General features: G+C 37.1%; 2 protein-coding genes across 2 annotated transcripts; both read left to right on the forward strand.

Moving 5' to 3' along the window:
- The first annotated feature begins 10,010 nt into the window (after positions 1–10,010).
- Positions 10,011–25,935, forward strand: LOC140142288 (L-amino-acid oxidase-like). Its single transcript, XM_072164257.1, has 7 exons — positions 10,011–10,149; positions 14,285–14,514; positions 20,737–20,849; positions 21,922–22,123; positions 22,285–22,359; positions 23,512–23,666; positions 25,185–25,935. The coding sequence occupies exons 1-7, from the start codon at positions 10,137–10,139 to the stop codon at positions 25,933–25,935; spliced, it is 1,539 nt and encodes a 512-aa protein (XP_072020358.1). The 5' UTR covers positions 10,011–10,136.
- A 13,593-nt stretch (positions 25,936–39,528) lies between these two features.
- On the forward strand, positions 39,529–54,017 carry LOC140142289 (L-amino-acid oxidase-like). Its single transcript, XM_072164258.1, has 3 exons — positions 39,529–39,801; positions 42,193–42,317; positions 53,252–54,017. Exons 1-3 carry the CDS (start codon positions 39,529–39,531, stop codon positions 54,015–54,017), a joined length of 1,164 nt encoding a protein of 387 aa, XP_072020359.1.
- Positions 54,018–59,863: the final 5,846 nt, after the last annotated feature.

The raw sequence follows: 59,863 nt of genomic DNA on the forward strand, positions 1-59,863 counted from the left end.
CACTTGTAATTATTGACACCCACCACTCACAAGTGCTGTGATGTATACACCACACAAGCTGAAGCCAGGACATAAGAAAAAGAATAGTAAAAAAGCAGAAGCTGATCCAGGCCTGACAAAAGCACAAAACGAAGACCATCCCAGCACTGTCATAAGCGGTGAGTGTCAATTGAAATACAAATGAGACATCACATTCAAGAGAGAATCAAATTCAAGGCATCATAATCATATGGTTGAACAAACACTCGATCAAATCTACATACCCAGGGTTTTTTAACAAGAAACAACAACAACAGACCCATCCCCAGACAAGAACCCTCCCACAATCCCCACACCACACCACATTCACACAAAAACAGAACAATGAACAGAGAGACAAACAAGAATGGTAACTGTTCCCTTTCAACAAACAGACAAAGATTCTGTAAAAATATCTATGGCTGATGCAAAAAAATAAAAAAATAAAAAATAAATAAATAAAAACATTTGAATACTTATGCAAAGAAAAGCAGGAGATTAAATTCCTCTTAAGAACTCGGATCAAAAGAAAATTTCTTTAAGTGTTTGGACAATTTGCCTCTGTTTTCAGCAATTTTTCTGCCTCCGCCAGGAGGTAGTATGATTTGAAATTTACACCTAAAATGCCGCACATTGCGCGGCATATAGGCCGATTGTACAAATTTATATTCTGACAAGTACTCTAATTTCCGCCCAATATCGAAAGCCCAATATATATCCCCCACCACTTTGCGCCATACATAAATTCGCCTATCGCCATTTCCGAATGTTCAAAAAGGTAATCACGCTTCCTCAGCATGTGCAATAAATTAGCATTAAAATTAATCTTATTCTATAGGGATTCTAGAAACACCTAGCACGTGGCGCCAATGGTGCGAGTCTATCAAGCTCATGAATTATGCATTAGAATTTTTTCAAACTCATATGTTGTATAATTGAAGACCGAATTAAAAAGACTAGCTTGCGTATGCCGTCCTGTCAACCAGACCAAAAATGCCATACTGCGCAGGTCAGCAACCAATCACGGCGCGCCTTTGTCATGACGTCAGACGCAAACTAGTATTTTTAATTCGGTATTTAATTATGGGTTGTAGCCTCATCATGGAATAAAGATAGAGCACATCAGCAATATCGTAGAAATAAAGTCGGACAACCGTTATGCTGTGTGTGGCAATGGGAAAACACATTAAACAAGGTTTAATTTCATGATTACATGAAACCTGATTATCAATGCAAAAACTTTGGCTGGAGAAGTTGAAGCTGACGTTCATGGCGACACTTTGGATGTGATAATTTGACATCATGGATTGTTTTGTGCAAAATTTGAGGTATTTTTGTGTCATTTAATACGCGGTGAGTCAGCAGGGCGACTGGCATGCATGCTAGGCTCGACTAGGCCGCAATCATCGTGCATGCGTGTCTACATCATAATAATAGGTTGAAATGATGGGATTGAAAAGACCGGCTAGCTATTTGATTTCTCTGCATACGAGATGTATGTGCTGTGCCGTGTTCAACTATGATGCGCCTAGCCGCGCCTATAGCCGCGCCTATGGCCGGCTTCATTGCTGTTCAAATCATGTACTAAAGTATTGCAATTTTATTGCGTTGATATAATTCGGAATAATTCGTTTTAAAGTATTTGCTTCCCATGCGTGGTTGGTCATGTTGGTGGTATGTATGTCAGTTTTTACATTCTACTGAGTACTGTTGCAATATTTTTGTATGCATACCCATGACCGTTTCAAGACTATGACTGAGAGATTTGCTCTTTTGTTTGTTAGGATAAAAATAAAAATAAAATGCAAGAATTATTTTTCCCCACACAATACTTCTTACAAACAAGGTGTTGATATTGGCCCTTTCGATGCAAAACAAAGCACAAATGAAGGAAAGAAAACAAAACAATAATGTTTTTGATTTTTATTCAATTACACATACAAAAAAGTAATGGCCTATGAAAAGACCCCCTAAATATAATAATATTAATATTATTTTAGTCCTGAATACAAAATGTAATAAACAAGCATAAAAGAATCTGATACGAAAATCTGTTACTCTGAAACGTTACAATTGTAATTTTCAGTCAAAAATCCACAAGAAATGACTCTTGATACAACTTAGGCCTATATTTTAAAAAACAGAAACGGCTGCCTGCATCTGGAACTCTTCATATCTGAAAGTTTGAAGGTCTTATTTCATACATCAGAATTATCTGCAAGATGGCTTTAGGTGACCGTGGCCCTATTGGCTAATGCACAAATTTAGATTTTCTTTCTATTTAAATAATACTATAGTATGTTAAAGCTTATGCCCTGTAGATTACATTCGGTTCTTGAGATATGGCCTGTCAAAATGGCGCGTGAAACCAAAACAAAAAATTGGCAACAACTTTCTTTTTATTTTCTATATTTTTGCAGTTTCCAGTTGCCAGATGATTTTCTAATTACATGCATGAATTATGCAAAGTAAAGATTTCAGATAATCAGATACAATTAAAAGAGCTATGGCACTGAGGCATGGTAGGCCTACATGGGTAGAACACACACTATACTACAAAATTACGGTTAGCGTTTTGGCAAATTTCAATTTGCATAATTAATCAGGGCCACTTATTAGAAAAGTTGATTAGGGCCCAAATTAATTATGCAAATGGAAATTTGCCAAAGGCATCCATGGGTTTTATATCTTATTTTGTAGCCGATCTGAACATTTTACTTTGTATAACTCTTGCATATATAATTAGAAAATAAGGCCTACCTGACAACATTGCATAACAAAAATAAAAGAAAGCCATTTTGACAGGCCATATTTTGGTAACCGAATATCCGATCAAAATAAAATTTTCAGTCTTGTAATCAGGAGAGAATGGGCTCACATATTTCAATCAGACAAACATCTATATCTAATAGCGTTACCTTAAAGCTAGCATTATAAGTGTCTCCTTAACTAATAACAAAAGTTGCCCATTTGTATCTTGGAGGCATTGTCTTTTTTAAAGACATTTCTTGTTTTCTCTGTATTAAATTTAATCTTAACCAAATTCTTATAGGCTTGAAAATTAGGAGCAACTTTCTGGAACTTACATCTATGAATATAAAATTTCATACAAAGGATAAGAAAATTAATAGTATTTTTATGATCAGAATCTTCAATGTCCGAACCAAATATCTTCTGAAAATTGGAAAACTGCAAATTCTCACCAGTTTTGCTTTCAATTAAGTCCCACAAATTATCCCATAAAGGAATAATTTTATCACACTCACAAAATAAGTGGATAAGAGTCTCATCAAATTTATCACAAAAATAGCAAAGTGGGGAATCAATTCTACCAATCTTATGAAGAAATTTGTTAGTGCAGACTGCCCTATGAAAGATTTTGAAGTAAAAAGCCTTTAGTTGGGTTTCAACACTACAAGAAAAGTTATTATCATGAATTATGCACCAATCCAGAACATCATCAACATTCAAGGCATCAAACCAGTAATTTTCAGTGTCAATGGGACTATCATTTTGTTTCAAGATCATGTAAGAATATTTAGTGATTTTACCATTATCAAACAAACTTGCAACAACCTGATCAAAAATGCTTTCCTGCACCTTCTTCGGATTGTTAAACCAATCAACAGGGAGACCATTCATGAGTGAATTATATTTCCTTCGATCTTTAATGGAAATATCAAACTCAAGAACAAGATCCTCAAAGGTTTTGACAATGTTAAACCCTCTGTAAAGGTCATCGACCACACAAATACCTCGGTCAAACCAATCTTGGTAAAAAAAGAATTTCTTGGTTTTGAGACGAATATTTTTGTTCCACCAAATGGAATCTTGGAGATGGCAGTTTTGATAATCAAGATTATCTTCCATCTTATCTCTATACACTTACCATACCCTAAGCGATTCAGCTAATTGGGTGTTTTTTAATAATGTAAGAACACAATTTGGAGCGTCAGCCTTCCATAAAATTAAAGTATCCCTTTGAAATGAACCAAGAATCTTCAACTCCAAATGTTTCCAAAACTGTTATATTCAGGGTCCAGTAAGTGTTTTGCCCAAACCAACTTTTGTGCTTGTGAAAATGCCTCAATATCAACCATTCGCAATCCTCCATCACTATAATTATTAAGTAGAAATTTACGTTTAACCCTGTCATTGCCACCATTCCAAATAAATTTAAAGAATAAAGTATTAAAAAATAAGAAAAACAGCTTAGGGATAGGGATACATAAAACAGAAAATAAATAAATAAGTTGTGGCAAAAGAAGACTCTTTATCACAGTAATTTTGCCAATTAAAGATAAACTTCTTGAGCGCCAACAGTTTAAAGTTTGCTGAATATGGGTTAATTTTGGTATGAAATTCAGCTCATACATGGCTTTCACATTTAAAGAGAAATTAATACCTAGGGTGCTAAATGTATTATCCTTCCAAACAAGGCCTTCATTGCAATAAGGCTTAAAGTCGCTACCTTTAGAACTACCAATATGAATAGCTTCAGATTTTGACATATTTATCTTACATCCTGACAATGAGGCAAAATCCTTGAGAACATGAAATAAATTTCTAAAAGAACCTAAGTCACCATTTAAAAAGCAAGTTGTGTCATCAGCCAAAAGGCTTACCTTTTTCTCCACTTCCCCAACCTTAATACCACAAATATTCTCATTGTTTCTAATAGATAATGCAAGCACCTCAATGGCACAAAGAAACAGAAGCGGAGAAATCGGACAACCTTGAAATATACCACGTTCCATACAAATTTCTTCTGAAAGGAACCCATTATTACTAATGAAGCTGCGTCTATTACAATAAAATGTTTTAATCCACTGAATGAATTTAGGACCCAAATTAAATGCTTTCAAGACCTCAAACAAATAATCATGCTCAACAGAATCAAAAGCTTTTTCAATATCCAGCAAGACTATGGAACCCGGAATATCATTTTCATCACAATAATCAATAAGGTCAATTATTGTCCTGATGTTACATCCAATATTCCTCCCTTTCATAAATCCAGTTTGATCATCATTGATAATTTCATGCAAAAGAGCTTGAGGCGGCTAGCCATAACCTTGGCAATTATTTTATAATCGGTGTTAAGAAGTGAAATGGGACGGTGATTTTTAATAAAATGAGGATCTTTATCTTTTTTAGGCAACAGAGTAATTATACCAGTACGCTGTGTTGAAGACATAAAACCTTTTTCAAAAGAAAAATGGAAACAGTCCAGGAGCATATCACAAATATCATTAAAAAAGACAACATAAAATTCAGTTGAAGGCCATCGTAGCCTGGGCTACGATTCAAGTTCAAAGACTTTAATGAGGTTAATATTTCAGCTTTAGTTATAGGCCTATTCAGCTTAATTTCACTTTCTTCAGACAAGTGGGGCATATCAAGCTCCTCTAAATATGAAATAATATTATTTTTATTATCAGGGGAAAGTTTTACGTTCTTGTCAAATCAATACTCTTTTCACCTGTCCTTCACTTGAATTTGCTTTATTGTTTATTTCTTAAGTATGCCACAATTAAAAAGCATTAGACACCAAAACTTGATTTGATAATTTGTAAACGTATAAACAATTTTCCCCACAGGTCGGGATTTACGCATAGGCCTATACTTTTTATAAACCTTTTGTCAAAAGCTTTCAAAATTATGAAACACTGATTCGAATAGGTCTATAGGCCTATGAGTGCTTATAGATTCAGCAATCAAACAATTTAAAAAACTTGTTTATATAAAACTTCACACGGAAGATTAATTTATAGGCCTAGTTCAAAGAACGAGAGATTGTTTTCCAAAAGACGTGTAACTAATATTGCCATTGTACGTATAGATTTTTTGTAGGCCTATTTTGCCATTTATTTTTGGAAAACATTGCCAACACTGAAAGCTTTTGAAGAGAGAGCGGTGTTTTTCAAAAGCTGCTGCTGGCTTCTGTATTATTGATACGTACGCGTCGGTATGGCTAGAAATCTGAAATTTGTTGCATCTTCATATTAGGACAATATCGCTAAACCTAGAATTTGTGCTATCTTCAACCATATACGTGACACGATCTGGTCCATGGGGGCCAAAGGCGGCAAATTTTAAACTGATATAAAGGTAAAAATATGGAGTAAAAAAACAATAAAATACATAAGAAAATATACATCAAAAAACTTCATAACTTTAGAACCAAGTATGCTAGACCTTTGGTGTTTTTTTTTCTTAATTAAATGCTAGCCTATCGTATGTATAATGTTATAATTACAGTAACTCAATTGTCAAAAATACCTCCTTTAGTCCCCATGGACCAGATCGTGTATACGTATTACGTAGAGAGCATATGAATTTGTGCTATCTTTAGTAGATTGTCACTATATCAAGATAGCATATGGTTAAATCTGAAATGTTGCTATCTGCTTCAGATAGCATACCGTATGGCCAACATTGGGAATATTTGCTATCGTCAGTAGATAGCATATTATGGTCAAATCTGAATTTTACAAGTATTTCACCGTATAATTAGCATATCTACGGTATATTACCGTAAAAGTACGATAGAATGCCCATAATCCGGTATAAAATACGGTAGAAAGCATGTAAATTTTACGGTAAAATACCTGGCAACTGGGTTGCCAGCATTCTACCGTAAATAGTATTTCAATTTTACGGTAAATATCCGTAAAGATTACGGTAAAGTGCCGTAAAATAACGGTAATATTTTACAGTGTAAGCACAAAGTCGCCAGGGCACTATAGAAGATACATTTCATTAATCAGGACAAAATTCAATAGAAAACAAAATACATTGTGGCGGAAATATTGATTTTGAAGACCAAAGCAAGGAGCCAACTTTATGCTCATTTTGTGAGAGCTGGTCATCGTGAGTTACGGCTTTCTGGTTCTGAACCCTCGATATGGTTAACTCTAAATTTATGATGGCATTTTCAGGAGACAGCATGGTTAAAATCGTGAAATGTTGCTATATCTTTTATAGTAGATAGCTCATGGTTAAATGAAAAAAAACTCCAGTAGGTAGCATATTGATAAATCTAAATTTGTGTAATCGTCATGAGATAGCATACTGCATACCGTGTGTGTAACATTGTGAATTTTTGCTATCTTCAGTAGATAACATAATGAGAATTTTAGCTATATGTCTCTAGTAGAGAGCTATATATCTCTAGTAGAGAGTATATGGTTAACTCTGAATGTTTGCGATTTTCAGGAGATAGCATAAATATGGTTAAAATCAGGAAATGTTGCTATCTACAGTAGATAGCTCATGGTTGAATATGAATGTGTGCTATCTCCAGTATATATCATATATGAGTAACTTTGAATTTGTGATATAATAGTAAATGGCATAATTATTGCTAACATCGGAACCTCTCGCATCAGGGGATGTATAAGGACATTCCCATAAACCAATGGGGTTTCCGACCTTCGTATATCTGGCTTTTGTACACATGTGGCACAGTTGACCATACCTTGTGTGCAAATATCTGGTGTTTTCAGCCTTGTATTTAACATTCAAAACATTGAGACTTATGAATAAAATTAATGTAGTGGGACATTATAAGAAAATCCAATTTAATTTGATAAGTCTCAACTATTAGCTCGTTGGCTGCAATTTTAAAATTACCATTTTGTGTGTATGGTAATGGGGACTTTGACTTTAAGATTAGGTTATATTGATCAAATTTCCCAATCATAGTGCATTGTAGGAATGCTTTCAAGCCTCCTCTGCTCTTGCATCTTTGGTAGGTAACACATGCATGCTTATATATGCATTTGTGCTATCTTCAGGAGACAGCATCCCAGCAAACACAAAAACGTTTTAAAAACGTTTTATATATGTTATATTTTGGCTTTTGGTTTAGGTAAAAACGTTTTAATAACATTAAAATGTCGGGTTATATAAAGGTAATGATAACGTGTTAAAACGTTTTGTATGAAAACACACTACAACAATATTTTTAAATGTTTTCACAAAATGTTATTGTAAACTATTTTTACAAACATTTTTTACAAACAAATATTGTGTCAATACTTGAATAACATTATGTTAAAATGTTTGAGCCCAGCAAACACAGAAATGTTCTTAAAATGTTTTTTTTTTCAAAACCTTTTAATAACATTTAAATGTCGGGCTAAAATCTGAAATCTTTATGCTATCTTCAGTAGATAGTACATTGTTAAATTGTGCTATCTTCAGTAGATAGCAAATATAGCATATGGTTACATGTGAGGTTGTGTTATCTTCCATTTATCTGCAATTTTCATTGGGATTTTCAAAACGGTCTCCTTTTGACTGGACTGGAGCCACGTTTCCATCCGTGTCACCGTGCTGTAGATACAACCTATTAAAATAGGTTTAGATTTGGGAAGTAAAATATCTACCAGGCTCCTTCCAGACCCTCAACATTAAGATCATCACGAACATTAAAGGCAATCTCTGACTTAACATATAGGCCTATAAATCCCCCCCCCCCCTCCCTCACGGTTACGATCTTTGCGAATTAGGTTATAACCTTCGAGTTTAATTTCAGAGTCAGTTATTGTATGGTCGAGTCAGGTTTCAGAAAACGAAACAACTGCTATATTGGATTTTTCCAATATGATTTTAATTTCAGATAGTTTGTGATAAAGGGAACTAATGTTCAGATGAGTAAAGTGCAATCCTTTGCTGTTGAGGCAGCTAAAGTCAATATCAGAAATAGGAGGCAAGTCTATAGCACATGTCGTGTCGTCAAACTCCACATGTGGTTCAAAGACAAACTCACCATCTACGCAGTTGTTGAAAAGAACAGCAGTCGCAAATGTATGAAAAGTCTGACTGATCTTGAACTAGCATGTTATATTCTTCATCGCCCATGACTCTAGTACAGCGGCTATGTGTCCATTTATAACATGAGTCGCAACTGATGGCCTTGCTACGACTTGTTATGCCTTTTCCACAAGTAGTGCACACATTTTTGAAAGTTCTCTTTTTTGGTACATCATCGAATAATGGAACGGTGCGAGTTTGGGGACCAGGGTTGGGGTTAACATCGCCTGCAATTAACAGGCGATATCGGAACGTCACAGTAGAGTTAGAGTAAAGTCTTATTCTTCTGCCAACAAGTTGCCCCTCAACATTATAGGTTTGTTGGGTCTACTGATGGCATTAGTAGTAACACAATGTGCGTGCAGTAGGCCTATATTGATACACTTGATCATCACTTTGAGTTCCATTGCCAAGCTGATCACTTGGCACTAAACAGCAAAACAGCAAAGTTATTACAACACTAGCCAGAAGATTCATGTTGGAATGGGTATTAAGCTGGTACTATAAGTTTTTGTGTGGAGATGATTGTAGACTAGAATACACATTCAATCGCTCAGTTAGTTCATTTGCAGTCAAATCCTACGTTTAAGGATGTTTTGGCCAAGGTTGAGGAATTCAACAACCTTGTACATGGAGTAAGCTTAAATATGAGTAAGCTTAAACAGTTAAAATGCCATATCTGTGCCGTGCCAACAGTAATGATGTTAAATAAAGATAACCAAAGTCAAATAAGTACATGTAGAACTTAAAATTCTGACAGAAAACAGCAAATTTGCTGGATTTTATAGATTCAAATCCAGACAAAATAAAAATAAAATGATTAAACTTTTGATATCAAATTTGGTATCAACCTTCGAAGGAAGGTGTGTAGAAAATTATTTTGCCATAAACTCATCATGGAACTAGTGGCGATTTTTTAATTTGGCTGTGTTTATCATATTATATACGTGCATGTTTATAGACGGTGTAACCCGGGGGGGTCTCCCTGGTTGAAGGTATACGGGGATATAGGGATACCTTTTCAATTTTCAGTAAGCTATGGAGTCCAATTTTGGCACCAAAATAGTGGGCGTGAAACACAATATTTTGAACTGAAGTTGAACTTGAAATCATGCGGACTAGAGTCAAATACATAATAGGGCCTAGTCAAGTGGAACTTCAAACAACAATATGAGTAGCCCCTACTACTCACCGCCACACTGTAGGCCTATATGGACTGTTATTGAACATGTTTACCGCATAGGTATCATTATTTGTACTCTACCGGTTTCAATATACGGTGCATCCGAGAATAAAGTATGAAGATCATTTGTAAGTATTGAACATGTATTTTTTTAAGTTTGTCAACATGTATTAAATATTACCGGATTCACACCATAAATTATGGGCCAACCCAATGGCGTAGTTCATGCAGTAACCTTTATAGTAAAAGAGTGTAGTTAGTATTTTGGGAGCGATGCATACCGTACAACGTAGAACATGAACTTAAAATAGCTTAAAGGGGAAAGGCCGCGGAGAGGGCACTGACTTGGAGTTCCATATAAAGGACGGGATCCGGGAGGAATGATGAAAGGAACCCCCCCCCGGGGGGGGGGGACACTTGTATTTCAAGGTGGACACCATGCTAGGGTACAAAAACAAGTAAAAAGGGTTGTTTTTCAGCATTGGGCAAGTACAGCGCTGTACTTCTTTAGGGTGTCAAAAATATACTTTTCCAAACAAAATACTTGCTTAGGGTACCAAAATGTAATGGCAAATTAAACTGGGTGAAATAGGCTATGTTTAGCTTCTATCAGAACACATCGTAGGGTAAAACATTAAGAAACATCAAACTACTTATATTAAACAAGAACCTTATATTAAACCTGAACATTTATTTTTACATAAAATGCCTGTATTTTCTAAACCGCACAACAAAATTGTTTGATTTTTGCACAGGATGTTCATCTGAGGGTCCAGATTGTAAAAATCAATACAGCGTGATTGTAAATATTTGGGGAATTGGTTTTATTTGATGACAAAAATGTTGTGTGCAACTTTTTCATGTGTTACCGTACAAAAATGCTGAATGGACCTTTGTTACTAGCAAAATATGTTCTACCAACTTAGGTGGTCGGGTTTGCACAGAGGAGAATACGGGCGCACACCACCAATAGCGCGTCCCATTGAAATACACGTGAAAACACGTCTCTTCTTTGCCCGATTGTAGGCCTTTTCGGCAACAAATTGAACATAAATATACCACCAATCGATTGCAAATCGATGAAAATTTAATATAAATTTATGTTTCAATGTACGGGTAGTACATGCTCTAGGATAAATAGATTTATAAAAAATTACATTTGAAGTCATGTGTCCAATGCAGAAAATATACAGTTTTTGTGACTTTGACCATTCTAGCAGTCTTGGCCATTTTCTTCAAAAATGCTACTCGCATCAGCGTATTTTGAATGGTATATTTGCATTTTTATTTCTTTAAACGTAATAAAAGTAAGTTTATACATTTTCTACACATTCATATTTTTATATTAAGTATCATTTTGCCCCCGAAAAAACTGACATTTGAGTCGTTTTAAGGACACGTGCTAAAATTTAATCATGATATTAAATTAATGAAAACTCTCAGAACGCTGAATTTGCTTACTTTTTCATCACTTTAATGAACTTTAACAATATAAATTAAGAAATTTAAATAACATTTTCACTATAAAACACTTTAAAATCATTAAATGGCTTTTAAAGTTTTAATTCAGATCGCAAAATTGGAATTTTACACATACCCGTCCTGTTTTTGACGTGATTCCTGTAAAAAGCCTACTTCGGGCCAATTAAGCCTATTATGCCTTATAAGGGCGCACACCACCAATAGCGCGTCCCATTGAAATACACGTGAAAACACGTCTCTTCTTTGCCCGATTTTAGGCCTTTTCGGCAACAAATTGAACATAAATATACCACCAATCGATTGCAAATCGATGAAAATTTAATATATGTTTCAATGTACGGGTAGTACATGCTCTAGGATAAATAGATTTAGAAAAAATTACATTTGAAGTCATGTGTCCAATGCAGAAAATATACAGTTTTTGTGACTTTGACCATTCTAGCAGTCTTGGCCATTTTCTTCAAAAATGCTACTCGCATCAGCGTATTTTGAATGGTATATTTGCATTTTTATTTCTTTAAACGTAATAAAAGTAAGTTTATACATTTTCTACACATTCATATTTTTATATTAAGTATCATTTTGCCCCCCCCCCCCCGAAAAAACTGACATTTGAGTCGTTTTAAGGACACGTGCTAAAATTTAATCATGATATTAAATTAATGAAAACTCTCAGAACGCTGAATTTGCTTACTTTTTCATCACTTTAATGAACTTTAACAATATAAATTAAGAAATTTAAATAACATCTTCACTATAAAACACTTTAAAATCATTAAATGGCTTTTAAAGTTTTAATTCAGATCGCAAAATTGGAATTTTACACATACCCGTCCTGTTTTTGACGTGATTCCTGTAAAAAGCCTACTTCGGGCCAATTAAGCCTATTATGCCTTATAAGGGCGCACACCACCAATAGCGCGTCCCATTGAAATACACGTGAAAACACGTCTCTTCTTTGCCCGATTTTAGGCCTTTTCGGCAACAAATTGAACATAAATATACCACCAATCGATTGCAAATCGATGAAAATTTAATATATGTTTCAATGTACGGGTAGTACATGCTCTAGGATAAATAGATTTAGAAAAATTACATTTGAAGTCATGTGTCCAATGCAGAAAATATACAGTTTTTGTGACTTTGACCATTCTAGCAGTCTTGGCCATTTTCTTCAAAAATGCTACTCGCATCAGCGTATTTTGAATGGTATATTTGCATTTTTATTTCTTTAAACGTAATAAAAGTAAGTTTATACATTTTCTACACATTCATATTTTTATATTAAGTATCATTTTGCCCCCGAAAAAACTGACATTTGAGTCGTTTTAAGGACACGTGCTAAAATTTAATCATGATATTAAATTAATGAAAACTCTCAGAACGCTGAATTTCCTTTCTTTTTTCATCACTTTAATGAACTTTAACAATATAAATTAAGAAATTTAAATAACATTTTCACTATAAAACACTTTAAAATCATTAAATGGCTTTTAAAGTTTTAATTCAGATCGCAAAATTGGAATTTTACACATACCCGTCCTGTTTTTGTTTTGATTCCTGTAAAAAGCCTACTTCGGGCCAATTAAGCCTATTATGCCTTATAAGGGCGCACACCACCAATAGCGCGTCCCATTGAAATACACGTGAAAACACGTCTCTTCTTTGCCCGATTTTAGGCCTTTTCGGCAACAAATTGAACATAAATATACCACCAATCGATTGCAAATCGATGAAAATGTAATATATGTTTCAATGTACGGGTAGTCTTCCGATTAGATTTCAAGATATGGGCGTTTAAAGAGCACCATGACCATTTTCGACCCGTTTTTACCCTGAAAACCCGTTTCTGGTCATTTTCTCAATCCGAAGGCCTACTTTTTTCAAAAATTGGATTATGCAACTTTTTTGGGATCCAAGTTCGTGTATAGGTCTCAAACTTTTATTTAAGCTTATAACATGCTTCTCTTTTTCCTTACAAGTCCACAGAAAGGCCCAAAATACCTCAAAAAAGATTTCGTTTTTACCGGAACTCATCCACATTACATCGCGCGCGGAGTGAATTAGAGGTGCGCGCCCTTATAATGCACATATGTAAACTCGATTCTTTTCGTTATAGATTTGCAAACTTTATTAAATTTTGAGTTAAATTGTCAAATTTTATTGCTCTAGGATAAATAGATTTAGAAAAATTACATTTGAAGTCATGTGTCCAATGCAGAAAATATACAGTTTTTGTGACTTTGACCATTCTAGCAGTCTTGGCCATTTTCTTCAAAAATGCTACTCGCATCAGCAGGACGGGTACATGTGTAACGCACAATTCTTAAACAACATCTTTTGCACAGAATTGGGATTTGAAAAGTAAAGTGGCAGTTGAAACTCTAGTGATAACAAGTTTGCAGTGCATGATGGGGCTTTCTTAAATCATCCTCTGTCGATGACCATTTCAAATGAGTGATCTTTTATCTTTTCACATGTTTTTCATGATTAATGACGTGTATGAAGAAGAGGAAAGGGGACTCGGATAAATTGTATTTTCGTGCATTTTCGTGCATTTAGTAACATTGATTGATATCCTAATAAAGTCAGGGGTCAAGGTGGACATTCTCTCGACTAATATACCCAATTGAAGCAAAAACCAAGTAGAAAATGGTGTAAAAGTTCCCCACACTCTAACGGACAAACGTGGGGCCATACGCTTCCTTCACCAACCTTCTTTTGCGCATGACACCTTTTTTATTGGGTTGTTGTATTTTCATTCTTATTCTTAAAATTCAGGGATATGTTTAGTCGGTACAATCACCTTTTGGAAACTAAACCTCGTTCACACATTACCAAAGCCCAACCATAATGACAATTGCACTAGCTCAACAAGTCACGCTGAGACACTTCTTGACATTGCAAGAAACGGATTACCTAAAACATCAGAGCCGAAGCATGTCATCATCATTGGTGCGGGAATCGCGGGGCTTACCGCTGCAAAACTACTTAAAGATGCTGGACATAAGGTTAGTTGTAGATGTATCTTGTATTGTACAAGTAACTACTCAGTTTTATCAGAGGATGATTTAAGGAAGCCCCATCATGCACTGCAAACGTGTTATCACCAGAGTTTCAACTGCCACTTTGCTTTTCAAATTCCATTGAATTCTGTGCAAAAGACATTGTTTAAGAATTGTGCGTGTGTCATTATTAGTTGGTCGATTTCAGATCTAAAGTGATGTATGCATGAAGGCATTGTGAATGCGTTTTTATTGTAAATATATCAGTCCAAATTCAAATTTAACCATGGCCGTCAATGCAATGTGCGAGCAGTCGTGTCATGTTCACTCATAGCTGTGCTAACCGCAAGTCAACACAGTGGCGTGGTGGGAAGTGCTTAAATCATCTGATACAGTGTCTGATGCTTCCCACCAAACACAAAACGTTTTCGACATCATTCGCAAAAGGTTATAAAATGTTATCAGAAAATGTCGGGTTATATAAAGGGTACATTAATAGTATAAAACGTTTTCATAACATTAAATAACATTTGTTGGTAATTTACTGCACAGCAAACACAAATGTTTTACAGAAAACATTTAAATGTCGGGTTATATAAAGGGTATAAAAACGTTTTAATAACATTCCAAAAATATTTTTGAAAACTTGGTACAAATCATTCTAAACAGAATGTTATTTTGGGATTGATAAAATATTTTGCAAAAATGTTTGCCCAAAATATTTACAATAACGTTTTTAAAATTCACGACCTTTATATAACCCGACATTTAAATGTTATTAAAACGTTTTGTAAAAAACATTTTAAGGACATTTCTGTGTTTGCTGGGTGCAAACATTTTAACATAATGTTGACAAAGTGTTGACAAAATAGTTGGCCAAAAATGTTTGCAAAAATAGTTTACAATGACATTTCGAAAACATTTTAAAAATATTGTGGTAGTGTGTTTTCATACAAAACGTTTTAAACGATTTCATGACCTTTATATAACCCGACATCTTAATGTTATTAAAACGTTTTTACCTAAACCAAAACCCAAAATATAACTTATTTAAAACGTTTTAAAATCGTTTTTGTGTTTGCCAATTGACATACATAATGTTCTTTCAGGCTTACCCTAATCTTTGATTTCAGAATTGTTTGTCCTAAAAGAAACTCATGTTGCAATATCCAATCGTGTGTCAATAAATCAAACGATCAATTTGATTCATCAATATCAAAGACCCTAGATACAATAGTGGATATAAAATCTACCACTGTGCACCGTACACACAAACATTAGTAACTTTATTGTCTAAATGTGAATAAAATCAAACGAGATTAGATCTCTTCAATAATATTGAATAGAAATATTATTTTGTATCCAGTCCTGCACCTGGTGTCCCCAATATTGATCAATCAAATTGATCGCGTAAGGGCCTTTGTGGTAAATTCAACTTCAGACCATACGGCTATGCAGAAAATAGGATTGTTGTACTTGTTACAAAAAAGGCACCAAGATGGCTACACCATGGTAGTCATTCCAGAAGGACTCATCACAGCTAGCACCACAAATCACGCCGTCAGTCCGGCTTAGATATAGTCCGTCGGCCGGTGTGGATATTGTCTTTTCTAGATGGACTAAACCATGGAAGAAAGAGATTATCTTTTTCATATGCATCATATAGGGCTTATAACAAGATCTTTGCATCCGATGGTTAATATATAGGCCTAGTCAATTAATAGCCAATTGTTACTACATAGTGCAGTTATGTCTGCAGTAAATTTTCCATGACCTTTACAACACTTACCGGGTTTAAGTGCTGTTTGTCAAGTGCCAACAATAACCCAGTGCTAACTAGTTCCATCTACCACAGTCACAGCCAATTAGCGCCTAGAATGGGCCACTTGACTGCCATGGTTACCATTTCCGGTTGGCTTCACACTGGTTTGGGCTCTCTCTGACTTGAGTTTCATGCGATCTCCTGTCATTTGACTTATCAAGGCGGTCCTCCGTTATTATAATGACTATGCTAATGAATTAAAGGCGGGCATTAAGAGTATACATCAAGCTTGATTGACAGAAAGTACTAAATTCGTACCTCAAACAGTTTTGCGACACCCGTCTTCCAACTGCGGCAAACCCAGGCCGGTTCAGTGAGGTAAAATTAGCATTGAATTTGCACGGGACTTTGGACAAGATTTTGGGTTTTCATTTCTCATACAAATGTATGGTCCCCCGTTACCGAAACTTGTATCGGGTTAAAAATGCAGACACATTAAAAAGAATAAATAATCTCACTATAGAGCAAGTACTAAAATCTAAGGTCTTACACTTTTTGATATATGACGCCCTGGTTACACACCAACCTTTGCCCCAGCTATGGGTCAAATAGCTGAGGTAGTTCACTACCTCAGGCGTAAGGGAGATAGTATCCTGTAAACGGCAAGAGGGCGTAGTGACTAGACTTCACCATACCGGCCAGTGAACAAAAGCAGGGTGTCCTGGAACCTGTACTATTTCTTGTTTTCTTTGGTTGGAGACAGAGATCACAAGTGTGAAGGGCGCAAGAAAGATGTCTTGTATGTACATTTTTATACGGCCACTGGACAAGCGGAGAAGGAAAACTCTGTTAACAAAGCTAGCTGTAGGAGTTGCGACCACAGCTATAACAGCAATCGAAAAACTATGATGGCGAACCAAAACTACACTAGGGTTAAAGTCCCTAATTCAGTCTTAACATCTCCTGGTGCAGACATCGATTTGCAAAAGATCACATGACGCCTTGCCTCGAAATCCTGATGGAAGGGACAAGTCTGATGAAGGTGCCTGCAGGAGGAGAAACCTTGTAAATTGCAAGAAAGTCATTTCAATCGCCACCATGAATGTACGGACAATAAGAGAACAGCAGTGTAGAGAGGAGCTAGTTTTTAATCTCATTGAGTACAATGTGGAAGTATTGGGAATACAAGAGCATCGTATTATTCACGATGAACCAATTAGATACGAAAACATACTGGGCAGGACACTGATTACAATATCATCAACTAAGAACGATGCGGGGGCTGCAGTTAGAGGGGTTGGAATCCTACTGAACAAAAATGCTAAAAATTCACTAGCCAGCGTAAGATCACACAACAACAGAATTCTTATTGCAAACTTCCAGGGTAACCCAGCAACAACTGTCATCATTACATATTGCCCAACCAACGTAGCTGATGAAGACATAGTAGAGAATCACTACGATAGTATGAGGAGAGCCATTGAATCCATCCCAGCTCATAACCTCTTGATAGTAATGGGTGATTTCAATGCTAGAGTTGGACTGGAAGACACTAAATTTACATACCATGACACCACTAACAGAAATGGAAAATACCTTGTGGAACTAGCAACAGAGAAGAATCTCATCATTGTAAACACACAGTTTCGCAAGAAAGTTGGTAAATTATGGACATTTACAAGCCCAGGAGGGAATAAATACCAACTAGACTATATACTCATACGAAGAAAATGGAGGAACAGTCTGCAGAACGCTGAGGCATACAACACCTTTGCTAGTGTGGGTTCCGATCACAGAATAGTGTCTGCAAGAATAAGACTAAGCCTCAAAAAGAGCAAGACTTTACCAAGGAAGAACCAGTTCGATTGGAAATCCCTGAGCACTGATAGAAATATCCAAAAGATGTACACCATAGAAGTGCACAACAGGTTTGAAATCCTTGAAGACATGGAGGAAACAGCTACGGATAAGTACAGCCGATTTATCGCTGCCAACAAAGAAGCAGCTGAGAAGATCATCCCTGCAAAGAAGCGATCTCGAAGGGCAAACTTTTCTCATGATCCAAGAGTCATAAAGGCAAGATACCATATCAGGGAGACGTATGAGGTGTATCAACTGGACACTACTGATTGTAAAAGAGAGGAGTACAAGAAGGCGAAGAAAAACCTTGACGATGCATACAACGAAGTTATTGAGGCAGACCTAAAGGGCAAGTTGCAAGAGGTTGAAAGAGCGCATGTCAACTCCAAACATGGTGAAAGTTGGAAACTGATCAACGACATCACTGGTAGAAAGGCATGCAGTACAGGTCAGTTGAAGGGAAATACACAAAGTGAAAGGGTCACCAATTGGTACAATCACTTCAAAGGCCTTCTTGGAAGCCCTCCTGACATTGATGATGAGGAAGAAGAAATTACACCAATTTTAGACGAGCTTGATATTAAAGTGGGGCCATTTGACAAAGAAGAATATCAAGAAGCTAAGGCATCTTTGGTTGAGGGAAAGAGCTGTGGAGAGGACAACATACCTCCAGAAGTGCTGAAGAGATGCAACCTAGATGACATTGTGTTGGGGTTCTGCAATGACGCACTTCTCAAAGGGAAGAAACCGGATCAATGGTCCATACTTAATATTGTTCCTATCCCCAAAACAGGAGATCTTAGTTCAGGAAACAACTATCGCGGTATCAGTCTAAGCTCCATCGTAGCCAAAACCTACAACAGAATGATACTTAATAGGATTAGACCTGAAATTGACCAGCATCTAAGAACAAATCAGAATGGATTTAGTGTTGGTAGAACGACTGTTGGACACATCCTTGCACTACGTAGGCTGATTGAAGAGGTAAAGGCGCATAACCTGCCAGCGATAATAACATTCATCGACTTCAAGAAAGCTTTCGACACCATCCATAGCGGCAAGATGTTGAAGATACTCCATGCCTACGGTATTCCGGAACTCATTGTTGAAGCTATTGGCAAAATGTACCAAAACACAAAAGCGAAAGTAATATCACCAGATGGCGAGACAGAATTGTTTGAAATCTTAGCAGGAGTACTTCAGGGGATACCTCGCCCCATACCTGTTTGTGATTGTCCTCGACTTTGCACTGAGAATAGCTATTGAAGGAAACGAAGAGGAGCTAGGATTCCATCTGGAAAAGAGGCGAAGTAGGAGAGTTGGTCCAGTCGTGGTGACAGACTTTGATTTTGCTGACGACATTGCACTGTTGTCTGAGGAAATACACCAAGCACAAGAACTGCCCTCATAGAGTGGAGACTTCAGCTGCTAAAGTGGACCTGAAGATGAATGGAAGTAAAACAAAGTATATGTCCTACAATAACAAGAGAGAAAGCATCACAACAAATGAGGGTGTAGAACTAGAGGAGGTAGATGACTTCAAATACCTAGGCGCTTGGATGAAAAGCACAGAAAGGGATGTAAAGTTACGTAAAGCAGCAGCATGGAGGGCGTGCAGTAAACTAAAGAAAATCTGGAGGTCAACTCTTACCAAGAGTTTCAAACTTCGTATTTTTGCTACAACAGTGGAGTCGGTGCTGCTTTATGGATGCGAAGCATGGACCATCACCCCTAAACTTCAAAGGGTCTGGATGGCTGTTACACCCGTATGCTAAGAACTGTACTGAATGTGCATTGGAAAGAACATAGGTCAAATGCAGACCTATATGGAGATCTTCCCAAATTAAGCCACAAGATCAGGGAAATTAAGAACCAGGTTTGCTGGCCACTGTTCTAGAAGTGATGAGCCCGCATCAAAAATGGTTCATTGGACACCCACGCATGGGAGGCGGAAACCTGGAATACCTGCTCTGACCTACATTGACATTCTGAAAAATGACACTGGACTGGAGGCAGCAGACTTCAAGACATCAATGGAGGACAGGAAGTTGTGGAAAGCCATCACAGTTCGAGGACACCACTCGAATTAAGCAAGCAAGTAAGCATGCTAACTAGTTGCCGTCCTATACCTACAACACAACACTACTAGAAAGGTCAATTACCTATTGTGAGTGCCTCTGTGTTGTGTGTATACAGTAGGCAACAATAACTGCATGATGACTAATCGTTTTGCATTCATTTTCATCAAAATACACTCAATCTAATGAACATATCTCACAATTCTTGAAGAGATCTGCTACCCATATCAAACAAAACAGTTTAAACTAAGCGAACAACCCAAGAGTTAGACGACGTCCTATTAATAAAGGTGGCTGACCTCCCTTCCTCCCTACCTCTCGCCCTCCCTGTAACATTTGTAACGTAAGTGTGAAATATTGAAAATTACAATCTGAAAAGATCAACTTTAACCGATACTTTAACTAGGTTTCTTTTGCAAATGTATGGAACCTTTTCACCCCTCGCTCTAACGAAAGGACTTTCGTTAATAGGACGTCATCGAACTTTTGGTTTGTTCCCTTAGTGCTCCTAACTCATTTATATTTAAGGTTACTATTTTGGAAGCAAGTGACCGTATTGGAGGACGGATATATACATACAGAGATCAGGAAGATAGATATTACGTGGAACTAGGGGCCATGCGAATATATAACTCGGACAAGTAAGTTATTTTAAGTTGAGTTTATTCTAAGCTTAGTTATAATAATTATTACGTTTTAAGAAATTCTTCGTGTCAATTTTAGTTCACGAATGAATGAACCCCGACCTATCCTTGTATTTCCTATATCCTTGAAATAAAGTTGTACCAGTTAGTCATGCATGCAGCAAAGACTAGAGCAATAATGATTCACATGAAATCAGTTACATCAGGTGACCTAGTTTAATCCTGCTTTCCAGAAAGTGACTTTCGCCTGAGCTAATCCGTCAGGGAAAAGGCGCGGCGTGATTGGTTGTTGACCTGCGCAGTACGGCATTTTCGGTCTGGTTGACAGAACGTCATACGCAAACTAGTCTTTTTTTAATTCGGTCTCGAATTAGAGGTTGTCAAATGTTGACAGTTGCATGGTTACTGGTTTTATGCTGATAACATTTTGATGGCTGATTAAGTTTATTACCCCTTTTCAGTTTTCTGCTAAAACCTTGGTAAAATAGGCAGGGCCGGATTTACCATTGGGCCAGATGGTCCTGGGCCTTGGCCCCCGAAATTTTTGGGTCCATGGGCACGGGCCCATCTGGCCTAATAGTAAATCCGGCCTTGCCTAAAATATCTCTGTGTATCTTCCTTTTTAGCCCGTAAAACACCATATTTTGGACCAGAATAGGGTATATTTGCACAATTTTGGGCTAAAATAGTCTAAAATTTCTTTTTTTTTTTTTTCGTGCGCGTAAATATCCTAGTAAAATTGGAACCAAATGTGCACGTTCCTCTCCGCCGCCTCTGTCGATCTTATACATAAACCAAAACTTGGCCGCATAAGTGAGCATGCCTTCCTCACGTGGAGTTTGGGCGCCTCCTAATTCTGGCCGACATGGACCAGGACCCTCAAAAAGGTCAATCCGGCCCCGAAAATAGCACCGATTTATGGAGGATTTAGTTGCGTAATGATGAACTTTCAATATACTGTTACTATTCGATAAGTACGATATCTGCCCCCTCCCCCATATGACCATATGAAACACGTTAACGTAGAAAATACTCATTTAGTAAATTCTTATTCAATTCTTATTTCAAGGTTCGTGAACATATTTGTGAAACACTTCAATCTTCCAACCAACGACTTCATCAGTTATAATGGAAACACGTGGTACTACATCAATGGGAAAAAGATAAGGACGTCTATAGTAGCGGAGAATCCAGATGTGTTGGGTTTCAACACAAGTCGAAGAGAAAAAGGGAAATCATCCCTTCAACTGATTACTGAAGCAATGAAAACGGTTGGTATAGTGCAATGGCTTCCAACCTCTTTAAGACCGCAACCTCATTACAGAAAAACACCACTTGCGTCCCCATGTCAATATGTGTTTAGTTACGTGTTTATTTCATGTTGTATGTGAATAAATGTTGGTATCTTGTATTTTGATAAAATATGTCACAGATTGTTGACGATTGTGAAAGGTGTGGCGAAATGGATCTTGATTGTTTAACTTCCTACGATCACTATAACAATCAGGTAAGTTTGATGTATAAATTAAATTCGCATGTTTGCAAGCAATCGGTTGACAAAAACGTCAACCATTTCATTAATCATGTTCAATCATGTTTTAGATAAGGCAAAAAAAAAACCATGTTTGTTTCCTGTAGCAGATCAAAAAAGGCAAATGCGAAATGCGTTTTTTTTATATTTTATTTCTTTTATTAATCCATGTCTTCAAATGAAAAAACAACAAAAAAAACCACCTTTTTGCTGCAAATTGAATGGGAATTTGCAGTGGGACTCTCCGACACACATAAAAAATCATTGTGTTCATATTCAAGAATATTTATGATCCCCTTTCAACCTGCAGATTAAAAAAGTATTTAAAAAATGTATGATAGTTTTTCACTACGGTCGTTTGCTATGTAATGTGTAAATGTTTACTCCAGTAGTGTTTTATAGTATTTTTTTGTGATTTTTTCCATTTTTTTTTTTTTCTTTGTAAGTGAAAAAAAAATCTATGCGCAAAATAAGCCGTCAAAATGTAATGCGATCGCGCTACAGGAGACAAACCTGTTTTTTTGTGCATAAGTTCGAAACAAGTCAAAGGTCAATGACCTTTTGCATGGGTTCAACTGTTTCAGTATCCACCGAACGATCGGGTCAAAATACATGTTAAATATTCTTCCTTTGATGTTCAAGGATTCCAACTAGTACGTAGGCCTAGTATACAAATATGGACATGATTAAAATGATAGGCCCAAGGTGATCTAAAAACCATGAGTGTCCCAAGGCGCGGTCAATATTTGTATTATACAAGCAGTGTTCTATGAAATATTCAAATGGCTGCTAAAATCAAACCGTACTATGTAAACTGCTCAAATTTCTTGATCAGGTACGGGATCAGGTACTACCTATGATTATCTTCATACATTGACATTTCCGTTTGAAAGATCGTTTGCAATTTAATGCATTTGGACATAAGATAGCCATTCTAAGAAAACTGCAACTCTATGGAAATCTAGAAATCAATACCAACTTTAACAGAATCAGGCATATAATAATGATTGTTGATGAAAATATTGATTTGCAGACCCCCCACAGAACCCTCTATCCAAATACTTGTTTTGGCCGGCACCAACTCATTTAAACATCACTATTTCTTAACCCACCACTATTTCTATGTAGGAATATTTTGTTGAAGTGGGAGGCCTTTCAAGAGGAGCGATTTCAATGGTTGGAGCCGTTCTCGGAGAACACCGATTTTACTTTGGCATAGCCAATGATGCACACATGGTACTTCATACGTACCTCGTACGTATTTTCTTTCACCTTGGTCTTGTGTAAAGCTTGCATATAATTTTTCCAGATAAAGTACTTTTATGTATCCATCAAGGAGGATAAGTTGTGTGAGAAATAAAATTTATTTCATTTAAATGATTTGAAAGTTACATACAGGGTGGTCCACGAAAGAACTTTGCCGTCGGAAACGTTCAGAACTAAATAGTTGAGGACTACAGTACATGCAGGGTGTCCCTAAAAGAACTGTATCGTCGGGAATTGAATGTTTGGGTATTCTAACGTATAAACCAAACATAACTAAATTACCAATATGGTTGACGAATACATTAGCTATCACATACTTTTTGAATTTTGACAATGGGCCCCTCCGTTCTTGAAATAATAGAATTTTACGAAACTACCTCATTTTCAATCCGTTACACCCCGTTGTCACACTTTAGCACGCTTCGTAGCGATCGATAGGTCTTTTGGGACTCGTTTCGTAACGTCGATACCTATTTTGCCTAATGAAATTCTTTTATTAGAGACATTGGGATGTTCCAAACGCAGCACGTGGAACGTACGTTTTCACGTACGTTTTTGTACGTTAATACGGTGTTAAATATTGCTAGTCTCGGTTCCAAACTGGATTGTGCATTTGTGCTCATTCGTCACGAAGGAGAACAAGCCAGCTGGAACTATAATATTTGATCTAATCTAATCTACAATCAAGTGCAAATTTGCTGGGACACTTTCATAGTTCAATGACCCTCCCCGCACCCTTTATTCAATGTTGTATACCAAACGCCTCATTTTTTAAATTTCCTATATTTTTGCTCCAACATTGTTTGGTGGGGGAGGGAGGGGATTCGAAATAGGTTGAAAACTATACAAATAAAATATCACGTGGTGAACTTCATATGACCGGTTTTATTGAACAGAGTGTCCCAGGGAAATTTGCACTTGATTGTAGGTCGATAGAGGGCATAATAATTGAAAAAATAACAGTAAGCTAAGTCTCTGCCTAATTCAAACAGGCCGCTTTATATTTTGACTAAAATTTTGACTTGACATGCTGATTAAACTTAATTGTTTTTTTGTGCTCCCCAAATATTATAGTTGCCCAAAACATATATTTTGGTAGATTAAAGATCACTACATCCATACATCATGACTTTACTTTAAAAATGAGACTTTGTCGTCCTGAAAATTGGGCGCGTTGCATGGACTTAGACATGAGGTAAAATCAGCATATTTCAACGTAGCATCTGCGTTTTATTCTACGTTGGAATCCAAAATGGGAAATCGCAATGTCATTTTTGTACGCAAAGTATCACGCACATTTCAATGGGCAATCTCTGCGTATGAATATTGCGTTTAAATTTAGTCAATTTTTAACACATCGCTGTACCTTTATTATAATGATTTATTACAAACAAAAAGGATCATAATAATAATTAGACTTTCCTTCGTATGTTCATTATCACTGACTGTCTTTAACATATTTAACATGAAATGGACATGTATTTTCAATATCATGCATAAAGATGACGTTCATACCTATATTTTATTCTTTTCAGCTTTTATGAGATAACCGGTGGTATGGAAATGCTTCCTCGAGCTTTTCTACCTTCATTGCAAGACGATATCATTTACAATGCCAGGGTAAATCACATAGTACATGGCAATGGTTCCGTTGTTGCACATTACCTTTCTTCAGGAAAAGACGTCCATACATCAGCTGATTACCTGCTGACAACAGCAACTGCTACGTCAACTGGTTTCATCAAATTCACACCTGAACTAAGTTCGGATAAACGCGAAGCATTCCGAAATGTTCATTACATTGGAGCTACGAAAATTGCTCTTGTATTTGAGAAACCATTTTGGGAGGATGACGGTATACACGGGGGAGAATCAATAACCGATCTGTTATCACACATAGTACATTACCCAAGTCACGAGTTCGATTCCGGTTTGGGGGTGCTTATTGCTTCTTATATATCAGCAGATAAGTCCAATAGGTTTCTTGGTCTCACTGATGCTGAGTGCCTATCTCAGGCCCTTGATGATCTCGCGCAAGTTCATGGGGATCATATCAAAGAACTTTACGTAGAAGGAGTAGTTAAACGATGGAGCCTGGATCATTTCAGCGTTGGTGGTTATGCCGCCTTCACCCCGTACCAGTTGACAAATTACCGAGGGCCAATCGTACGTCCTACGAACGAGCTTTTCTTTGCTGGGGAACACACGAGTTATCCTCATGGATGGGTTGACACAGCTATTAAATCTGCGATTGAAGCAGTACATTGTATCAGTGTCAAACGTTGATAACATATTTTTGTACTTTATTTAGGACTCAGTGGGTTGGTGCGTAATTCCAGAATTGCGACAATTCCAGGATTGTGACGCAGCAGGGTGCAGACAAAGATCAGTTTATATTATCTGCGATGTCTGGTTTAATAGAATGTTACACAGCAAAGAGCGAACATGATCAATTATATAATTTAGTTAAAATCTTCTGAAACCCATATCGCAGGTTAGATAGTGTGGACTATTTTCATCTTAAGCTAGAAGAACAATTTTCCAATTTTAAAAATCAAAGTTTTTTGATTTGACACCTGTAGGCCCTTACTAGTGTACATTGACATTGGTCCTTTAGGGGTAGACTAGGTATTGTTGGTCGAAGCAGCCAAAATATCGATTTTCATTATCTAAGCCAATATATTTTTGAATAATAACACTTTGATGTTTTGCAAAAGTTCACCATACAATCATATACTTTGAAAACTTGCTTGATTTATTGTTGTTAATGTGTTATGTGCGTTTTACAAAAGTGTTGTTGTTTCAGTCCTCTTTACAACATAACTCAAGAACTACAGGACCTACAAAAGTATATCTGTGATATTTGGATTCTTCTACACACTCCCTATAAAATGATCAATGTAATTTTTGCCAAAGCTCACTACCATTAATAAGATGCTGTGAACTACCAAATCGCAACAGTAAAAATAGTTGCTAACCTTAAAGCTCCAAAATATTGCAACGTTATGTAATACATGAACGCATCATCATTTTTCATGATTTTGTGATCCCTGGGTGTAGAGTCTGTAGACGGATAATCTGATGTTTTACCTCTGTATGATTATGTAGGGCAGGTTCCTTTTAGGGTGACGGGTCTCAATCAAATACAGCTTGGTAGACTATATCATTCGAATTCAACGTCTTCAAATTAATTAAAATACGAAGGGGGGGGGGGTGGTCCCAATGACAATTAAGGTTTTAACGGCATGAATTTCCTAGAGATTTTTCGTCGTCGGTTAGGCAATTGAATGGGATTTTATTTTGCAACTTTTAAACGCTTCACAAAATCACAAAATAGATGCATTTGTAGGATTCTAGATTGAAATTGGTTAGATTTTCTGACAGATCCAAAATTACTCCCTGTTTTTAGACTTTCGCCATCTTGGCTGATGACTTCTTCAGAATGACCATGATATGGGTCCACTTTTTCCGCGGAATTGGCCGCTACTTCCGGCGATTTTCGCATCCCTCGGTTGCATGATTCTTAATAGTGGGTCGTATACATGATCAAGAGAATAGCTATCGATGTCCTGATTTGCTGTTCTAATCCAAATTCTCTGATGAATCTTGTTTACTGGTTTCCATCTTTTCTTTAATGAAATAGATGCATTGAAATAGGTGCATTGGGGGGACGTTGGCGCAGCAGTATGGGCTCTGCCTTGTAATCGGTGGATTGCAAGTTCGAGCCCCCGCGGTGCCATCGTATTGTGCCCGTGGGCAAGGCGCGTTGCCTTACCCAAGGGTGAAATGGGGAGCTGTGAAAGGTATGAGCATGCCTTCATACTGCAGTTACTGTCCGTTTTCCTATACACAATACACAGTGCTCTTACCATTGACGCGTGACCTCTACAAATAGTGTACGTTAGAAGTATGGGGATTTACCTAGTTAACGTCGCTGTGTGAAAAATAACCGGCCGATATTAAAAGTACTCTTCTAAATTTCTAGAAAATATAGTTTTGTAACATGTCCTAAATTTTTAGCTAATTTAGATGTTTGGAAATATGCGTACTTTGGTGTTTTAGTGTATGTTATAGGTAATAGTACATTGCTTAGTTAACGTCGCTGTGTGAAAAATAACCGGCCAATATTAAAAGTACTCTTCTAAAATTCTAGAAAATATAGTTTTGTAACATGTCCTAAAACCGGTGACAATTTAAAGATTGTAAGTAGAGACATAGGCTACATGTATTTCAATGGGGCTTCAACTTTGCCACGGATTTTTCACGGAAAATTGTCTCCTAGTGAATACTGCTGTTTCCTTGTTTGTTTGTTTGTTTGTAAGATTTTTTTCTTTTCTACATAATGATAATTTGTGGCCGTACACTACGAATGAGCCGTAAAGTCGTCGAATTACAGTGTAAAATGTGCGTGAAGGTCGTATTCATAAGTACCTCAATTTGGTGCGACATGTATCTCATTTGATAGCGCCAGTCAAACACCGTATAAACCAACCAATAATACTATTGCTGAAGAGGATACACAAGCTTCTAACTATTTCTATAGAATCCTTAAATAGCTCTAGACTTTGGCTAAATCCAGTTCAAGTGGTGGGTTACAAAGCATTTTGTCTAGGTATGTTTAACCTACAATTAATAATAAGAGGACATTCGTGAACCTCGTTGACTTGGGGATGATTTGAAATAACCGCCAATTATGACTGTTTAATATTTATTACCAGCAATGTGGAAAAGGAGACACATGTAGAACCAAAACAGGTACATTTTGATGAAGAAACAGAGTTCAACAAACCATAACCACGCTTCTGGATATCGTTTGACGTCAAATAATATACAATTTTTAAAGCCTGTGATATATATTTTCTAAACATGAAATAAAACAAAATTGACCGGGGCCGACATTACGGCTGATTCGTGGTGTACGGTCACATTTGTTAAAACTCTCACTGAGATCACTGAATTGGAGTTTAACCCTGCCTTTGTGAACCAGGTGTGTACTTTCATCAAGCTGTGGCTAATAAAAATAATGACATGTAAATTGAATTGATTTACATTTTAAAGAAAACCCACCCTTGTAAATAGTAAATAAATTGTAGGCACATGTGTGCATTTCGTGTAACTTTGCAGAGTTTTTATCCGTTTTTACATTCTGATTAACATTTTTTAATCGTTAACTTCGCATTTAGCGAACCAGGTGTGTACTTTCATCGTGTTCTATCGATAAGTTTCGAAAAAAATAACAACAAGAATCGGGTGATAAATATGCACTTTCAAAGAGTATACGTTTTATGTAGCTATTTAGTTATGGCAGAAAAAAAGTCACATCACAAAATAGTGATAATGTTAGTCAAACGACGAACAATTATAAGACACGCAACGTTGTAAAAAAATGTTCACAGTAGCTGCAATTCGCAGAAGTTCAGTACACTGCTGAAGCCGCGATTACGTAAGTCAATGACGCGGGCGTATAAATCTGCGCTCAAATCGTACCCCATGATCAGATATATCGTATACAACAGACAGATGCAACAAAGTAAAACTGGTTTCTTCACACCGTAATACAAAAGTCAATGTAACCTAAAATAACTGCGAAAAGGATGCCCGATGGTTCATTGGTCAGGCATATGAAGCCATTGTCCTACATTAGGAATTGTGTGATATGGAATGGTACCTAAGACCTTGACAGACACCCGTGATCCACTTTGCATGGCTGATAGGTCATTGATGGTAAGAAATCTGCACTTTAAAACAGGGTTATGCAAAAAAATAAAAATATTCCATACTTTTGTCCATGACTGTATGTATTTATTTTATTGTGTGAATGGGTCTGTGAAGGCCGAGGCCTATTATAAAACTACACATTTATTTTCAATTTGTTATTTCGTTTGGTTTGTTGAATACAAACTATGTGTTAAAGACATTTGGAAACAAAAGAACTTTTGTACAAGAAAATATTTTTTAAAACAATGAGGTTACATTAACGATTATTGTAAAGTCACTGTATCTGAAAATGTCAAGCCAATGCTGATATTCTTGGAAAGGAATGACCTGTTTAATAAAACTCAATTTTCATGTAAACATGTTGAAATAAGATCGAAATCCATAATTTAATGTCATTGTTTAGGAAAAAAAATAATGCTCAGCATAATGTTATGCATAAAACGTAATCGCGCATATAATTTCGTGCAACAAAAACCGGACCATCATCACCTACAGATCCTGTCCAATAACCGGAACGGTATTACAATAATTGAAATGGCAGGACAGATTGGTGGACAGATTGTTTTGCTAATTTGGATAGGGTCTATGTCCTAAGTTGAGAATGGACCGTCCCACTCTATTTGTGAAAAGGTCGCGAACCCTTTTGGTGGACCCAAGTAACTGCCTAAAATGAGCCAAAATTGAAAAGAAAGTGGGTTTTAAATTGAACTTTGGAATTTGAAAAGTTAAAATCACATTGGGTCTATTAAAAGCTGTGCTAACACTTTTCTTTGATGACTTTAACCAAAAATATTTTTTCAAATATCTTAAAAATTCAAGAATCTAAGCTAATTGAACAGACAGTATGCATGTATTTTCAATATCATGCATAAAGATGACATTCATACCTATATTTTGTTCTTTTCAGCTTTTATGAGATAACCGGTGGTATGGATATGCTTCCTCAAGCTTTTCTACCTTCACTGCAAAACGACATCGTTTACAATGCCAGGATAAATCACATAGAACATGGCAATGGTTCTGTTGTTGCACATTACCTCTCTTCAGGTTCAGGAAAAGACGTCCATATACCAGCTGATTACCTGCTGACAACAGCAACTGCTACGTCAACCAATTTCATCAAATTCACACCTGAACTAAGTTCGGATAAACGCGAAGCATTCCACAATGTTCATTACATTGGAGCTATGAAAATTGTTCTTGTATTTGAGAAACCATTTTGACGGTATACACGGAGGAGAATCAATAACCGATCTGTTATCACATATAGTACATTACCCAAGTCACGAGTTCGATTCCGGTTTGGGGTGCTTATTGCTTCTTATATATCAGCAGATAAGTCCAATATGTTTCTTGGTCTCACTGATGCTGAGTGCCTATCTCAGGCTCTTGATGATCTCGTACAAGTTCATGGGGATCATATCAAAGAACTTTACATAGAAGGAGTAGTTAAACGATGGAGCATGGATCCTTTCAGCGTTGGTGGTTATGCCGCCTTCACCCCGTACCAGTTGACAAATTACCGAGGGCCAATCGTACGTCCTACGAACGAGCTTTTCTTTGCTGGGGAACACACGAGTTATCCTCATGGATGGGTTGACACAGCTATTAAATCTGCGATTGAAGCAGTACATTGTATCAGTGTCAAACGTTGATAACATTTTTTTGTACTTTATTTAGGACTCAGTGGGTTGGTGCGTAATTCCAGAATTGCGACAATTCCAGGATTGTGACGCAGCAGGGTGCAGACAAAGATCAGTTTATATTATCTGCGATGTCTGGTTTAATAGAATGTTACACAGCAAAGAGCGAACATGATCAATTATATAATTTAGTTAAAATCTTTTGAAACCCACATCGCAGGTTAGATAGTGTGGACTATTTTCATCTTAAGCTAGAAGAACAATTTTTCCAATTTTAAAAATCGCAAAGTTTTTTGATTTGACACCTGTAGGCCCTTACTAGTGTACATTGACATTGGTCCTTTAGGGGTAGACTAGGTATTGTTGTTCGAAGCAGCCAAAATATCGATTTTCATTATCTAAGCCAATATATTTTTGAATAATAACACTTTGATGTTTTGCAAAAGTTCACCATACAATCATATACTTTGAAAACTTGCTTGATTTATTGTTGTTAATGTATGTGTTATGTGCGTTTTACAAAAGTGTTGTTGTTTCAGTCCTCTTTACAACATAACTCAAGAACTACAGGACCTACAAAAGTATATCTGTGATATTTGGATTCTTCTACACACTCCCTATAAAATGATCAATGTAATTTTTGCCAAAGCTCACTACCATTCGTAAGATGTTGTGAACTACCAAATCGCAACAGTTTAAAATAGTTGCTAACCTTAAAGCTCCAAAATATTGCAACGTTATGTAATACATGAACGCATCATCATTTTTCATGATTTTGTGATCCCTGGGTGTACACGGATAATCTGATGTTTTACTTCTGTATGATTATGTAGGGCAGGTTCCTTTTAGGGTGACGGACGGGTCTCAATCAAATACAGCTTGGTAGACAATATCATTCGAATTCAACGTCTTCAAATTAATTAAAATACGAGGGGGGGGTGGTCCCAATGACAATTAAGGTTTTAACGGCATGAATTTCCTAGAGAAATTATAAAAAAATACCTACAAAAGTATATCTGTGATATTTGGATTCTTCTACACACTCCCTATAAAATGATCAATGTAATTTTTGCCAAAGCTCACTACCATTTGCAAGATGCGGTGAACTCCTTTTTTCTGCTGCTTCGACCAACAAATTATGTACTGCCCTTGGTTGTAACAATTTAAACTCTTCACGTCAAGTTCCTCATGCAACATCCTACCGCTGGCAATATGCATCATGAGGTCAAAAAAGTAACTAATAGGTTAAGCCACACCCCCCACCCCCCCCCCCACACAAGGACCCCTTTGGAAATAAGCCCTTCTTAGGGCTTAAAGGGGTATCCTATGCATATCTGCAATTGAATACATGAATACAAAACCCACCCAAGTCCATGGGAAGTGATTTTGAGAGAAAAACCTGTGTATCATTTTAATTCCTTCAGTTATACTTACCTGGTCAATATGGTAAGTTTTACGTGCAAACGAGTGGGTTAAACTGTATTAGGTATGACGATTAGCATTTCAGGGACTTCGTGGGGTTCATTTTAAATTTTGGACTTGGGTGGTTTTTTTAATCATATACAAAGACAACAATGTTTGAATGGGATTACCACTAGTAAGGTAATACAAAATAAAGCACACAGGTATGTATAATGTTGATAAGCATTCTGCCATGTAATATAAACCACACACTTTCCTTTATTAAACCCTTTTTTTTTCAAAAGTCACTCTCCAGCAATGAATGTGTTACAAGCGGACTTTTATACATACTGGATTTCAATCAATGTGTTACAAGACTCAAATCATGGACTTGGGTGGTTCTTTCATACATGCTATTTTTCACATGCTCGTTAGACACAGTGGATGAATTTGAGCTGTTTTTTCATACACATATGACAGGCCTATGCATAGCAACAAATTCCCATGCTTAACTCAATTTGGCCACAGTATGGACTTGGGTGGGTTTTGTATTCATATATTCAATTGTATTGTATATTATTGTAATTTTAAATTCTAAATTTTAATGTCTTTTTTATATTCTATGTTTTTATTATGAACTCTGTAAATTGAATGATATGCATGAATAAACTTACCTCACCTCACCTAGGCTGTTTCATCCTCTGTAGTATGAAGCCCTCTTCAAGAATCTTCCATTTCTGTCTGTCTTGCGCATCCCTTGCCCAAACTTGAATAAACTCAAATCAAATCAAAAGTGTATGTTTGGCCTCATTTGACCGATTCCAATTTTGAAAAATGTGAAAATAGTTTTTACTCTACATAAGAATACCGACTCTAATTTCTGAAAATCCAGAAACACCTTTTTCCAGTCTATATTTTTGCATTATATTTGACCAAAAATACATGTTTTTATAAACAAATCTGTCATTTAAAACCTGCTTTAAAATGTAAATTAAGCCACACAATAGCATAATATTGCAAGTTATACATTATTTAGGCAACTGCAGGTATTTTACCAGTTGGAGATTTTTCTTAATAAAAAAAGGGAATCGACCACCGACCTTTTTTTCAAACCAAGTGAGACCAAACATACAATTTCTTTCTTTCTTTTTTTTTTGGCCTAAGGTGTTTCATGATTTTAATAATAGTTGACCATGGGCATAGCGGGCTAAATTAATAATACGTCCTTGGCATGCTTGGTTAGACTTTCCTCCATTATGTTCAATATTTATCCTTGATATCATTTAACTAAACGGACATGGAAGCATAGTGTATCATTTTGAGCAAAACCAAGAATCTGTCACTATTCCTTGGTTTGGTTTTGCTCCCAAAATAAGGAATAGGCCAGCAAAACTAAAATCGGATAGCGATACTGGGGTTTTGCAGTCCATGGGCAGTAAACTAGCCTCCGAATCTTGGGTTTAGTCAGACAAAACTAAAATCCAGGTAGCTATTCTAAGGTTTTGAAGCCCAGAGAACACTTCAATTTGAAATGAATATAGGTGTAGGGCTGGCCCCGGGGGTCACTCACTACTTGATTTGCTAGGCACCCGTGTCCAAGAAAAACGTCTAAAAGGGTATGTTTTTCACCACACAGCAGCGTCGACGTCTTTTTGAAAAAGGGTACTTTTCAGAAGGCATCGCCATTTAGGGTCCTTTTTCAGCCAAATCCTTAGACGTTTAGGGTTAGTAATATTATTGTTTGAGTGAGTTTGCACTAATTTGATAAAAATCACCACTTTTTAATTGATTCTTGTTACTTTTGTGCATGTTTTCTTCAGTATCTATATGTCTGCAACATCAAAAAGACACATTGGGTATCAAATTAGCTCATTTCCCTGTTTACGCCACTTAGGGTATCAATATAGATATTTCAAAGTTGACGCCATTTAGGGTATTGGTTTTTGCATGTGCTACGCCATTTAGGGTAGGATTTTGCATGTGTTTCCCCATTAAGGGGTGCAATTTGGTTATGTGAAAATTCGCCATTAAGGGTGCATTTCAGAGGTGTTCGGACGCGGGTGGGAGGCACTTTTGTGTGAGAGTGACCCCCCGGGGGGCTGGCACTTTTGCACTAAGGGGCAATCGGTCATTCGGTGAGAGCAAAATGTAAAAAATATGGGGTCATTGGGTGAGAGCATGATTTTTGGCATTCGGTGAGAGCAAAATGTAAAAAATATGGGGTCATTGGGTGAGAACATAACTTTTTTTAATGGAATCTTTGGGTGAGAACCAAAACAGCGCCACAAAAACCTCGAAAATCGAATTTCTAGTTCTAAATGCATGGCTTCAAATGTCTTTGTTTTTTCAAAATAAGTAACAAAATCAGCGATAAATGAAATTTACTGTTCAAATTGAACTTGTACAAGGGAGTCTTTGGGTGACAGATCAAGTGGAAACATAGGGGGTCTTCGGGTGACAGAGCATGTGTTCGTAAAAAAATATGGGATCTTTGGGTGACAGCGATGCTGAAAAAGGGGGTTTTAACAGCCCTACATACGCGTCCAAAGTTGGAGTGCCCCCCCACCTCCCCGTGAGGAGTAGCCCGCGAAACCAGGGTATAGCCTCCGAGTCTTAGTTTTAGCCAGGCAAAACTCAAATCAGGGAGCATTTCTAGAGTTTTGAAGCCCAAACCTGGATATAGTCCCGAATCTTGGGTTTAGATCGGGATCAAAAAGTTGTTAATGTCCGAGGCTCCAACTTCTCCACCCCCAGCAAAGTATTTATGAACACTCCCTTATGCTTCCATAAACGGACACAATTAGCGCATAAGGTCGATCATGAAAGTTGAACCACAGGTTTAACTTTCCTGGTTCGTAAGCAAGTGACCTTAATACCGTCACAGGAGAGTGGTTTGAATCCCGGGTTTGAATAGTTAGACCATGGACGTACCAATTAATAATTATAAATCTCTGTAACTGTACTCCGCCACATTGCACATCATCACGGAAATTTACTGAACGTACTTCTATTCTATAACGTTACAAGTAAGCTGTTGGCCTATATGCAGGTATCATATGTACTCTGCCAGATTCAAGATATGTTGCATCCGAGTATTAATCATGAAGATAATTTGTAAGTATTTCTTGAAATGAACTGGACTAGATTTTGTATTTTTCATGACAAATAAAACGATGTTGTGAACATGTAATGATACTGTACCGCACACTATGCATTCATAACAATTAAAAGGATGTTGTGAATATGTAATGATACTGATATTACACACTATGCATTCATAACAATTAAAACAATGTTGCGAACATGTGATGATACTGTATCGCACACTATGCATTCATAACAATTAAAAGGACGTTGTGAATATGTAATGATACTGTATCGCACACTATATGCATTCATAACAATTAAAAGGACGTTGTGAATATGTAATGATACTGTATCGCACACTATGCATTCATAACAATTAAAAGGATGTTGTGAATATGTAATGATACTGTATCGCACACTATGCATTCATAACAATTAAAAGGATGTTGTGAACATGTGATGATACTGTATCGCACACTATGCATTCATGACAATTAAAGGATGTTGTGAACATGTAATGATACTGTATCGCACACTATGCATTCATGACAATTAAAAGGATGTTGTGAATATGTAATTATACTGTATCGCACACTATGCATTCATAACAATTAAAAGGACGTTGTGAATATGTAATGATACTGTATCGCACACTATGCATTCATAACAATTAAAAGGATGTTGTGAACATGTAATGATACTGTATCGCACACTGTGCATTCATAACAATTAAAAGGACGTTGTGAATATGTAATGATACTGTATCGCACACTATGCATTCATAACAATTAAAAGGATGTTGTGAAGATGTAATGATACTGTATCGCACACTATGCATTCATAACAATTAAAAGGATGTTGTGAATATGTAATGATACTGTATCACACACTATGCATTCATAACAATTAAAAGGATGTTGTGAATATGTAATGATACTGTATCACACACTATGCATTCATAACAATTAAAAGGATGTTGTGAATATGTAATGATACTGTATCGCACACTATGCATTCATAACAATTAAAAGGATGTTGTAAATATGTAATGATACTGTATCGCACACTATGCATTCATAACAATTAAAAGGATGTTGTGAATATGTAATGATACTGTATCGCACACTGCATTCATAACAATTAAAAGGATGTTGTGAATATGTAATGATACTGTATCGCACACTATGCATTCATAACAATTAAAAGGATGTTGTGAACATGTAATGATACTGTATCGCACACTATGCATTCATAACAATTAAAAGGATGTTGTGAATATGTAATGATACTGATACACACTATGCATTCATACATCAATCTAAGAAATAATTTTGATTCCAATCCAATTCGATTCTTTATCTGGGCATCCAATTCGATTCTTTATCTGGGCATTTGGATTCCAATTCAATTCGATTCATGAAAAATGTATATTTTGATTCCAATTCGATACTCCTGTATCAAAATGAAAATTGATAAAAAATCATTTTGATTCGATCCAAATTTGATGCATCGAAATAACACTAGTTTTAAGTCGTGCTGGATATAAACGTCATGTGAAAATGTCAGCCAATCAAGTTATTGACAGACTGTTTGTATGAAGGGAGCAGAATCAAACTGGCTGCTGAGGAAACTACTGACTGGCGGACGAAAGCGGCTTCGTACCACCTGCCCCTCTTCACGCACGCATTATTATTGGCTTTTCGTTGTATTCTTATTATTATAAAATTCAGGGATATGCTTATGTTTAGTCGGAACTACTAGCGTCATGGTCGGTACTGCTGTCCTTTGGAAAAGTAACTCAACAAGTCACACCGAGACTCCACTTAACATTGCAAGAAACGGATTACCTAAAACATCGGAGCCTAAACATGTTATCATCATTGGTGCGGGAATTGCGGGGCTTACTGCTGGAAAACTACTCAAGGATGCTGGATATAAGGTTTGTACTTATAAACGTTGACTTGTTTATACACAAAGTAATCAAATGCCGGCACATGGCATAATTTTTAAAAGACATTCTGGTATTTTTTTAAGCGACGAAAGAACCCCCTGTTCTACGGGCGGAAGGACCTTTCAAGTAGGGCCGGTCATCCGTGCGTTTTATTTTCTTCCTTGAGGCTAAAATTACTCAAAAAAATCTGAAAATCTGAAAAAACAATCTGAAGATCTTTTGCAAATATATTTTATAAAATTTCAGTCAAAATTAATACATTTTGGCCCCAAAATGGGTGATCATAAGATCATAATAAAAATTTAAAAAAATCTCCAAACCGCAAATTCTGAGTCTGTCGGACCCGCGTAACAGGGTTTTTTTGTCGCCTTAGACGCATGTCTAACATAATGGAATAAAGTCAACTAGGTTTCGGGCTTGGGTTAGGACTAGGGTTTAAAAGGTTAGGGCTAGGGTTAAATTCGACATAGCTAACCTTTTCTTTGACATGACGAACCTTATTACTGACAGAGCTAACCTTCAATGTAGCGGGCTGTAAGTCACGCATATTACAGCATTACGGTCAACTTATCAATAACTCATCTTATTTTCAGGTCACTATTTTGGAAGCAAGTGATCGTGTTGGTGGACGGATATATACATACAGAGATCCAGAAGATAGATACTACGTGGATCTTGGACCTATGCATATACATTACTCAGACAAGTAAGTATAGTTTAACTGATCGCCTTTTTTCATGCATGATTAAACTTTTTGTGATTTAGGCTTGGAACCAAGTTATAACTTTGCTGAAGATCTTGAAATACCAGAAAGGAAAACTTTGGGGCAAAATGCACCTTGGTCCGATAAGCGTCATGCCACCTCAAGATCATATATGGATCAAATTGATCAGATATTGTTCAAAACCACATCAAAATATTCATAAAATGGTTAAAACGATTCAGAAAAAGTATAGTTTACTCTACCTGGGATATATGGTTATCAAGTTATAGCAAAAAGTCAAAGGTCGCATTTTTCGCTCCATGTGGGGTCAAACAAATGCTGCAATGTTAACAAAAATTGTCTCAAATTGTTCGTCTCGTAAGAGCAATTTAAATTAAGAATAGTTTGCACCATCTAGGATGTACCGTTACATAAGTAACATTGCCAAATAGGTCAAGGTCAATTCGGTTTAATGTTCAAACCCGTGACACAAAAATGTTCCTCTGCTAATAACGATTCAGAACAAGTTTAGTTTGGCCATCTTCGGCATATAATTCTCAAGTTAAAAGCAATTTTAATTCCCTCGCTTTGCACCACTGAGGTCCCGAGGTTCAAGCCCCGGCGCGGCCCAATGACTCATGTGCACTTGGTTTATCCCGATTTCATGCTCGCTCTCGCAGGTTTTCTCCGGGATCTCCGGTTTCCTCCTGTATCGCAAAAATCGGTGATTAGCTGTTTGGGTATCAAAATCTTCCTACACCCAATGGAATTTGGGGAGCTGCACAGATAATTGGTGGATGTTACAATCTAAATGCGGATAGGTGTGCGCCGTTCGGCAGCAACCTAGTTGAAACGATCTGATTGTGATGATTCACCATTGCAGCGAAATTACAACGCTTTGAGTCCTCTAAGATCTGGAGAAAGGCGCTTTATAAATCCAAAATTTATTTATTATTTATTAATAAAAATGTGAAAGGTCATCCATTCACCCGATTAACTTTATAACGAGACATCCTAGATGATGCAAACTATTCTTTATTTGAATTTGTATCAAAAATCATACAATTAGAGACCATTGTATGCAAATAGGAGCGTTCGTGCATGGTTTGACCACTGTCGAGCCCAAAATGCGACCTTCGACCTTTTCGTTTATAACTCGAGTACCATACATCTCAGATAGGTCAAACAATAATCTTTCTGATTTTGTTTTTGAAATTTGACCCCTGGGCTGTATTACTTCAACTTTGTTTTTTTGGAGCAATGTGCATTTCTTCTGTGGTCAGTTTATGATCATTAAGTTGAGTAAACCTGCACTGTATTTCCCTTGCTTCCTGACTAACACAATTATTTTGCAGGTCATCATTCCCATGGCCGTAATGTTGTTGTTGAGATCTAGCATATTTCGATCAGAAATACGTAACAGTTATCCATACATCGTTATTTCCAGATTTGTGAATGAATTCGTGGAACACTTTAATCTCACCACCAACGACATTGTCACGTATGATGGAAATACGTGGTACTATATCAATGGGAAACGAGTAAAATCGTCTGCAGTAAAGGAAAATCCGGATGTATTTGGTTTTGACAAAAGTCCAAGAGAAAAAGGAAAATCAGCTGGTGAACTGATTATTCAAGCAATGAGACCGGTAGGTATTATAGGGCATGGGCAGGGGCGTAGCAAGAACCTGGGGGGGGGGGGCATGGATAACGAGAAGTGTGGACCCCGAAGTTTTAACATTTTCTTTATCATCCCGCTTATTCCAATTTTGCTTTTGCTCGGACCCTGAACCCTCGGAGCGCCTAGACTTCATCCATCCTGTCCACCTGCTTAATACGTCCCTGGGCATGGATTCTTGAAAGTTACACCGCCCGGGACGCTTAATTTCTTTTTACAAAACTATTGGGCCGCAATAGGGTTTAGGGTCAGCGTATTGCTGCCCATTATGGTTGCAAAAAATAAATACGCACCCGGGACCCCGTTGTGATATCCTCGTTTTTTATAACTAATGTTAACCAGTATAATCACCTATCGCACAGCGTCAACACCAGGTAAGTAATAATTATTGGAACAGGCGAGCTCAGGCGGGAAACTAACCAATAGAAATACGCCCTGTATCGAATCACGTGTATCAAATGTGACTACCCCTAAGCTTAAGAGCTTCCCATTGTACCTGGAACACTTTAATCTCACCACCAACGACATTGTCACGTATGATGGAAATACGTGGTACTATATCAATGGGAGACGAGTAAAATCGTCTGCAGTAAAGGAAAATCCAGATGTATTTGGTTTTGACACAAGTCCAAGAGAAAAAGGAAAATCAGGAGCGTTCGTGCATGGTTTGACCACTGTCGAGCCCAAAATGCGACCTTCGACCTTTTCGTTTATAACTCGAGTATCATACAGCTCAGATAGGTCAAACAATAATCTTTCTGATTTTGTTTTTGAAATTTGACCCCTGAGCTGTATTACCTCAACTTTTTTTTTGGAGGCAAGCGAGGCAAGCGAGGCAAGCGTCTTACCCAAGGGCGCAACACGGTGGTGGAACACATGCACGCCGAGTAAGCTCTCAGATTATGAGTCTCAGATATTTATGAGTCCAAGGCCGTAACCAGTGAACCCCCGTGTCCTCTGAAAATTTTGTATTAAAAAGCTGAACTGTTTAATTTTCTTTTCCCCCTGCAATTTGTATTCTGTACGTTTATCATAGATTTTCGAGGATTGTTACAGAATTGGATACGTGGATTTAGATTGTTTAACGTACTACGATCATTACACTAATCAGGTAGGTACAATTGTAATTTCTTTGTTAAAAGTAATCAATTATCAGGGAAAGAATAATCGCCCATTGCACACCAGCACAATCAAACATGAAATTACAATTGAAACATAAGATGCATGGGCAGATAAACCAGAGTTAAAAACTCCGGACATACTTGCCTGTGCGGGAAATTGAACCACAGACCTCTCGCTGACGGAGCGACCACTCTAACCACTGAGCTGGTCAGAGCTGCACAGAATACCACTGATAAACAGTCAGGGTAAACAGTACAAACAGCAAATAACACACCAGTGTACGAAATCAGTTCATGCTTATCCACCAACCTAATTCGGCCGATTCACAATACAATGCGCCTCCAGCGGTTGTTGGGATAAGGCCAAAATACGCAGTGCATCATGGGAAAATGTCGACATTTAAAGCCCGCGTAATACGAATACAAAACAAGAACATGAAATTATGTTTAAATGTCATGATGTTACACGCGGATGCACACTAAAACAGCAATTTACAATTGTAGTAGATCCATGTTTGAGCTATTGATCACACGGAATCCTTCGTGGAGCTGTTTTCAACATTATTATAATCACCCTCGGTACTCGCGTGAAAATCCAATGGAAGATGTCGACCCAGCAGGTCAAAAATTGACTAGCAAGAGCAACCGTTGGCGGCGCATTGTACATTGTATTGTGAATTGATAGAATTTAATGATACTAACAAGGGAAGAGGTTTACGCATCATATACTGGGACATAGAAACAAATCAGTTTGTTTTATATCATGGATAAAGCCTCAGTAATAAAAGCTAATACAATACTGCATCTATTTGATCGCAATAAGAGTGCCACGTGCTGTTAGCAGTCAAGTTAGCTCAATCGATAAGGCGTTCGACTATAGTGCGAGAGGTTGCGGGTTCGAACCCTGGAGGTGCCTATTACCCTCTCGTGGAAATATTGAGTTAGCTTGAAATTCCCCTGGACAAGGAACTTACTGCTAATTGTCTCGTTGTAACCCGTACGAAACTCGGGGAGCTGATCCTGGTTGCGATGGTTATTTGTGGAATGTCTAGGGTATGCGCTCTTGAAGCAGCAAAGTCCCTGATTTATTTGTTAAATGGTTTATGGAATGATGTGGGGCCGTAGTGGTCAGTGACAACCTGTAAAGTGTGTTGAGGCTTGTGGATCAACAACTACGTCTATGCGTTGTACCTGTGCGTAACGCACTATAAATCACTGCTCTTTTTTTTTTTTCTATGCAGGAATATTTGGTTGAAGAAGGAGGCCTTTCAAGAGGGGCAATTTCAATGATTGGCGCTATCTACGAAAAACACCGAACCTATATTGGGGTCGCGAATGATGTACATTTCGCACTGGATAGTAAGAGGTAAGTATGTCCACTCTGCTTCCGTGTTTAAAATACGTTTAAGATTTGTAGTTGGGCATTGTGCCACTGGACATTTTTTCGAGTTGTAAATACAATTGTCAACTTTTGTGCTTTACATGCAAATCATATCTGAAACAAAAGCATGTTCATCCTATATTCATATGCAATTAATAAATCAAATCAAATCATATTTTCAAGCATTCTCTGAGAAATAAAAGCCGTGACCTGCTAGCACGAAATGAGCGTACATTGGGCTATTCCAGAAATTAACGGCACCTACCCTAAAGAAGACATGGGATTCCCAATAAGTTTGCGTTTTCCCATGTCTTCTTTAGGGGTAAAAAGCCGTCCTCAGCAATTGCTAGCACCAACATGCGAGGGGGGTATACACCCCCCCCAAACCCACACACACACATTTGAACATGAGAGTCCGTGATCATTATTTTTAGAATCCAATTAAATATTCATAGCTGATTGATCATTGATTATCGGTTATCGACTATCGATTAACACCATCTCAAACGCTGCTTACCAGCGTGCTAAGGTAAGACTGTGATGAAATCCGTAGGCATGATACTCTATGCACTACTGCTGGCTATGATCTGACCTCATTGTTTACGAGGTCAGATCTTAAAAAGATTAAGATTTTCCCATGTCTTCTTTAGGGGTGGGCCAAAAATATCTGGATGCGCCCATATAAGGCAGGGTCACGTGACACAAAAGTTCGGACGCTCTGAGAGGCTGTATATCAATCTTCTGTCACAGTTCCATAACAGGGATTAAAGAGTGAAGTGAAAGCAGCAGGCGGAGTTGGGTGTATGAGGCTATTATTGTCAAAGTGTCCAATATTCCAATATAGTTTGTTTATTTCTTTATCATGTAGGCCTACTTGTACACGAAATTAGGGTCAGGGTTAGGATTAGGGTTATGAGTAGCATTAGGGTTAGGGTTTGGGTTCGGGGAAATCATTTACATGAAGTATCAGCTTAGAATATTATTTGTTTTCGTTTTTTTTTTTTTTTCGTTTTTTTTTTTAAGTTATTAAGCATATATAAAGATCTTATAAAACGATTTTGAAGAATATTTATTTTCGAGTCCCAATTTTTTTTTCTTGAGAAAAAGGCAGTTTTGTGATTTTTCTTCCATAGATGACAATGTTAAAACTATTTTTGCTGTTATCCGTTTGTCAAAATGGAAACTCGGATGGCTTTCAAAATACAGTACCACGTGCTCACGGATATGATGATTGATATAAAAAGTTTGAAATTTACCATCAAAATCCGTAATAGTTTTCATTTTATACCAAGAGAGATTTTCCAATTCAGAACAAAATATTTGAGCCTCATTTTACGAAAAATGTCATTTTTAAGTTGTTGAAATTCAAAACGGAAACAAATTTCGTTCCTTCAGGTTGCAAGAGATACGATGTGCATAGAAATGATCAAAGAGTGTGCTTTTATAGCACTTTGGAGAAAATCATTTTTCTAAATTAATGCAGATATCCCGTTTTGGCGTTTGTGTAGGCCTATACATTTTCAAACATTGAAAATGGATAAACTAATGATTGATTATCAATAATCGATAATTGATTATCGATAATCGATAATCAATAATCAATAATCAATTATCGATTATCAATTCCCCTCACCCCCCCATGCCCAGAAGGAGATCATCCTTAGCGATTCCTAGTTTTGTCGGTTGCGGAGGCCTATACATTTTTCAACAATGAATATGGATAAATTAATGATTGATTATCGATAAATGATAATTGATTATCGATAATCAATAATCAATTATCGATTATCAATTCCCCTCACCCCCCCATGCCCAGAAGGAGATCATCCTTAGCGATTCCTATTTTTGTCGGTTGCGGAGGCCTATACATTTTTCAACAATGAATGTGGATAAACTAATGATTGATTATGGATAATTAATCATCGATAATCGATAATCGATAGTCAATAATCAATTATCGACTTTCGATTCCGCCTCACCCACCCACCCCCCCACTACCCAGAAGCAAATCATCCTTACCGATTCCTTGATCATCATTTGCGTGTTTGGGTTTAACTGAACGTTTATAACTTATTGATCATTGATTATCGGTTATCGACTATCTGTAATTATTTATTCTCCCCCACCGCACCAACTCTAGCACTACTTTACAATGGCATCTACTAGCGTGGTAGGAAAAGCTTCTGAATATGAAGTTGGGGGGGGGGGGGGGGCAGACCGTGGGCTATTCCAGAAATTAACGGCACCTACCCTAAAGAAGACATGGGATTCCCAATAAGTTTGCGTTTTCCCATGTCTTCTTTAGGGAAAAGCCGTCCTCAGCAATTGCTAGCACCAACATGCGAGGGGGTATACACCCCCCAAACCCCACACACACATTTGAACATGAGAGTCCGTGGTCATTATTTTTAGAATCCAATTAAATATTCATAGCTGATTGATCATTGATTATCGGTTATCGACTATCGATTAACACCATCTCAAACGCTGCTTACCAGCGTGCTAAGGTAAGACTGTGATGAAATCCGTAGGCATGATACTCTATGCACTACTGCTGGCTATGATCTGACCTCATTGTTTACGAGGTCAGATCTTAAAAGATTAAGATTTTCCCATGTCTTCTTTAGGGGTGGGCCAAAAATATCTGGATGCGCCCATATAAGGCAGGGTCACGTGACACAAAAGTTCGGACGCTCTGAGAGGCTGTATATCAATCTTCTGTCACAGTTCCATAACAGGGATTAAAGAGTGAAGTGAAAGCAGCAGGCGGAGTTGGGTGTATGAGGCTATTATTGTCAAAGTGTCCAATATTCCAATATAGTTTGTTTATTTCTTTATCATGTAGGCCTACTTGTACACGAAATTAGGGTCAGGGTTAGGATTAGGGTTATGAGTAGCATTAGGGTTAGGGTTTGGGTTCGGGGAAATCATTTACATGAAGTATCAGCTTAGAATATTATTTGTTTTCGTTTTTTTTTTTTTTTTTCGTTTTTTTTTTTAAGTTATTAAGCATATATAAAGATCTTATAAAACGATTTTGAAGAAAATTTATTTTCGAGTCCCAATTTTTTTTTTTCTTGAGAAAAAGGCAGTTTTGTGATTTTTCTTCCATAGATGACAATGTTAAAACTATTTTTGCTGTTATCCGTTTGTCAAAATGGAAACTCGGATGGCTTTCAAAATACAGTACCACGTGCTCACGGATATGATGATTGATATAAAAAGTTTGAAATTTACCATCAAAATCCGTAATAGTTTTCATTTTATACCAAGAGAGATTTTCCAATTCAGAACAAAATATTTGAGCCTCATTTTACGAAAAATGTCATTTTTAAGTTGTTGAAATTCAAAACGGAAACAAATTTCGTTCCTTCAGGTTGCAAGAGATACGATGTGCATAGAAATGATCAAAGAGTGTGCTTTTATAGCACTTTGGAGAAAAGCATTTTTCAAAATTAATGCAGATATCCCGTTTTGGCGTTTGTGTAGGCCTATACATTTTCAAACATTGAAAATGGATAAACTAATGATTGATTATCAATAATCGATAATTGATTATCGATAATCGATAATCGATAATCAATAATCAATTATCGATTATCAATTCCCCCTCACCCCCCATGCCCAGAAGGAGATCATCCTTAGCGATTCCTAGTTTTGTCGGTTGCGGAGGCCTATACATTTTTCAACAATGAATATGGATAAATTAATGATTGATTATCGATAAATGATAATTGATTATCGATAATCAATAATCAATTATCGATTATCAATTCCCCCCCACACCCCCCCATGCCCAGAAGGAGATCATCCTTAGCGATTCCTATTTTTGTCGGTTGCGGAGGCCTATACATTTTTCAACAATGAATGTGGATAAACTAATGATTGATTATGGATAATTAATCATCGATAATCGATAATCGATAGTCAATAATCAATTATCGACTTTCGATTCCGCCTCACCCACCCACCCCCCCACTACCCAGAAGCAAATCATCCTTACCGATTCCTTGATCATCATTTGCGTGTTTGGGTTTAACTGAACGTTTATAACTTATTGATCATTGATTATCGGTTATCGACTATCTGTAATTATTTATTCTCCCCCACCGCACCAACTCTAGCACTACTTTACAATGGCATCTACTAGCGTGGTAGGAAAAGCTTCTGAATATGAAGTTGGGGGGGGCAGACCGTGGGCTATTCCAGAAATTAACGGCACGTACCCTAAAGAAGACATGGGATTCCCAATAAGTTTGCGTTTTCCCATGTCTTCTTTAGGGGTAAAAAGCCGTCCTCAGCAATTGCTAGCACCAACATGCGAGGGGGTATACACCCCCCAAACCCAAACACACACACATTTGAACATGAGAGTCCGTGATCATTATTTTTAGAATCCAATTAAATATTCATAGCTGATTGATCATTGATTATCGGTTATCGACTATCGATTAACACCATCTCAAACGCTGCTTACCAGCGTGCTAAGGTAAGACTGTGATGAAATCCGTAGGCATGATACTCTATGCACTACTGCTGGCTATGATCTGACCTCATTGTTTACGAGGTCAGATCTTAAAAAGATTAAGATTTTCCCATGTCTTCTTTAGGGGTGGGCCAAAAATATCTGGATGCGCCCATATAAGGCAGGGTCACGTGACACAAAAGTTCGGACGCTCTGAGAGGCTGTATATCAATCTTCTGTCACAGTTCCATAACAGGGATTAAAGAGTGAAGTGAAAGCAGCAGGCGGAGTTGGGTGTATGAGGCTATTATTGTCAAAGTGTCCAATATTCCAATATAGTTTGTTTATTTCTTTATCATGTAGGCCTACTTGTACACGAAATTAGGGTCAGGGTTAGGATTAGGGTTATGAGTAGCATTAGGGTTAGGGTTTGGGTTCGGGGAAATCATTTACATGAAGTATCAGCTTAGAATATTATTTGTTTTCGTTTTTTTTTTTTTTTTTTTTTTTAAGTTATTAAGCATATATAAAGATCTTATAAAACGATTTTGAAGAAAATTTATTTTCGAGTCCCATTTTTTTTTCTTGAGAAAAAGGCAGTTTTGTGATTTTTCTTCCATAGATGACAATGTTAAAACTATTTTTGCTGTTATCCGTTTGTCAAAATGGAAACTCGGATGGCTTTCAAAATACAGTACCACGTGCTCACGGATATGATGATTGATATAAAAAGTTTGAAATTTACCATCAAAATCCGTAATAGTTTTCATTTTATACCAAGAGAGATTTTCCAATTCAGAACAAAATATTTGAGCCTCATTTTACGAAAAATGTCATTTTAAGTTGTTGAAATTCAAAACGGAAACAAATTTCGTTCCTTCAGGTTGCAAGAGATACGATGTGCATAGAAATGATCAAAGAGTGTGCTTTTATAGCACTTTGGAGAAAATCATTTTTCAAATTAATGCAGATATCCCGTTTTGGCGTTTGTGTAGGCCTATACATTTTCAAACATTGAAAATGGATAAACTAATGATTGATTATCAATAATCGATAATTGATTATCGATAATCGATAATCAATAATCAATAATCAATTATCGATTATCAATTCCCCTCACCCCCCCATGCCCAGAAGGAGATCATCCTTAGCGATTCCTAGTTTTGTCGGTTGCGGAGGCCTATACATTTTTCAACAATGAATATGGATAAATTAATGATTGATTATCGATAAATGATAATTGATTATCGATAATCAATAATCAATTATCGATTATCAATTCCCCTCACCCCCCCATGCCCAGAAGGAGATCATCCTTAGCGATTCCTATTTTTGTCGGTTGCGGAGGCCTATACATTTTTCAACAATGAATGTGGATAAACTAATGATTGATTATGGATAATTAATCATCGATAATCGATAATCGATAGTCAATAATCAATTATCGACTTTCGATTCCGCCTCACCCACCCACCCCCCACTACCCAGAAGCAAATCATCCTTACCGATTCCTTGATCATCATTTGCGTGTTTGGGTTTAACTGAACGTTTATAACTTATTGATCATTGATTATCGGTTATCGACTATCTGTAATTATTTATTCTCCCCCACCGCACCAACTCTAGCACTACTTTACAATGGCATCTACTAGCGTGGTAGGAAAAGCTTCTGAATATGAAGTTGGGGGGGGGGGCAGACCGTGGGCTATTCCAGAAATTAACGGCACCTACCCTAAAGAAGACATGGGATTCCCAATAAGTTTGCGTTTTCCCATGTCTTCTTTAGGGTAAAAGCCGTCCTCAGCAATTGCTAGCACCAACATGCGAGGGGGGTATACACCCCCCCAAACCCACACACACATTTGAACATGAGAGTCCGTGATCATTATTTTTAGAATCCAATTAAATATTCATAGCTGATTGATCATTGATTATCGGTTATCGACTATCGATTAACACCATCTCAAACGCTGCTTACCAGCGTGCTAAGGTAAGACTGTGATGAAATCCGTAGGCATGATACTCTATGCACTACTGCTGGCTATGATCTGACCTCATTGTTTACGAGGTCAGATCTTAAAAAGATTAAGATTTTCCCATGTCTTCTTTAGGGGTGGGCCAAAATATCTGGATGCGCCCATATAAGGCAGGGTCACGTGACACAAAAGTTCGGACGCTCTGAGAGGCTGTATATCAATCTTCTGTCACAGTTCCATAACAGGGATTAAAGAGTGAAGTGAAAGCAGCAGGCGGAGTTGGGTGTATGAGGCTATTATTGTCAAAGTGTCCAATATTCCAATATAGTTTGTTTATTTCTTTATCATGTAGGCCTACTTGTACACGAAATTAGGGTCAGGGTTAGGATTAGGGTTATGAGTAGCATTAGGGTTAGGGTTTGGGTTCGGGGAAATCATTTACATGAAGTATCAGCTTAGAATATTATTTGTTTTCGTTTTTTTTTTTTTTTTCGTTTTTTTTTTAAGTTATTAAGCATATATAAAGATCTTATAAAACGATTTTGAAGAAAATTTATTTTCGAGTCCCAATTTTTTTTCTTGAGAAAAAGGCAGTTTTGTGATTTTTCTTCCATAGATGACAATGTTAAAACTATTTTTGCTGTTATCCGTTTGTCAAAATGGAAACTCGGATGGCTTTCAAAATACAGTACCACGTGCTCACGGATATGATGATTGATATAAAAAGTTTGAAATTTACCATCAAAATCCGTAATAGTTTTCATTTTATACCAAGAGAGATTTTCCAATTCAGAACAAAATATTTGAGCCTCATTTTACGAAAAATGTCATTTTTAAGTTGTTGAAATTCAAAACGGAAACAAATTTCGTTCCTTCAGGTTGCAAGAGATACGATGTGCATAGAAATGATCAAAGAGTGTGCTTTTATAGCACTTTGGAGAAAATCATTTTTCAAATTAATGCAGATATCCCGTTTTGGCGTTTGTGTAGGCCTATACATTTTCAAACATTGAAAATGGATAAACTAATGATTGATTATCAATAATCGATAATTGATTATCGATAATCGATAATCAATAATCAATAATCAATTATCGATTATCAATTCCCCTCACCCCCCATGCCCAGAAGGAGATCATCCTTAGCGATTCCTAGTTTTGTCGGTTGCGGAGGCCTATACATTTTTCAACAATGAATGGATAAATTAATGATTGATTATCGATAAATGATAATTGATTATCGATAATCAATAATCAATTATCGATTATCAATTCCCCCTCACCCCCCCATGCCCAGAAGGAGATCATCCTTAGCGATTCCTATTTTTGTCGGTTGCGGAGGCCTATACATTTTTCAACAATGAATGTGGATAAACTAATGATTGATTATGGATAATTAATCATCGATAATCGATAATCGATAGTCAATAATCAATTATCGACTTTCGATTCCGCCTCACCCACCCACCCCCCCACTACCCAGAAGCAAATCATCCTTACCGATTCCTTGATCATCATTTGCGTGTTTGGGTTTAACTGAACGTTTATAACTTATTGATCATTGATTATCGGTTATCGACTATCTGTAATTATTTATTCTCCCCCACCGCACCAACTCTAGCACTACTTTACAATGGCATCTACTAGCGTGGTAGGAAAAGCTTCTGAATATGAAGTTGGGGGGGCAGACCGTGGGCTATTCCAGAAATTAACGGCACCTACCCTAAAGAAGACATGGGATTCCCAATAAGTTTGCGTTTTCCCATGTCTTCTTTAGGGGTAAAAAGCCGTCCTCAGCAATTGCTAGCACCAACATGCGAGGGGGTATACACCCCCCAAACCCACCACACATTTGAACATGAGAGTCCGTGATCATTATTTTTAGAATCCAATTAAATATTCATAGCTGATTGATCATTGATTATCGGTTATCGACTATCGATTAACACCATCTCAAACGCTGCTTACCAGCGTGCTAAGGTAAGACTGTGATGAAATCCGTAGGCATGATACTCTATGCACTACTGCTGGCTATGATCTGACCTCATTGTTTACGAGGTCAGATCTTAAAAAGATTAAGATTTTCCCATGTCTTCTTTAGGGGTGGGCCAAAATATCTGGATGCGCCCATATAAGGCAGGGTCACGTGACACAAAAGTTCGGACGCTCTGAGAGGCTGTATATCAATCTTCTGTCACAGTTCCATAACAGGGATTAAAGAGTGAAGTGAAAGCAGCAGGCGGAGTTGGGTGTATGAGGCTATTATTGTCAAAGTGTCCAATATTCCAATATAGTTTGTTTATTTCTTTATCATGTAGGCCTACTTGTACACGAAATTAGGGTCAGGGTTAGGATTAGGGTTATGAGTAGCATTAGGGTTAGGGTTTGGGTTCGGGGAAATCATTTACATGAAGTATCAGCTTAGAATATTATTTGTTTTCGTTTTTTTTTTTTTTCGTTTTTTTTTTTTTAAGTTATTAAGCATATATAAAGATCTTATAAAACGATTTTGAAGAAAATTTATTTTCGAGTCCCAATTTTTTTTCTTGAGAAAAAGGCAGTTTTGTGATTTTTCTTCCATAGATGACAATGTTAAAACTATTTTTGCTGTTATCCGTTTGTCAAAATGGAAACTCGGATGGCTTTCAAAATACAGTACCACGTGCTCACGGATATGATGATTGATATAAAAAAGTTTGAAATTTACCATCAAAATCCGTAATAGTTTTCATTTTATACCAAGAGAGATTTTCCAATTCAGAACAAAATATTTGAGCCTCATTTTACGAAAAATGTCATTTTTAAGTTGTTGAAATTCAAAACGGAAACAAATTTCGTTCCTTCAGGTTGCAAGAGATACGATGTGCATAGAAATGATCAAAGAGTGTGCTTTTATAGCACTTTGGAGAAAATCATTTTTCAAATTAATGCAGATATCCCGTTTTGGCGTTTGTGTAGGCCTATACATTTTCAAACATTGAAAATGGATAAACTAATGATTGATTATCAATAATCGATAATTGATTATCGATAATCGATAATCAATAATCAATAATCAATTATCGATTATCAATTCCCCTCACCCCCCCATGCCCAGAAGGAGATCATCCTTAGCGATTCCTAGTTTTGTCGGTTGCGGAGGCCTATACATTTTTCAACAATGAATATGGATAAATTAATGATTGATTATCGATAAATGATAATTGATTATCGATAATCAATAATCAATTATCGATTATCAATTCCCCTCACCCCCCCATGCCCAGAAGGAGATCATCCTTAGCGATTCCTATTTTGTCGGTTGCGGAGGCCTATACATTTTTCAACAATGAATGTGGATAAACTAATGATTGATTATGGATAATTAATCATCGATAATCGATAATCGATAGTCAATAATCAATTATCGACTTTCGATTCCGCCTCACCCCCCCCCCCCCCCCCCCACTACCCAGAAGCAAATCATCCTTACCGATTCCTTGATCATCATTTGCGTGTTTGGGTTTAACTGAACGTTTATAACTTATTGATCATTGATTATCGGTTATCGACTATCTGTAATTATTTATTCTCCCCCACCGCACCAACTCTAGCACTACTTTACAATGGCATCTACTAGCGTGGTAGGAAAAGCTTCTGAATATGAAGTTGGGGGGGGCAGACCGTGGGCTATTCAGAAATTAACGGCACCTACCTAAAGAAGACATGGGATTCCCAATAAGTTTGCGTTTTCCCATGTCTTCTTTAGGGTAAAAGCCGTCCTCAGCAATTGCTAGCACCAACATGCGAGGGGGTATACACCCCCCAAACCCACACACACACATTTGAACATGAGAGTCCGTGATCATTATTTTTAGAATCCAATTAAATATTCATAGCTGATTGATCATTGATTATCGGTTATCGACTATCGATTAACACCATCTCAAACGCTGCTTACCAGCGTGCTAAGGTAAGACTGTGATGAAATCCGTAGGCATGATACTCTATGCACTACTGCTGGCTATGATCTGACCTCATTGTTTACGAGGTCAGATCTTAAAAAAGATTAAGATTTTCCCATGTCTTCTTTAGGGGGTGGGCCAAAAATATCTGGATGCGCCCATTTGGTAGTTTCGAAACGCCCTGGCACTACGTTGATGTTCTTTGTTTCACACGCATCTCTTCAACAGAAGAATGTCCTTTGTGGATGGGGGCACAATTGACCATTCACGAAAGACATACTACTGGCTTGTATATACAGGTGCACGGCAAAAAGAAAGAAAGAACATCAGTCAGTCAGCCGGGATGTTTCGAAACTACCAACTTGCGACGTTATACTCATTTCGTTGTAGCAGGTCACTAACACGATATTACCTGTTCACTATATGACCAAGTTTTTCAGTGACGACATACCTTTGAATATTATTATAATCTTGTGTCTCTCTAAATGATGTAACGACATTCATGTGATATTTACTCTTACATTTTAAATTACAGGCTTTATGAAATTACCGGCGGCCTGGATCTGCTTCCCCGAGCTTTCCTACCTTTATTGCAAGACAATATTATTTACAACGCCAGAGTTAATCATATAGAACATGGTAATGGTTATGTAGTTGCACATTACCTCTCTTCAGGAAAAGACGTCCAAATATCAGCTGATTATCTGCTGACAACAGCAACTGCTACGTCAACCAATTTCATCAAATTCACACCTCCACTAAGTGCTGATAAACGCGAAGCTTTCCGCAATATTCATTATGTTGGAGCTACGAAAATTGCTCTTGTATTTGAGAAACCATTTTGGAAGGATGACGGTATACATGGGGGAGAATCAACTACTGATCTTTTGTCACGAAATATATACTACCCAAGTCATGAGTTCGATTCCGGTTTAGGAGTGCTTCTTGCTTCTTATACAACAGGAGATCAGTCCAGTAAGTTTCTTGGTCTCACTGACGCTGAATGTTTATCTCAGGCTCTTGATGATCTCGCACAACTTCATGGGGATCACATCAAAGAACTTTACGTGGAAGGAGTGGTTAAACGATGGAGCCTGGATCCTTTCAGCGTTGGTGCTTATGCCGCCTTCACCCCGTACCAGTTGACAAATTACCGAGGGCCAATCGTACGTCCTACGAACGAGCTATTCTTTGCTGGGGAACACACGAGTTATCCTCACGGATGGATTAATACAGCTATTAAATCTGCGATTAAAGCAGTACATTGCATAAGTACCAAACGTTGTTATCCAAATCTCTAAGATGGTGATAGAATCAGGGGCGTAGCCAGCTTTCTTAATCAGGGGAGCAAAATTCAAAAAAAATGGGGCATAGACGAAAAACAACTCCCGGTTGCATCATTCTGACCCGGTATTATCGGTACTTTGACCCGGTATTATCGATTATTAAACATAATTATATACCTACCGGTTTCTTTTTGAGAGAATGTACATGTGAAGTCTGAACTTCCAAAAAAGACTTTATTAGGACAAAAAATTACAAAATAATTTAACCTACATTTTTGCAAAGATGTGGCTGACTTCAAAAATTCATTCAATTCTTAGTAGCTTTGGTTTTCTTTAGATGGTCAATACAATGAGCAATTTCATGTTAGGTGCATCATTAACCTCATAGAAGAATTCTTTAAATTCCGTTCATCCATCTTTCAGATTTTTAAAATGACTTCTCAAAATATTCTAAATCAGGAAAATCTTTTTTCTTACAAGATTTCTTTAATATTTCCCAAAAAGCTTTAGGATCCTTGGAAGACAATAATCATTTTAGTAATATTCTTGCAATGTTAAATACGACTTACACACAAGCTTTACATTGCACATACTAGTATGTGAGTGGACACTACGAATGAGCCGTAAACTCGGCAAACTGTATTCTGAGTTACAGTGTAAAATGTGCGTGAAGGTCGTATTCATAGGTATCTCAATTCGGTGCGACAAGTATCTCATCAAACACTGTTTAAACCAATCAATAATCCTATTGCTGAAGAGGAAAATAAGCTTCTACCTATTTCTATAGAATCTTTAAATATTTCTTGTCTTTGTTTGCTTTGGCTAAATCCTGTTCAAGTGGTGGATAATAAAGCATTGTATTTTGTCTAGGTATGTAGAACAATTAACAATGAGAGGACATTCCTGAACCTCGTTGACTTGGTGATGATTTGAAATGAGCGCCAATTATAACTGTTTGATATTTATTACCAGAAATGTGGAAAAACAGACACATGTAGAACCGAAAAAAAGGTACAATTTTGTTGAAGGAACAGAGTTCAACAAACCATAACCCCGCTTCTGGATATCGTTTGAAGTCAAATGATATATCATTGTAAAGCTTATGATATATATTTTCTAAACACAGAAGAAAACAAAATTGACCAGGGGCCGTCTTTACGAGCGTTTCGACGTGGACCGTCATATATTGTTTGCGCTGCCTGATTTAGTTTCACAGTATTTGCTATCCTGTAATGTGCAATGTTGGCTTATTTTCTGCAGTGTGCCCGTTTAGGTTTTAATCTTGTTTTTATTTAGGTTTTTATCGGTGTATAGTTTAAACCAGTGAATAATTTATATTTTGTTTAATCATAATAAAGCGCTTTGAGATATCCTTTAGAGAAATGCACTATATAAGAAATAAATTTGTTAAAAATTGTTGTTGTTGTTGTTGTTGTTGTTGTTGTTGTTGTTATTATTATTAAGAGATATTTTGGTCATAAATCACATTATAATGTCCACCATACATGAAACTGCGAGAGGAGGCATGAGGCAGTGAGAGAAGCCACACCTTGACAAGTTTTCATTAACATAATTAAGCAACCATTGAGTTGCACCACACAGCGTCATCGGCCCTATTATCCCCTATATCTTCGTGTCGAAAATTGCCGTTATACACAGCAAAAACACTGTTTAAAATGTCGCTGTTTAAAACGATGTTGTTCAAACTTTGAACAACATTGTTTAAAAGACAGTCCTTGAATTTTAAACAGTGTGTGTTTAATTCATGAATAATACCAAAAAGGAACTTTTAAACAACGTTGTTAAAAAAGATCGAATTTTGCAAAAGAGGGATTCCCTTCCTTGAAATCAGGGTCAGATTCATCATCATGGCGGATGACTAGATGTGATTGACTTGCTCCAAAAGTGGGAAATGCCATACCTAATTGATACATTCAGAGGGAAGTGTTTGGTTTAAATATTGTTTGATGTGATAGAGTATTATATGAACACACAGTTGTGTGTTGTACATGCTAAATGATGCAAGATGTGCAGTAGTATGCAGCCGTGACAAGTACAGTGTGAGTGTAAGCTTAACCACAAGCACATTCATACTGCTCATGCACAGATGCATGGGGCTAATATGCATGCATGCTTATGCTACTTGATGATAAGAGATTTTATTCACTGTATGCAGCATGTTTTACAGTGAGTTCTTCTTGCCCATTCTCCCAAGTAAATAGATTTCAACAAACAAAAATGTTTAAAACTTTAAACAACAAGTTTAAACAACTATGTATGTTTTAGTTTTAAACAACAGCCATAAACAGCTTTAAACAACTGTTTGTTTTAAACATTTGTTGTTTAAAATACTTTAAACAACTGTGTACATTTAATCAACTAAAGTTAAACAACCCAGATGTTTAAAAACAGTTATTTAAAAAATTGTTTAAAATTTTATACAATTCGATGTTTAAAGTTTAAACAACCCAAGGTTGTTTAAACTTTGAACAGAAGTTGTTAGAGTGACCGGCGTAAACAGTGTTGTTTAAAAATTTTAAACCCTTGTTTAAAATATTTTTACTGTGTAGTAGGGAGAATCCACTTGTTCTTTAACAGCCACGAATGGTGATTTTGTTCGAGCGACTCAGGCTAACCACACCGCATACGATAAAAAGATCTTTCCCTCTACGAATGCAGCGTTGCCATTCATCAACTGAAATGACTCATTTTTACGATCTGCGCATGCTTATTACCCTCTTTAACGTTGCTAACCCAAGAAAATTCGATTTTGTTGTCAGTTTTTGTTTTCACGGCACAGACTGGAAGTTCAAAGCACAGACAAAAGATTACCATAGTCTTTCAGCGCATATATTCAACTGCAAGTCCAACAATAGATTTCTACATAGACCAAAAGTAACGGGATGTAATAAAGGATTTGAGATTATAATCACACATTGACATATCAAATGCACCACCGTCACCATACATGTAGTCTTTTTTCATAAAGCCAGAAAGACGATTGGGAGAAATTTACCAAAGTCCGCAAACAGGTGGACAATTCAATACGTAGCGCCCACAGACATTATGTAAATAACATTCTTGAAGAAGACAATCCAAAAATACGTCTGGAGATACATTAGAAAGACAACACTGGGATCCAGACGCTGAAGGTTGACAATCATCTCCTCACTCAAGATCGTGGAAAGGCTGAAGCGCTTGCGAACCAGTTTCAAGGTGTATTCATGCGAGAGGATCCTGTGCAGTCAAACTTACCTGATCTCCCTCCCAGCCTTTATCCTGAGATGCCACCTATCACGATAGGCCTGGAAGGTGTACAGAAACTGCTTGAAAACATAAAAGTCTGTAAAGCCACTGGACCCGACGAGATCCAAAACCAAGCTTTAAAGATCGCAGCTGAAGAAATTGCTCCAGTTCTTCAATTCATTTTTTCAACAATCCTTGGACTCCGGGGAACTACCTTCCGATTGGCGGAAAGCAAACATCACCCCCTATTTAAGAAAGGTGCCACTACTGATCCTGCAAACTATAAGCCTGTGTCACTGACGAGTGTTTGCTGCAAGATTCTTGAACACATAATTGACAGTAACTTGATGCGTCATTTGGCAAGTCACAACATCTTGGCAGATAACCAACATGCGTTCAGAAAGCATCGCTCCTGCGAGTCACAACTTATCCTCACCACACTATATCTTGCCAAGAATTTTGATGAGAAGAAAACAACAGACATGGCCATCCTTGATTTTTCTAAGGCTTTTGACGTTATCCCACAGCAACGGCTGCTTTTAAAGCTAGACTATTATGGCATCCGCTTCAAGATCAAAAATTTCAAGCTTCCTTACCAAACGCCTGCAGCGAGTGTGTGTAAAAGGTAAATGTTCCGAATGGCAGTGGCGTACCGTGGCCGCCCCAACCCCGGGGGCTGAAGAAAATTCAATTTTGCCGCCCCTTCCTCAACAGCCCGAAAAGGTTGCCCCAATTTTTTCTCGGTCGTTTGAAAAGTGAAGAGCAAAAAAAAAAAAAAAAGAAAAAAGGGGTTTCAGGCGCTAGCGCCCTAAAAGCAGCACATTTTGATGTATTGTACCATTTTTTCAAAAAATTGTATGCTTTATCAAATTTTTCCGCCCTTTTTATTTACTATTTTTTTGCCGCCCTTCGTTTTGCCCCCCCTTCTTCTTCCGCCACCCCTTCATTTCGGCCGCCCCCTGCTTGCCCCCGGGGGGCTGGCGCCCCCAAAGCCCCCCCCCGAAATACTCGCATGCCGAATGGCGTCCTGTTTTAAGTGAAACTCCGCAAGGCACAGTTCTTGGTCCACATCTCTTCCATATGAGGGTCAGTCAGTATGTATTAAGAGTTTACTTGTGACGTCATATGTGGATTGCTTTCATGGCATTTCTCAATGATTACATAAACACTGTACCTTTGTCTTTCAAACAACACATGTAAAAATTATATCACACACATGATTACGTAACAGCATTAGCATAAAATAAATGGTCTAGAGTCTCCTGCTGAAATTGAGCCGTTTTTGTTACGGGAAATAAGAGGCCGAAATGAGGTATTGTTGTATTTTTTTAATATTTTCTCGGGAATTAAAGTATGGAAAATGCTGCCTTTTGGAACAGTAATAGAAGACAAACTACCAGTTCATTCAATCATGTTTGTTGGGCTGTAAAGGTTTTAGTTTCTTTAAAATGTGTGGTCCAATATGTCTTATTTTGGACAAAAACAAGGCCTTTCTTTCTATAAAAATCTTGATATTGTCAACAATAGCAAACGTGGAAATTTAAGTTTTTTTGCCAGTTCTGTTGACTAATCTCCAAACATTAAAACGGCAGTCTCCCTAGAAAATATTTGAATCCGTGATTAAAATATAACTGTTTTTCTACTATTGTTACATTTATACAAAAAGTAGTGGTACAGAGAGAGAGAGAGAGGCCATCTTTTTGAATGAGAAATTTATTTTTAAAACTTTTCTGTTCATTTCAGGTTGAGATCATCCATAAAAAATCATATGAATATTTAAATTAAAATGTTCATAGCCATGATAGCATTTGGTAATATTTTAGGCCCTTTACATGGAATTTTGCAATTTTCGTGCATTTCCAGCATGTTGTATCGGTCATTCCACCTACGCATGCGCAGATTGTTGTTTGATTTGCACCAGTTATCATCGCACTGAGAACCAGCTCTTACACGTGACCAATCATTATATTTTAATCTGTTTCATTTTGGAGATAATTAATGTCATTTGTAGTAACTGCTTTTTCATTTTCGCCATTTTTGCAGAATAATTTTGCTTCCATTCAAGCTCTAAAAATCTTGAAGTTTCCAGACATCCCATTTCCACCCAAGTTTAATGGCAAGTCTCATATTTTACCAAAAGCCATAAGCACCTTGTACTTTTGCTGTTCTCGGACATTTTAAAAACGTGTCTTTGCTGTAATTTTAAAGGCCCGCCATTTTTGCGTGATTTGGCAGTGTCCCTAGTCTATTGATTTTATGCTAATGCTGTTACGTAATCATGTGTGTGATATAATTTTTTACATATGTTGTTTGAAAGACAAAGGCACAGTTTATGTAATTATTGAGAAATGCCATGAAAACAATCCACATATGACGTCACAAGTCAACTCTTAATACATACTGACTGACCCTCGTATAAATGACATTCACCATAGCGTTTCAAGTACAACCAGATTATTTGCAGATGACTGCCTTCTTTATCGACCTATAAATTCATCTGCCGACGAAGATGCACTCCAAGAAGACCTTAACACCATGGTTCAGTGGTCTGAAGATTGGGGAATGAAATTTAATTCAACTAAATGTGAAACAATGCGTGTTTCTAGGAAGAGGCC

The sequence above is a fragment of the Amphiura filiformis genome, chromosome 20 (assembly GCF_039555335.1).
Source record: "Amphiura filiformis chromosome 20, Afil_fr2py, whole genome shotgun sequence".
In the NCBI taxonomy this organism is placed as follows: Eukaryota; Metazoa; Echinodermata; class Ophiuroidea; order Amphilepidida; family Amphiuridae; genus Amphiura; species Amphiura filiformis.

Bases quoted from the DNA above. Each gene is read 5' to 3' on its own strand.
- LOC140142288 (XM_072164257.1), top strand. The intron at 22,360-23,511 runs GTAAGTTTGATG...ATTTCTATGTAG, and splicing joins ACGATCACTATAACAATCAG to GAATATTTTGTTGAAGTGGG. The intron at 23,667-25,184 runs GTAAAGCTTGCA...TATTCTTTTCAG, and splicing joins TTCTTTCACCTTGGTCTTGT to CTTTTATGAGATAACCGGTG.
- LOC140142289 (XM_072164258.1), top strand. From the start codon at position 39,529: ATGTTGTTGTTGAGATCTAGCATATTTCGATCAGAAATACGTAACAGT. The intron at 39,802-42,192 runs GTAGGTATTATA...TTTTCTATGCAG, and splicing joins TTATTCAAGCAATGAGACCG to GAATATTTGGTTGAAGAAGG. The intron at 42,318-53,251 runs GTAAGTATGTCC...TTTAAATTACAG, and splicing joins TTCGCACTGGATAGTAAGAG to GCTTTATGAAATTACCGGCG.